Raw genomic sequence first — 72089 nt, forward strand, 5'->3', positions numbered from 1 at the left:
TCATTGGAATGGTAAGTTTTCACCAAAATTTCAGTTGTACTAACCAAGACAAGGTCAAGTACTCCACTCACACTTTTGCCGGTGTCGCTCTCACTTGGTGGAACACCTATGTGCAATCGGTGGGTACCGATGAAGCCCACGCCCTCTCTTGAGCTGATTTAAGGGAAAAGATTATCATCGAATATTTCCCTCGTGAAGAAACCCGAAAGCTCGAACAAGAGCTAAGAACTCTAAAAGCTGTCAGAAACGATCTCAAGGCTTATAATCAACGATTTTCCGAATTAGCCTTGATGTGCCCAAACCTTGTGAACCCCGAGTCTTCAAGGGTTGAACTTTACATGGATGGTCTTCCAAAGAGCATTAAACACGGAGTAATGTCATCCAAACCCACTAATCATCAAGAAGCTTTGAATATGTCCTGCAAATTGATAGAAACGGTGGACGAAATCGTAGTACCGGCACCTAAGGCCGAGGATAAATCGGGTGGCAACAAAAGAAAATGGAAAGCCACTCCATCAAGCAACTACCACAACAATACCTTCACCAAAAAAGCCTTTCACCTCTGACGACAAGAAAGGTTATGTCGGGAATAAACCATTTTGCAACAAGTGCCACAAACATCATTATGGTGAATGTGGCAAGCCATTTTGCAACAAATGTCAAAGGAGTGGCCATGTGGCCAACGATTGTAGAAACGCCGCTTCCGTTGCTCAAAAGGGGCCCAATGCACCAAGACCGGGTGTTTGTTTTGAATGTGGCCAAACGGGTCATTATAGGAATGCGTGCCCAAAGAAGAAAGCTAACCCCAATACACGCGGCCGAGCTTTCAACATCAACACCGAAGAAGCCCGGGATGACAATGAACTAGTCACGGGTACGTTTCTTCTCAACGATTCTTATGTCTCTTGTTTATTCGATTCGGGTGCCGATAAGAGTTTTGTAACCAAGACTTTGACTCATTCTTTTAGCACTCCACCACTCCCACTAGATACTACTTATACCATTGAAGTGACCAACAGAAAACTATTAAGTGCCGACAATTTTTATCGGGGGTGTACGTTAAACTTAATGGGTAAAGAGTTTGAAATTGACTTGATACCTATAGAACTAGGGAGCTTTGATGTAATCATTGGTATGGATTGGCTAGCCAAAATGTAATCTCACATTCTTTACGATCTTAAAGCGATTCAAATTCCTATCGAGAATGGTGAACCCTTGATTGTCTATGGCGATAAGAGTTGCACCGGACTCAACCTCGTCTCGTGCCTTAAAGTTGAAAAGTACCTTCGTAAATGTTGTTTCGCGATTCTAGCCCACATTAAGAAAGTTGAAACTGACGAGAAGCATATCGATGATGCGCCAATTGTTAGTGACTTTTTCGATGTATTTCCCGATGAATTGCCGGGACTTCCACCTCATCGACCGGTTGAATTCCAAATCGATCTTATTCCGGGAGCCGCACCCGTAGCACGTGCACCGTATAGACTTGCTCCATCCGAAATGCAAGAATTGCAAAGTCAAATCTAAGAACTACTTGACCGTGGTTTTATCCAACCTAGACATTCACCATGGGGCGCTCCGATTTTATTCGTTAAGAAGAAAGATGGACCCCTACGAATTTGTATCGACTATCGTGAACTAAACAAATTGACGGTTAAGAATCGATATCCTCTTCCAAGCATCGATGACCTCTTTGATCAATTACAAGGATATCGTGTATATTCGAAAATTGATCTCCACTCGGGTTATCATCAATTAAGGGTTAAGGGGGAAGATGTCTCCAAAACCGCTTTCCGGACTCGTTATGGTAGTTATGAATTTCTTGTAATGCCATTTGGTCTCACTAATGCACCAGCGGTGTTCATGGACCTTATGAACCGCGTGTGCAAACCGTATCTCGATAAATTCGTTATTGTGTTCATCGATGACATCTTGGTCTATTCTAAAAGCGAAGAAAAACTCGAACAACACCTTCAACTCGTGCTCGAACTCTTGAGACAAGAACAACTCTATGCCAAATTCTCCAAGTGTGAATTTTGGTTGAAGGAAGTTCAATTTCTCGGTCATATCGTAAGCTACCAAGGTATTACGGTCGATCCCGCAAAGATTAAAGCCATTAGCAAATGGGAGATTCCTACTACTCCTACTCACATTCGTCAATTCTTGGGTCTCGCCGGGTACTATCGTAGATTCATCGAAAACTTCTATTTGGTTGCACATCCTCTAACCGCGTTAACTCACAAGGGAAAGAAATTCATTTGGGCGACCGAGCAAGAATTCGCGTTTCAAATCTTGAAGATAAAGCTAACCACCGCTCCTATCTTGTCACTTCCCGAAGGCAATGATGACTTTGTTTATATTGCGATGCCTCGAAACATGGTTTTGGGTGTGTATTGATGCAACGAACGTAAGTCATTGCTTATGCCTCTCGACAACTCAAAATTTATGAACGAAACTACACGACACATGATCTCGAACTCAAAGCCGTTGTCTTCGCACTTAAAATGTGGAGACACTATCTTTATGGAACCAAGAGTACTATCTTCACCGATCACAAAAGCCTTCAACACATCTTCGATCAAAAACAACTAAACATGAGACAACGACGATGGATTGAAACTTTGAACGATTACGATTGTGAGCTTCGTTACCATCCCGGGAAGGCAAACGTAGTAGCCGATGCCTTAAGTCGAAAGGAAAGAGCGGTGCCTCTTCGTGTCCGAGCTTTAAACATCACCATTCACACCAACCTCAATAGTCAAATTCGTGTAGCCCAAGACGAGGCTCTCAAGGATGAAAACATCTCTCTCGAACACTTGAACGTCCTCACCTCTCGATTCGAAGTTAAAGAAACCGGACTCCGATATTTCGCCGGAAGAATTTGGGTACCTAGTTATGGGGACTTACGAAGCCTTATTTTAGACGAAGCCCATAAGTCAAGATATTCGATTCACCCCGGTGCCAATAAGATGTACCACAACCTTAAGGAACAATATTGGTGGCCGAACATTAAAAGGGACGTCGCTACTTATGTTGAAAAATGCCTAACTTGCTCCAAAGTCAAAGCCGAACATCAAAGACCGTCTGGACTACTTTAATAACCCGAAATCCCGCAATAGAAGTGGGAAAGGATAACGATGGATTTTATCACCAAACTACCAAAGACGGTGGGCGGTTATGATACTATTTGGGTTATTGTTGACCGTCTCACCAAATCCGCGCACTTCCTATCAATGAAGGAAACCAACAACATGGAAAAACTTGCACAACCTTACATTAAAGAGATCATAGCCCGTCATGGTGTGCCTTTATCGATTATTTCCGACCGCGATGGCCGTTTTGTTTCTAGATTTTGGCGCACTTTACAAGAAGCGTTGGGAACGCGTTTAGACATGAGTACCGCATATCATCCACAAATCGACGGACAAAGCGAACGCACAATTCAAACCTTGGAAGACATGCCACGAGCTTGCGTTATCGATTTTGGAAAAGCTTGGGACAAGCACTTGCCTCTCGCCGAATTCTCCTACAAAAATAGTTATCGCGCGAGTATTAACGCCGCACCATTCGAAGCATTATATGGCCGAAAATATCGTTCACCTCTTTGTTGGGTCGAAGTAGGTGACACACAAATCACCGGACCTGAACTCATTGATGAAACAACCGAGAAGATCGTTCAAATTCGAGATAGGCTTCGGACGGCCCGTAGTCATCAAAAGAGCTACACCGACAAAAGATGCAACGACCTCGAATTTCAATTCGGTGATCGTGTAATGTTAAAAGTCGCGCCTTGGAAAGGTGTAATCCGTTTCGGGAAACACGGGAAACTAAATCCGCGGTATATTGGTCCTTTCGAAATCTTGGAGCGTGTTGGAACCGTTGCTTATCGTTTAGATCTTCCGCCTCAACTGAGCTCCGTTCATCCTACTTTCCATGTATCGAACGTGAAGAAGTGTTTTGCCTAACTCGAACTCGTCATCCCTCTCGAGGAACTTACTATTGATGACAAACTTTATTTTGTGGAGGAACCGGTTGAAATTGTGTACACCTCCTTCAAGACGCTAAAACAAAGTAGAATCTCGATCGTTAAGGTCCGTTGGAATGCCAAAAGAGGACCCGAGTTTACTTGGGAAAGGCAAGATTAAATGCAAAGGAAATACCCGCATTTATTCGTGGATTCGGAAACGCAAGATCCCGAGGAAGAAACAATGACTACTACGCCTACTTAAATTTCGGGACGAAATTTCTTTGAAGGAGTAGGTAATGTAACATCCCGCCTTTTTCCGTTTACTTTCCGATTAAATTATTTAAAGTCCGTTATATGATTATAACATCTTTCGTTAAAACGCGTTTTAAATTATCTCGTTTAGGTAAATCACGCACCCGCTTTGAGACTTGAGGGACTAAACTTGCCAAGGAGCCAAACTAGTTGACTAGGTCAACTAGTCAAGCTCCCTCCTCCATTCATCCTTTCACCCACTTAATACTTCCACCTCCCTTTTTCTCTCAACACCCCAAGCAAAGAATCATCATCTATTTCAAATCGAGCAAGCATCAACTCAAACAAATTACATATTCGGAATCCTTGCATCTTCCTCTTCAAATTCATACCAATCTCATTGCATTTGGGTAACTTTCTAAAAACAATAGATTTTGTGTTCTTGATGTTTTTAACTTATAAAAGTGTTAATTAGTGTCTATGGCTCAAGTCTAACATGAATATATGATTTGTATGCTCGATCTTGTTATTTTAAATAACTAGCATAAACTTGAATTTTGGTGTGTTTGATCTTGTGTTTTGGTTGCTTAAATGTTGTTAGATGTTAAAAGTGCATGTATTAAATGTGTTACTAGCATCACTAGCTTCATTTTGATGTGTAGGTTGATCAAGAAAGCTTCATTAACACGATTATTTATTTTGTGATTTTGGTTAGGGTTTGATAGACTTAATTATGAACTTTTGATGCATTAAATGCTTGACAATGTTGTTGATAAGTGTTTAGTTGCAATGTGTGTTTAATTACCTTCGAAACGGCATATCATATATGTAAATTGGATCTCCGAATCAAGAAATGCATTTAATGAACTTGAATGTAATAAATGGTGAGCATTTAATGCGGTTTTTGGTTGTTAAGAATGTGAATTGATTTGTTTTTCTCGTCAAAATACTTTTCCAAGGGTATAAGATACATGTTTTGATTGTTTGCGGATCATAAATTGTGATAGTTTGAAGTTTGGTTCATGCACTTGTGTAATTTCAGCATCAGGACCTGTGCACTAATCTGGATGCCGTCCAGATTCTTGGACGCCATCCAGGCCTTCACATCTGGACGCCGTTCAGCCAATGTAGATGCCGTCCAGATGAACTACCAGGTTCTGATTTCGTTGGTCGTTTACCGTTGAATTCTAACTATGCTACACACCTCCGATTAACATGTAACTTGTTCTAACATGCTCATATATGATTAAAAACCTCAGAAAAATAGTTCGGGACCCGACCCGAACATGTTGACTTTTTCATTGACTTTGACTTTGACTTGACCAAAATTGACTTTCGTTTAAACTTAACCAAATACTTATGCAATCATCCTAACATGCTTTTATATTTGAATCGTGCATGAAACTTGGCAACGTGATCCACATGCTATATGTAATCGAGTCGTAACGAGCCATATGACTAATTGAACAACTTTGACTAATCGTGTTTACCGTTATTGATACGACCTACTTGTTTAGGTCAAGACTAGCATTCCTTCTTGCACAGGTTTACTTGTGAAGTACTTTTATACGCTTGCACTCAAGGTGAGATCATAGTCCCACCTTTTCAACAACTTTTACTTTTAAACTATGGGATGAGAAACATATACGTATCATACTTTTATGCTTTGAACACAAGTACGAAAACAAACATTCCACAGCGAGTTAGAACAAAAAGCCTCAATTCAATTATCATTAGTTACACTTGCAGGGTGTAAACGTGAACTTATGTTATGTGATCACATTGGGCTTGACGAGCCCTCATTCGGACGGTTCGCTACCGTTAGCGGATGAAATATATTTTCGAGTATAGTGTATGTTCTAACACTACGTAACAGGGTACAAAACAGTTAAGTCTTGATAATTGGGTGCTCGCGAACATACTTTTGGAATACAAATGATTTGGATAATTAACTATATTAAATCTTGTGGTTCAAAAACAACGTTACTATTACACCTATGATTTCACCAAAGTTTTTTGTTGACAGTTTTCTATATGTTTTCTCAGGTCCTTAAACGCTAGGTGATACATGCTTCCGAACATTATTTTTGATACTTGCTTGGATGTCGAGTATACATGCATACGTGGAGCGTTTTTTGACTTAACTTAATTTGTGTCTCATGGGTTGCAATTGTACTTAAAACGTTATAACATGTTTAGACTTGAACTATTTTGTAAACTTTGAAACATCTTTATAATTGAAATGAATGCGACATATTTTGGTCAAACGTTGTTTTAAAGACTTATGACCACGTAACGGGACCTAAGTAGACGGCGCCGTCAATGACGATTTTGTCGGGTCGCTACACACGGGCCATCTTGAGCCTCGCTTGAATTTGGACAATCTTCTCGGTTGTTTCATGGACTAGCTCGGGTCCGGTGATTTGCTTCTCACCTACTTCGGCCCAGCAAATAGGAGAACGACATTTGCGGCCATACAACGCTTCGAAAGGTGCAACATTAATGCTCGAATGATAACTGTTGTTGTAAGAGAATTCGGCTAACGGCAAATGCTTTTCCCAAGATTTTCCGAAATCGATAACACAAGCACGCAACATGTCCTCCAAAGTTTGAATCGTTCGTTCGCTTTGTCTATCAGTTTGTGGGTGATACGCAGTGCTCATGTCGAGACGAGTCCCCAAGGCTTCTTGCAAAGAATGCCAAAATCTAGAAGCGAAACGGGTATCGCGATTTGAGATAATCGATAAGGGCACACCATGACGAGATACAATTTCCTTTACGCGTAGCTGAACGAGTTTTTCCATCGTATTGGTTTCTTTCATGGCTAAGAAGTGTGCAGATTTGGTAAGACGGTCAATAATAACCCAGATGGTATCGTATCCGCCCACCGTCTTTGGTAGTTTCGTAATGAAGTCCATTGTTATCCTTTCCCACTTCCATTGCGGAATTTCTGGTTGCTGAAGTAATCCAGATGGCCTTTGATGTTCGGCCTTAACTTTCGAACAAGTCAAACACTTCCCAACATAATTAGCAACATCCTTCTTGAGATTAGGCCACCAATACTGCTCCTTGAGATCGTGGTACATCTTACCGGCTCCTGGATGAATCGAATATCTTGACTTGTGGGCTTCATCCAGAATGAGGCTTCGTAAATCCCCATAACTAGGCACCCAGATTCTTTCGGCAAAGTACCGGAGTCTAGTCTCCTTGACCTCAAATCGAGAAACGAGAATTTTCAAACGTTCTTGAGAAATATTCTCCTCCTTGAGAGCCTCATCTTGGGCTACCCGAATCTGGCTATTGAGATTCGAATGGATGGTGATGTTCAAGGCTCGGACACGAAGAGGTACCATTCTTTCCTTTCGACTCAAAGCATCGGCTACAACATTTGCCTTGCCAGGATGGTAACGAAGTTCACAATCGTAGTCGTTCAGTGTCTCAATCCATCGTCGCTGTCTCATGTTCAGTTGTTTCTGATCAAAGATGTGTTGGAGGCTTTTATGGTCGGTGAAGATGGTACTCTTTGTTCCATAAAGATAGTGTCTCCATAGTTTTAGTGCAAAGACAACAGCTCCAAGCTCAAGGTCATGCGTTATGTAATTTCGCTCGTGAATATTCAGTTGTCGAGAGGCGTAAGTAATAACCTTCGTTCTTTGCATCAATACGCAACCAAAACCATTTTTCGAGGCATCACAGTACACAACAAAATCATCACTGCCTTCGGGAAGAGATATGATAGGTGCGGTGGTTAACTTCTGCTTCAAGGTTTGAAATGCTGACTCTTGCTCGGTTGCCCAAACGAACTTCTTCCCTTTGTGAGTCAGTGCGGTGAATGGGCGTGCAATCAGAGAGAAACCTTCATTGAATCTTCAGTAATAACCGGCGAGGCCTAAAAATTGGCGGATATGAGTAGGAGTAGTGGGAGTTTCCCACTTGCTGATAGCTTCGATCTTTGCGGGATCAACTTTTATACCCTGATCACTCACGATATGACCCAGAAATTGGACTTCCTTCAACCAAAACTCACACTTGGAGAATTTGGCATAAAGTTGCTCTTGTCACAAAAGTTCCAACACTAGTCGAAGATGTTGTTCATGTTCTTCTTCGTTTTTGGAGTAGATAAGGATATCATCTATGAAGATGATAACGAACTTGTCCAGGTATGGTTTGCATACTCGATTCATGAGATCCATGAATACAGCAGGTGTGTTGGTTAAACCGAATGGCATCACGAGAAACTCATAATGACCATAAAGGGTTCTGAACGCAGTCTTCATCACATCACTCTCCTTCACCCTCAACTGGTGATAACTGGATCGCAAATCGATCTTAGAGTAAACGCTTGATCCTTGCAGCTGATCGAAAAGATCGTCAATTATGGGAAGGGGATACCGATTCTTAATCGTCAATTTGTTAAGTTCGCGGTAGTCGATACACATGCGGAAAGATCCGTCCTTCTTCTTCACAAACAAAACAGGAGCGCCCCAAGGTGAAGAGCTTGGTTGGATAAATCCACGGTCTAGCAGTTCCTGCAGTTGACTCTGCAACTCTTGCAGTTCGGAAGGTGCAAGTCGATAAGATGCGCGAGCTACAGGTGCATCTCCCGGCACTAAATCAATCTGGAATTCCACTGATCGCGGCGGCGGTAATCCAGGTAACTCTTCTGGAAAGACGTCGGGAAATTCGTTCACAATTCGTACATCATCAACGCTCTTCTCCTCGGTTTCTAACTTCTTCACATGCGCCAGAATAGCAAAACGCCCTCTCCTCATGACTTTCTATGCCTTCATGCAACTAATGAGGTTCAACTTCGGACTACATCTATCTCCGTAGATAATCAGAGGCTCACCATCTTCGCGAGGTATCCAGAGGATCTTCTCCCCACAGATAACTTCAGCTCTTACCTTGGACAACCAGTCCATACCGACAATCATATCAAAGCTTCTCAATTTGATGGGTATTAGATAAATCTCAAAATCCACACCAGCTAAGTTTATTATACCTCCTCGGCCAATTTGGTCAGCCTTCTCAAGCTTCCCATTGGCTACTTCAACCAGAATACTCTCGTCTGAAGGCACTAACGACCAGTCTATCTTAGAACAAAAATGTCTACATACGTAACTCCTATTATAACACCCCAACTTTTTCGATCATTTTTATTTATACGAACGAACTTGAAACTTAGGTTGTCCAAAGCAAACTTACTCGGTTAGAAAACCGAAACTAATGAAAGTAATGAAATGGGTAACGAGGTTAACTAAACTAACGATCATGGCTCGTCATCATCAATAAAAATTTAACGAAGGACTAACGCGAATAAAATGTGCGGGGACTAAAATGCACATTAATTAAAATGATAAAAATTAAATTATATATATATATATATATATATATATATATATATATATATATATATATATTAGGCTAAAAAAAATTTAATAATAATAATAATAGGGAGTGATAACAATAATACTCCATAATTTGTCAATGTAGTCTAGTGACTTATGCATCTACATATAATTTTGGAATGCTGTAAGTGCAACCATGAATAATAAAAAAAAATTAAAAAAAAAAAAAGCAGAGTGATCGAGATTATATAGTAGGCCTTTTCACAAACTGAAAACATACTTTATTTGGGGAAAAAAAATAAATAAATAAAAATAAATATATGGATACATTAGCAACCCAACTTTCACCTTCAACAACACAACTTGAGTTTATCCCAAACTTATGAAAATTGAATCCCATTATAACAAGAACTCTATCCCAATTTTTGTGGCATCCTAACTCCATATAAATTTCATCCTAATAACTAACTTGACTATATCCCAATCCTTGTGGAATTCAAGTCCCAATCTAACCTAAATTCTTAGCCTATAAAAGCCCCATGAACCCTCATGATTTTTCATTCGATAGTCACACAAATTTACTCCTTGTTTCTAAACAATTCCACGACTCAAATACTTTCAATATCACCACCACCTTCGGCTCCCTCTTGTAGCCGAGAACCACCACCACCTTCGGCTACTTCCTAGTCAACTAATACCACCACCCTCATAACAACCCTCGACCACCACCAACACGCATACACCATTTTGCTTGCTGTTGCTATTTCTTTTGTTGTTGCTGCTCTCCGTTATTGCGGTCGTGATCTATTCCCAAACAACACTCCTCTCTTTTTGTTCAATTTCTTCCCAAAGGTACTAACCCAAAACTTATGATTTAATTTTACATGTTCTATATATCTATAATTTTAGTTATGATTATGATTAAACACACTATTATCAATGAATCGGAACCTTAATATTTTCACTAATACTTTCGTTATATTTAAGAGTTACTGTTATTTATTTATTTTCAAAACGAAAGTGAAACTAAAAGCTTTGAAGTAAATACCACTTGCTCTGTTTTCGTATTTTTTCACAGATGATGATGATACTAGAAGTAAGAAGATAAAAACTACATATAATATTAGCACTTGGTCCTTACACTATGGTCACTCTTACCAAAGTAATTTTAAAAATAATAAAATAATGAAGACTTTTTTTTTGTCTATGTACGTTCAATTCAATAAAGGTGATGTACTAGTGTAAAGTTACATAGTTAGTCCATGAACTATAGTTGACATAACAAAAATAAATAAATAAATTTATGTAATTACAGTTTCAACTCATAACCGCATACTAATTTTACATTCTCAGTACACATAATTTTATAAGTATAATATGTTGGAATCTGGTTTTATATAACTAAGGAAAAAGTAAATTTAAACCGAGTTTCTAAAATAAAAGATGAATCTATAAATATATGTAACAAAAAAAATAATAATAATATAAGTATAATAATACTTATACGAATAGGAATAGTATATGAATATATAACACATATTATAATACTTGAATGGTAATGAACATGATAATATTATGAAGTTAATATTATTAAGTATAAAGTTATGAATTGTCTTTAAAGATAATACTTACATTATAACGAATATGCTTGAATATGGATATTATTGCTATAAGGTATTATGTTGATAAATATTTGATAAAATATGGATGTTGTATATATGAAACATATAGATATATATGAAAGATTATGTTCATGCGTATATGTAGATATACATGAATACATGAGTGCACGCATGTATAAATGTAGAAACATATATACGTACCTCATAATTAGAAGTATATGTGTATGTGTGTAAGTATATACATGGAAAGAAATAATCAAGTGAAGTATTCCTATACTCACTAGAACATACGTGGAATTAAAAATCACAAACAAATAACGTATGACTTTCACGAGACTCACCGCTACTTACGGTCATGGATGGTGTCTAGGTTGCCAGTTTGGGATAAGGTTGTGGATCTCGAATGTCACGACTTAAAGTCGGATCAAGAGTCCTAGCCCCCGGTTACATCTGGCTGTCCATTGACTTACTTGATAGCAACAAGGATCGTTTGAGTTATGCAACATCTAAACTGTGGGAATGATTAATATTGAAAACTCTAGAAAGGAACACCGGTAATATATACGAACATATATATCAAACACATAACTATAATGATGATGATGATGACCATGATGATCCAATTAACTCAAACCCTAATGATGATAGGTTGACAACTTTGGACTACCGCTGCTATTTACTATCATATTGTTTACTGCGCTCATAAGGTGAGTCATAGCCCCAACTTTTTAACTATTTTATAAACTGTTTTCGGGGTGAGAATACAAGTCTTTTTTTGTTTTACAATAGACACAAGTGCTAAACTTACATTCTATGCTGAGTTATAACTGAAAATCCCTTAGCTTGGGTAACTAGTAACTACCAGTTTAAGAACTGGTGGGCGGAAATAGGTGTATATGGATCCATAGGGCTTGACATCCCCGTCCGTCCGGGTTAGAAACTAACCTAAACTTAACGGGCGTATACTATTTGAGGTGGTACATTTTGGTTAGGTGTACATAACAACAGGGGTACTAAACGAACGTTAAGGCTTAGTTACCGGGTGCTCAAACTTATATAATCTTTTTATATTTTAAAGATGCCGGAAAATCATGCAAACAAACAAATCTTGTGGTCTATACTCTACACTTTATACTACTTAAACCTATGATTCACTTAACCTTTGTGTTGACATTTTTACATGTTTATTCTCAGGTAATTAGGAAATGCTCCCGCTGTAGCTAGTAAGGCAGTAGAGGTCATGCATATGGATTGAAGACTTGTTTAGACTTTGATAGTGGCATTATGTCTTTTCATTTTAAATACATTTGGTTTTGATTAGTACTTTGTTGGTTTTCTTTAAGTATTGTAAACGCTTGGTTTTTGAATAAAATGCCACTATTGCTTTAAAAATGTTGCATATAGCTTACATCGATCAAACTTTGACCTCTGGTAATACAGCACGTCAATGCCACATTTTGACGGGGTATTACACCTATCGGCACCGATATCAAATAATACAGAAGCAAATAGGTTATTGATAGTGAATGTACCTATGACCAAATCAGGATCCTCACGGGCATCCCTGGCGCTTATGTTGAAAACTCTCCCACGTGCTGGTCCGACATCCTTCTTCTTGTTCGGGCACTCATTCTTGAAGTGGCCCTGTTGACCGCACTCAAAACACTTTCTTGGTCCAGTAGGGTTTGTCTTCACAGCTGGAGTGGTGATCTTGCAGTCCTTGCCAATGTGCCCAGTCCTCTTACACTTTTCACAGGCCACGTTGCAGTACCCAGTATGATGCTTGTAGCATCTCTTGCACTGCGGGAGACTACCCTTGTAGTTAGGGTTTGAGCTAGGGGTCGGGTTGGGGTTCCTCCAGTCGTTGTTTCCCTTGAAACTCTCATGCCTCTTAGCTGAGTTTTGATCAAAGATCTTTCCTTTATTGCCTTCCCACTTACGCTTCTCATAACTAGCTCCTGATTCTGATTTCGCTTACTCTGGTTCCTTGCAGGTGATCTGGTTCATCAGGGTGTGCGCCATGCGCATAGCTTCCGGGACATCTGCTGGTTTGGAAGAGGTAACATTTCCCTGAATGGTTTTGGGGAGTCCCCACAAGTACCGTTCCATTCGTTTAAATTCAGGGGTAACCATCGTGGGGCACATCAAGGCTAGTTCCAGGTACCTTCGGTTATAGCCATCAAGGTCGGTTCCCACAACCTTCAGCTCCCAGAACTCAGCTTCCATTTTCTGAATCTCCATTTTGGGGCAGTACTCCTCGATCATAGCCCCTTTGAATTCCTCCCACGGGGTAGCATAAGCCTCGTCAATTCCTTTAGCTTGAGCAAGCGTGTTCCACCAGGTTAAAGCGCCGTCTGACAGAGTACAGGAGGCGTACTTAGTTTTGTTCACTTCCGAGCAGTTGCTCACATGAAACACAGCTTCCAACTTCTCAAACCACCTTGTCAGTCCAACTGGCCCCTCAGTACCACAGAAATTGTGGGGCTTGCAGCTCTGAAATTCCTTATAGGTTCACCCGTCATGATTGTTCTGGTTAGCGGGTGGAGCTTGGGGGTTGGCATTCGCCATAGCGGCAGCTACTCGAGCAGCAATCATTTCCTCAATCTGTGCCGCTGTGGGCATTTCCCTTGGGACTCTTCCGTTTGCCATTGTTCCTCTGAACAAAAGTTTCGACTCAAGTCAAAATCCAGCATTCAATAATATTATTGCATAAGGCACCCAGTATGGAATCAACACCACACACAATTAATTAAGTAAAGCAACCAGATACAGATACCACAAAATCATCATACAATAGCGTAAATAGAACACCGTGCAAAAATTTATACAACATTAAGTTCTATTCATTAATAAGAAAGTTGCATACATCCGCATAAGGTTCGTACAATACATGAGTAAACTATGAAACTACTAACAGGGTTACATAAGGAAAATCTAATAAAATAATCCTACGGTGATGGTGTGTAACGACCCGTCAAAATCGCTATTGATGCGGCACGTTAATCATTGATTCCACAGTGAGGTTTTGACCTCTATATGATACGTTTTGATAAAATATTGCATTCATTAAAATAAGTGACTTTCTAAACATAGAAAGTTATAAACATGTGGGCGAGTGCTTAGGTATAAGCAAAACCCCGAAATACATAAGTCTTTAATTTACAGGTTGACATCACAGTCTAATTATTTATTACACAACGCAGTTTTATTTTGAATGCAATAAATTTTGTACAAAGCATGAGAGACTCCATGCAGGCAACAAGCACATCACAGCGGAAGCATTCTAAGGACCTGAGAATAAAACATGCTAAAAAGTCAACACGAATGTTGGTGAGTTATAGGTTTAATTGCTCGAGTCATAAACATATATAAAGATAGACCACAAGATTTCATCAAAAGTTTATCAATAGATTCTACGTAACAGAGCACCCTGGTAACTAAACTTAACGCTATAGTGATAATTACCCCATTCGTTTTAATACACGCAAACCAACGTGTCTTAAACTCAAATAACATACGTCCGTTAAAAGGCTAGCGCTCTAGCTCGGACGGGGATGTCAAGCCCTATGGATCCATATACAATTATTCGCGCCCACCAGTCCATATCCTATGTACTGGCAGCTACTAGTTACCAAAGCTAAGGGATTTTCGGTTTAACTCAGTGTAGAATTTAGTATGTACTTGTGTCTTATCGCGTTTAAAATAAATTGCATGTACTCTCAGCCCAAAAATATTTAAAGTATTTAAAAAGGGAGACTATAAACTCACAGTTCAATATTGAGACTCAATATTGTAGGCAAATTGCGTAGACATAATGATAGTAGACGACTGTATGGTTGACCTTGGATTCAAGAACAATACCCAATATTTCCTTAGCTTAAAATGGTTTGAAACCCGAATTAAAAATACCCTCGAATATACTTTATTTTATTGAACTTAAAATTAAAATTAAAATTAAAATTATATATATAAATTTAAATTACATAAGAAGAAAAAAGAGAAGGATGTTTGACGAGCAGAAAACTGGCGTATTTATAATACTTTTCCATTTACTGTAGCTCATGCGATCGCATGAGTTTTCAGTGTTTTTGCCATGCGATCGCATGGCCGCCTTTTCCGTTTTTGTTTGCTAGTTCGGCGACATCAAATAGTGTTTTACTGTAGCAATAGTGTTACTGTAGCAATAGTGTTACTGTAGCAAATCACTGTAGCAAAGTCGTTTTCACTGTAGCACTGTAGCAAAATACGGTTTCACTGTAGCAAATAGTGTTTTACTGTAGCAAAGTCGTTTTTACAGTAGCAATTAGTGTTTTACTTGTACATCTTATAATATATATATTTATATGTATATTTACATAATATTAAATCATATAGAGAATTGGTTTAAATTAATCGAAATTTTCTGGGTCATCACATAACCTCCCCGTTAAAGAAAATTTCGTCCCGAAATTTTGAGTAGTACCTGTTTTATGAGCGATATCAGTGAACAAATGTGGATACTTTTGCTTCATTTGATCCTCACGTTCCCAAGTAAACTCGGGTCCTCGTCTAGCGTTCCAACGAACTCTAACTATCGGTATTTTGCTTTGTTTTAATTGTTTGACCTCACGGTCCATGATTTCCACAGGTTCTTCGACAAAATGGAGTTTATCATTGATTCGTATTTCGTCAAGAGGAATTACGACATCCTCTTCAGCTAAACATTTCTTTAAATTTGACACGTGAAATGTGTCGTGAACACTACTAAGTTCTTGCGGTAGCTTTAATCGATAAGCAACTGCTCCAATTCTTTCGGTGATTTCAAAGGGTCCTACGTACCTAGGACTTAGCTTTCCTCGTTTACCGAATCGTACAACGCCTTTCCAGGGTGACACTTTCAACATGACTTTGTCACCCACTTGAAATTCTAGCGGTTTTCTTCTTACATCAGCATAACTCTTTTGGCGACTCATGGCCGTTTTCAATCGCTGTTGTATTTGAATGATCTTGTCGGTGGTTTCATGAATAATTTCTGGTCCAGTAAGTTGTCTTTCTCCTACTTCACTCCAACAGATAGGAGATCTGCACTTTCTACCGTAAAGTGCTTCAAATGGCGCTGCGTTGATGCTCGTATGATAGCTGTTATTGTATGAAAATTCTGCCAACGGTAAGTGTCGATTCCAACTGGTTCCAAAGTCAATCACGCATGCCCGTAACATGTCTTCCAATGTTTGTATTGTTCTTTCACTTTGACCATCTGTCTGTGGGTGATAAGCAGTGCTCATATCTAATCGAGTTCCCAATGCTTTTTGTAATGACTGCCAGAAACGTGATGTGAATCGGGTGTCGCGATCAGATATGATGGAGATAGGTACACCATGCCTGGAAACTACTTCCTTCAAATATAGGCGTGCTAATTTCTCTATACTGTCTGTCTCCTTTATTGGTAGAAAGTGAGCTGATTTAGTTAGACGATCAACTATCACCCAAATAGTATCATGACTACTTGTAGTCCTTGGCAATTTCGTAATGAAATCCATGGTTATTCTTTTCCATTTCCACTACGGAATTTCTGGTTGTTACAGTAATCCTGACGGCTTTTGGTGCTCAGCTTTGACCTTTGCACACGTCAAACATTTGCTTACATAAGCAGCAATTTCTGTCTTCATATTAGGCCACCAATAAAACTTCTTGAGATCGTGGTACATTTTCCCATTTCCTGGGTGAATTGAGTACCTCGTTTTGTGTGCTTCATCCAGTACTAGTTGCCTTAGATTACCATGTTTTGGTACCCATATCCTATCAGCAAAATACAGGGTTCCATCGGCTTTTACTTCAAGCTGTTTTTCTAACCCTCTGCTCATTTCTCCTTTTTCATTTTCTTCTTTTAAAGCCTCTAACTGTGCTGCTTGAATTTGCTTTGTGAGATCAGTACGAATTGTAATATTCAAAACTCGGACCCTAAGAGGTTTTACTCTTTCTTTCCGACTTAGGGCATCAGCTACAACATTAGCCTTTCCGGGGTGGTAACGGATTTCACAATCGTAATCGTTTAACAACTCTACCCAGCGACGTTGCCTCATATTGAGTTATTTTTGATCAAAAATATGCTGAAGACTCTTATGGTCGGTGTACACTGTACACTTGGTGCCATATAGATAGTGTCTCCATATTTTGAGTACAAAAACTACTGCTCTAAGTTCCAAATCGTGCGTCGTACAGTTCTTTTCATGAATTTTTATTTGTCGTGAGGCATATGCGATAACTTTTGTGCGTTGCATTAATACACATCCTAAACCTTGGCGCGAAGCGTCACAATAGATCACGAAATCATCATTTCCTTCTGGTAATGACAAAATGGGTGCAGACGTTAACTTCTTCTTTAATAACTGGAATGAGGATTCCTGTTCCGTGGACCAATCATACTTCTTTCCCTTTTGAGTCAATGCAGTTAAGGGTTTGGCGATTCTAGAGAAATCTTGAATGAATCTTCGGTAGTAACCAGCAAGACCTAAGAATTGACGGATTTGTGTTGGAGTCTTCGGTGTTTCCCATTTACTAATGGCTTCGATCTTGGCAGGGTCAACTTTAATTCCATGTTTACTGACAACATGGCCCAAAAATTGTACTTCTTGTAACCAGAAATCACACTTCGAAAATTTTGCGTACAATTCTTCTTTCTTGAGTATCTCTAGTACCAGTCTTAAGTGTTGCTCATGTTCTTCCTTGTTCTTCGAGTAAATCAATATGTCGTCAATTAAAACAATGACAAATTTGTCTAAATACGGTCTACAGATGCGATTCATTAGATCCATGAATACTGCTGGAGCATTAGTTAATCCAAAAGGCATGACTAGAAACTCATAGTGACCGTAACGGGTTCTGAACGCGGTTTTAGGAACATCTTCTTCCTTCACTCTCAGCTGATGATATCCGGAGCGTAGATCAATCTTAGAATAAACACTTGATCCTTGCAATTGATCTAACAAATCATCAATCCTCGGTAATGGGTACCGATTCTTGATCGTTAATTTGTTTAATTCTCGGTAATCTATGCACATTCTCATAGATCCATCCTTCTTCTTGACGAACATAATAGGAGCACCCCAAGGTGAAAAACTAGGATGAATAAATCCACGGTCCGATAATTCTTGCAACTGGTCTTGTAATTCTTGCATTTCTGAAGGTGCAAGTCTATATGGGGATCGGGCTACAGGTCCGGCTCCTGGTATGAGATCAATCTGGAATTCTACACATCTGTGTGGAGGTAGCCCCGGTAATTCTTCTGGAAATACTCCGGGATATTCTCTTACAATCGGCATGTCATCAATGCTTCTTTCTTCAGTATCGATCTTCTTTACGTGTGCCAGAATAGCATAACAACCTTTTCTTATAAGTTTATGGGCCTTCATACAGCTGATAAAGTTCAGCTTTGAGTTGTTCTTCTCCCCATAACTCATTAATGACGTTTCATCCTTACGAGGGATGCAGATTGCTTTCTCAGCGCAAACAACTTCCGCTCTTGTTTTGGACATCCAGTCCATGCCAACGATTACATCAAAACTTCCTAATTCTACGGGTATCAAATCGATTTTGAAGGTTTCACCAGCGAGATTTATTTCGCAACCATGGCAAATTTTATCGGCTTTTATCAGTTTACCATTAGCTAATTCAATAGTATATCTATCGTCTAAAGGCAATGATGCACATTTTAGTTTAGAACTAAAGTCTTTACACATATAACTTCTATCAGCACCCGTATCAAACATAATAGAAGCTAGTTGATTATTAACGATAAACGTACCCGTGACAAGATTAGGATCCTCACGTGCTTCACTGGTACTAACATTAAATTCCCTCCCACGTGTGGGTTCTTTGTTCTTCTCCTTATCAGGGCATTGATTTATAATGTGACCAGACTTCCCGCATCCAAAACATTTCTTGACATCGGTCGGTTTTGTCTTTACTTCAGAAACGGTGGCATAACAATCTTTCGCCACATGTCCTTTCTTGTTACACTTATCACAGACCACTTGACAATAACCTGCATGATGTGTGTAACATCTTTTGCAGAACGGATGGGGTCCCTTATAGTTTGGACTTGCAGTTGCCCCATCTTGTTTACCTTTAAAAGTTTCTTGTTTCTTCAGGTGAGTACTTTTGCCCTTATAGTCTTCCCATTTCCTCTTTCCTTCAGTTGTCTTGACTTCGGTAGTTGGTGCCTTAATCGAACTCTCTGTGATCTGGTCCATGAGTTGGTGTGCCATTGTCATGGCTTCCTGCATCGTATTTGGTTTGGACAATGTAACATTTCCTTTGATATTGATCGATAAACCGTCAATATACATTTCTATATTTCGTTTCTCGTTTGGCACCAATTCAGGACACAACAAGGCTAGTTCCATGAAACGCTTTTCATAGTTATTGAGATTCGCGCCGATAGCCTTCAGATTACGTAACTCAGATTCCATTTTTCTGATCTCGTTTCGAGGACAGTACTCCTCGATTAGCATCTTTTTCAGTTCTTCCCAAGAGATATCATATGCCGTATCTATTCCTTCTGCTTTAGCATAATTGTTCCACCAAGTAAGTGCACCATCTTGCAACGTGCACGAAGCATACTTTGACTTGTCTCTGTTTGCACAATTACTGATTTTGAAAACGAACTCCATCTTTTCAAACCATCGGGTTAGACCGACTGGTCCCTCGGTTCCACTAAACGTCTGTGGTTTGCATCCTTGAAAAGTTTTGTATGAGCATCCGTTTCGTGAGTTTGTGTTTACGGCTGCTGCTTTGTCTGCTGCTTCGGCTGTTGCTTTTGCTGCCTCGGTTGCATCAATTCTTTCATTCACACGTTTCTCGACTAGTTGCTCAAACTCAGCATCCGACATTTGAGACATGTTTCTTCAATAAACACAACAGATATAATTTATTCATATAGAATATTATAGGTAAAATGAGTTGTCAATAGTTAATCGTAGCATATTAATAGTATGAACCGATTATTATAAAAGCCTTTTCTTCTTATTAGCATTTTATAATTATTTCTAGGGTATTACCTACCCGTTAAGTTCATACATAATAGCTAGTACAAGGAATTAACTACTAAAATCCTAATAATATTCCACTATGAAAAATTATAGCGAGTTACTACATTATTATGTAATAATAATAATAAGAAGTAGTAATAATACAAATAATCATTTCATGCATTTATTATTAATAAACCAAAATAATACAATACCATACAATACTGATATTTTACATATGCTTATTTTACATAACAAGATAGAGTAGCACACATAAGCAATAGAATAGCGCATGGAAGATTTATGGTTGCGAGGTCGTTTATTCAGAACTATCAGAAACTTCTTCCCATTTGGTTCTCTCTGCCAATTGTTTGTGTGCACATGGTCCGACAGACATTCTGGCAGTGTATTTTATTTTTGGTTGAGGTTTTGAGGTACCCGTTGCCTCAGTGGGTTTAATACAATAAGGGTGGTTACGGATAGAATGGTCATGTTCCTTTTTAATAATTAAGGACTTTTTATTATTGTGGTTGTTTTTATTATCTATAGCAAGTTGGAATTTCTCCTTAGTGACCTCTTTTATTTCATTAGCGAAATCCTCCTCCTTACTGATTTCGTCTGATGACGAACTGTCTGAGTCATGTGTAGGAGAATATGATGACGAACTGCGAGAATATGTACCGGTGGTCATGAACCGAAATCTGCCAGGCGTAATCGGCACAACCCACCCGTCGGCGGTATATCTGGACCAATGTCCATATTTGTTTAGAAATGGACGATCCTCGTTTACTCCAGGGATCATGGGTCCATGCCAACGATACTGTGGCTCCGGAAAACTAAAGCTGGGTGGAGCTGGAACCTCCTCTGGGTTTACCGTGAGTTGAGATTTCCCGGCTAACACAATTTCTTCTTTAATAGGTATTGGAACGTCCTTTTCAGTTGTGGATAAAATAGATTCAGTGTCCGATTCCGAGTCGTACAAAATGATAGGATTAGAAGAAGTCATCTATCACATAATTGAAACAACAATTACGTTAGCATATAAATATATCACATATAATGTTTTTGACCAAATGATAAGCAAAAATCAGTAAAAACAGATATGGTCATAGTCCAGACTCACTAATACATCCTAAAAATTACCAGTTAAACACACTAATGTAATTTCTGGTTCCCTATGACCTCAAGCTCGGATACCAACTGTAACGACCCGTCAAAATCGCTATTGACGTGGCACGTTAATCATTGATTTCATAGTGAGGTTTTGACCTCTATATGATACGTTTTGATAAAATATTGCATTCATTAAAATAAATGACTTTCTAAACATAGAAAGTTATAAACATGTGGGCGAGTGCTTAGGTATAAGCAAAACACCGAAATACATAAGTCTTTAATTTACAGGTTGACATCACAGTCCAATTATTTATTACACAACGCAGTTTTATTTTGAATGCAATAAACTTTGTACAAAGCATGAGAGACTCCATGCAGGCAACAAGCATATCACAGCAGAAGCATTCTACGGGCCTGAGAATAAAACATGCTAAAAAGTCAACACGAATGTTGGTGAGTTATAGGTTTAATTGCTCGAGTCATAAACATATATAAAGATAGACCACAAGATTTCATCAAAAGTTTATCAATAGATTCTACGTAACAGAGCACCCTGGTAACTAAACTTAACGCTATAGTGATAATTACCCCATTCGTTTTAATACACGCAAACCAACGTGTCTTAAACTCAAATAACATACGTCCGTTAAAAGGCTAGCGCTCTAGCTCGGACGGGAATGTCAAGCCCTATGGATCCATATACAATTATTCGCGCCCACCAGTCCATATCCTATGTACTGGCAGCTACTAGTTACCAAAGCTAAGGGATTTTCGGTTTAACTCAGTGTAGAATTTAGTATGTACTTGTGTCTTATCGCGTTTAAAATAAATTGCATGTACTCTCAGCCCAAAAATATTTAAAGTATTTAAAAAGGGAGACTATAAACTCACAGTTCAATATTGAGACTCAATATTGTAGGCAAATTGCGTAGACGTAATGATGGTAGACGACTGTATGGTTGACCTTGGAATCAAGAACAATACCCCGAACAATACCCAATATTTCCTTAGCTTAAAATGGTTTGAAACCCGAATTAAAAATACCCTCGAATATACTTTATTATTATTGAACTTAAAATTAAAATTAAAATTATAATTATATATATAAATTTAAATTACATAAGAAGAAAAAAGAGAAGGATGTGTTGACGAGCAGAAAACTGGCGTATTTATAATACTTTTCCATTTACTGTAGCTCATGCGATCGCATGAGTTTTCAGTGTTTTTGCCATGCGATCGCATGGCCGCCTTTTCCGTTTTTGTTTGCTAGTTCGTCGACATCAAATAGTGTTCAATGCAGCAACAGTGTTACTGTAGCAAATAGTGTTACTGTAGCAATAGTGTTCACTGTAGCAAATCACTGTAGCAAAATACGGTTTCACTGTAGCAAATAGTGTTTTACTGTAGCAAAGTCGTTTTTACAGTAGCAATTAGTGTTTTACTTGTACATCTTATAATATATATATTTATATGTATATTTACATAATATTAAATCATATAGAGAATTGGTTTAAATTAGTCGAAATTTTCTGGGTCATCACATGGTGGGTAAATGATGTCCATCAGGTGGGACATCTGTTCCTCGAGCTCAGTTACCCGAGCACGGAGGATATGCACTTCCCTCGTCAGTTCCTCGACGACGAGGGATGCTGGCGGGGCAGGCGGTGCAGGCAGTGCAGATGGTGCCGGTGGTGCAGATGGTGCAGCACCAGAAGTAGATGGTGCGTAACGGGCAACCTTACGCACGAATGGATCAGCAGGATATGGCACAACCCGCTTACGGGCGGTAACCCTAACTAACTGTCCACGTGCGTCCAAGAACGGTCTACCTTCGTTAATCCCTGGAATAATGGTACCCTCGAAACGATACCGCTTCTTCGGCGGGGTAGAGGGCGGCTGCACGGGCGCCTCCTCAGGGTCCTCCTCGAAATCATCCTCGGAATCCTCCTCGGAATCCTCCTCGCTGGAGTCATCAGATGATGAATCGTCTGAATCATCTGAAGGTGGATTTTCCCGGCCGGTGGTTATAAGTCGATATCTGGTAGGTGGGATCGGCACGACACGTCCATCAGCAAGGCGTCCAGCCCAATATCCATGCTCATTACAGAAAGGACCGTCCCTATTTCCCCTGGAATCACAGTACCACCGGAATGGTGCTGTGCCCCCGGGAGTCTAGGGCTGGGTTGTAACGACCCTGGATTTTCCAACGTTTATTTATTAATAATTTTTATTATTAATATGTTTGATTAAACGAATGTATGTTATTACGTTTACTTATTGCCATGATTGCCCGTACTTGACTTTAATTGCCCGAAACGTCTTTGTGACACACGAAACTTACACGAATAATATTTTCAAGTATTATTTACGTTCATGATTAAGTTTTATTAATCATTTTATTTAATTAAAGTTGTTAGTTAGTTACTTGGGCTTTTAATTGGATAAACTTGTTAACTACATACATACTTGGGCTTTTAATTGAATTTGGGCCTTTATTAGTATTAGTGGACTTTAGAAGCCCACCCTACATCTTAATGGACTTCATTAGCCCATGTCTTTCATATGTAAGTATCATTTTAAATTGTAACTAGTTAGTTTTTGCAATTGGAATCTAGTTAACATATAATCCCCATGCAAGCACCCTTATGGACCAACTTTTAGAGCTTTACATACTAGTGACCATGGAACTCTTTCCTTCCTCCTTTGGGACTGCAGGCCGTCGGCCTTTACTCCCTTGGATGGAGTTTTTGGTTTCATTACTTCATTCTCATTTACTCTCTCATTTACACACTCACAATTTACTTGCATTTTTCTCTCATCTTTTTCCTCTCATTTCTCTCTAATACTTGTAAGTAACAATAGCTTTTTCTCTTCTTTTCTTCTTGTAAAAACCGATTCATATACATCTTCATCATCATCTTTACTTGTTTGAATACTTGTCTTTGATTATTGTTACTTGTTGTTAGTTATTTACTTACATGTTACTAAGAATCAAACTTTATAGTTAGATTCTTCATATCATCTTGTATTAACAAGAACAAATAAGAACATAAACTTTCTAGTTATGATTCTACATTTAATTTCTTAAAAGATTGTAAGTTCATGTGTTGGAAAGCATACTTGTAATTCATGTTAGTAAACTTTAAAGTTTACTTTCTTAAAGATCAAACTTTGGTTTGAATCTTTAAAGTATGAACCACCATGAATTATTTACTTGTTACTTAGTTTACTTACTTCATATTATGCATTTTGAATTCATGTTTGTTGGTTGAAATTGGTCAAATGTTACTAGTTAACTTTGATCTCATTTATCTTGAACAAAAGTTAACTTTAAAAAGTTCAAGAACATGAAAGTAATCTTTCTTTAATTTTAACTTCAAGTACTTGTAATGGATCTAAGTTATATAGCGTATGGTCTTCTTATTTTGTCATTAACAAGAGCTTTCAAGCTTACATACACTTTACTAGTTGATAATCTAAGTTTTGTAACTTATGGTTTCACTAAAGTAAAGATACAAGTATTAATCCTTAAGATTTAACTTAATAACTTTAGATCTAGACTTTTGAGTCTTGGATCTTCAAGATCTAACTAAGAACTATGTTCTACATCTTAAGATCTTGATTAGTTAGTTTACTTTCAAATTTATAGTTCAATACTACTTTTATATTTCATGTATGTGTTAAATCTAAGACTTTGATGTAACTTTGGTTCATCAAAACACTTGCAACACTTAATGGAGTTGTGCTTCATGTCTTAGACTTACACTTGGGTTATGATGGTCAAACCATGGTAAAGATGATGTAAACACATCAATGAGTTGTACACTTGAAGCTATAGGCATCAAGGATGAGAACCATGATGAACATCAAGCACCAAACTCACCGGAACCCATTATTTTTCTGCTTTCTGTCTTCTACCTACTGTTTTCTGGTTTCTATAACAGGCCAGTACACCTGGGCTACTGTAACCTTTATTTTCATATAGATCTTTTCGAGTAGATAACTTTTCATATAGGACTCGACTTAATCCGAGTTACGGTTTAGGATTTATGGCCCTCCGATCGTCACTATGTCCTTTAACGTTGTGCAGAAATTTCTGACCTACTCGCACTTAGACCGTCACCACGGTCAAACGAAAACGAGTTTGCTTCTGTAAATTTTACCACACTTAAAGGACTCATATACGGAGCCATGGCCACTGGTCTCACCTTATTTCAGTAGGTATAGAGGCCGTGGTGACTGACCGAACTCAGCCTTTGTTTTAAACTCTTTCACGAACGAAACTTACTTTACACCTTTTGTTAAATGATAAATGATGATGACCCTTAAGACCTTATTTACATACTTTTAAACCTATTCGGACGATTTACTGACTTAGTACTATTTGACTTAGGTTGAGGACCCGTTTGGACAACCTTCATTACTTGCTTACTTTCCGAGTCATACTTTACCGCTACTTTATCATTGTGAGTTATAGCATTCCCTTTTTACTTTAACTTATTTTGGGAACTGAGAATACATGCGGATTTTATGTTTTACATACTAGGCACGAGTACTTAAACTTATATATGTGTGGGTTATATAACGGCAGAAACATTCCCTTTAGCTCGGTAACGTTTAGTCATTGGTTTTTGAACCGGTGAACGCGAATCTTAGATATGGATCCATAGGGTTTGACATCCCCACTCGGGCTAGTAGCGCTAGCATTTAACGAGTGTTTAATACTTCGTAGACATACACACTTGCCAAGTGTACTTTCAGGGGGTATAAACGTTAAGTTAGTTACCAAGTGACCACGGTTAACATATACTTTATCATACTGTTTTGAAACGCTCTTTGTAGCACTGAAATCTCGTGGCCTACCTTACTTACTGTTATACTTAAACTATATCTCACCAACCTTTGTGTTGACGTTTTTAAGCATGTTTTTCTCAGGTGCTTAAGGTTATTTGCTTCCGCTGTGTACTAGTCTTGCCGTAGACACCCGCTGCTCTAGTGTTATCACCGCATGAACTACTTTATCTTGCATTCAAACTTAATTACATTTGAAACTATGTTTTGTAACGACCTAAGGGTCACATACATTTATTCATTCTTGCTATTCGTAGAAGCATACTGTTGGTGTAAAACCATTAACGTCGGTTATGACGTCATCTTTTTATCGTGAATGTAACTTCTTTTATTACAGCATGTAGTACTTAACCTTGTAATGATCCTGTTGTTGATGATTCGTACACGATGGTTTTGTACGGGGCACCACATGGGTGGAGCTGGAATCTCCTCTGGATCCTCATCTTCGTCTGAGACGTCCATAAGGTCAAGCACGAGTCCACTGGAAGGTGAATCGCCAGAGTCGTCGAAGGGTAGCGATGACGGGATCTGTGAGTCAGCAACAATGGTAGGCGAGGTAGCAGATGTATCTGAGTCGCTCTCCAAGTCAATGATAATGGGCGGGATATCCGACACCTGAACAAGGAAAAATAACTTTTTCCATGTCAGTAAGTCATATAGCAAGCACGTATTAGGCAAAGTAACTACGGCAGCCTAGATCGTCTATAGCAGTACATTGCATGGCAATATAGCAAAATCCTACAAAAGTATCATGCAATCGAAAGCAGATAGTAGCATGCAGTAGCGAGAATAAGCAGTAGCATACAGCAAGTACACATAGCAGTAAAAGTAAGCAGTAGCATGCAGTAAGTTCCGCAGAAACAGTTAAACAAGCAAGTTGTAGATTAGTCCTATCAGTGAATCCTACTTGGCTCGGTCAAGACTCACTAATGCAACCTAATTCCCTACAACCAATGCTCTGATACCAAATGTGACGCCCCGTACAAAATTGACGTGTACGGATCATCAACAACAGGATCATTACAAGGTCAAACACTATATGCTGTTTTAAAATAAGTTTGCATTCATAAAAAGGGGTAACGTCTTTACCGACGTCAAATGTTTAACAAACGATAGTGTGCTTCTACGAAGAGAAAGCAATAACATAAGTACGAGACTCAAAGGTCATTACAAATTCATTGTTCAAAAGTAACATAGTTCGTGAATGCAAAGTAAAAGTTTCATGCAGAGACATCTCTAAACAAAAGCAGCGGGTGTCTACACAGCAAGTCTAACAGCGAGACTAATACAGCGGAAGCATCAAACGTCTAAGCACCTGAGAAATAACATGCTTAAAAGTCAACACGAATGTTGGTGAGCTATAGTTTAATTGTAACAATAATGTAATGTAGGCCACGAGATTTCGTATTCAAAACAGTATGAAAAGTATATGCTTAACCGTGGGCACTTGGTAACTAACTTAACGTAAATATCACCCCCTAAAAGTACACTTGGCGAGTGCGTAAGTCTACGAAGTATTAAACACTCGTTAAATGCTAGCGCGACTAGCCCGAGTGGGGATGTCGCACCCTATGGATCCATATCTACGTTCACCGGTTCAAAAATCAATGACTAAACATTACCGAGCTAAGGGGAAAGTTTATGCCGTTATATAACCCACACATACAATAAGTTTAAGTACTCGTGCCTAGTAAGTAAAACGTAGAAAAAAAGCGCATGTATTCTTAGTCCCAAAAATTGTTGAAGTAAAAAGGGATGCTATAACTCACAGTGAAAGTGCGGTCAAAGTCGATACGAGATAAGTAAGCAAGTAAGTCGGTCCGAAAGGTCGTCAACATAAGTCAAAAGTTACTAAGTCAGTAAATCTTCCCAAAAGGTTTATAAGTAAATAAATTAAGTCTTAAGTATCATCATCATCAACATCATACGTAAAAAGTAAAGTAAGTTTTCAATCAAGGATAGAGATCGAAACAAAGGCTGACTTCGTTCAGCCTCTACGACCTCTATACAAACTGAAATGACACGAGGCCAGTGGCCATGGCTCCGTGTCTAATTCCTCTAACTGCTGACCAATTTTTAGAACCTAACTCGTCTTCGTTTGACCGTGGAGACGGTTTAAGTGCGAGTAGGTCAGAAATTTTAGCACAACGTTACAAGGGCATAGTGACTTTCGGAAGGCTATAAATCCTAAACCGTACATCGGATTTAGGCGAGGCCTAAACGAAAAGTCATATAATCGAACCGAACTATCTGGAAATCAACTTTTCCAGCAGCCCAGGTGACTGATCAGATCCAAAAAACAGTAAGCAATGTGCTCCAGTGGGATTCTTGGTGCTTGATGCTCATCACGGTTCTCATCCTTGATGCTTATAGCTTCAAGTGTACAACTCGTTGATGTGTTTGCATCACTTTTGACCAAGGTTCTGCCATCAACACACAATAATCATGACTAAGAATTAAAACACAACTCATGTGAGAGTTTGAGCAAGGTGATGAACCAAAGTTGCATCACTTTTCTTGGTTTCAACACCAATACAAGTCTTATAAAGCTATAAACTTTGAATCAAACTAAATAATCAAAACCTTAAGCTAGAGAGCTTAGATCTTAACTAGATATTAAAGATCTTAGACTAAAAAGTCTAGATCTCATGTTCTTGGTGAAACCCTAAGTCAAAACACTTAGACTTTCAACTTTACACAACCATAAGTTATGAAACTTAGATTTTGTAAAGTAAAATGAACATGAATAAATGATCTATTGTTTTAACAAGTTAGATAACCTTAAGTTATGAAACTTAGATCAATCTTACATGTGTGAAAGTCATAAACTAGTAAGCTTATACTTTCTTGTTCTTGAACTTTCAAAGTTAGACTTTGGTTTCAAGATTTATGAGATCAAAGTTTAATAAGTAATCTTTGACCATGAAACTCAAACAAATCAAAATCTATAAACATAAATGATAGATTTAAAGTCAAAAATAAAAAAGTTCAAGTAAGGATCCTTTATACAAAAAGATATCAAGTTATGAACTTGAATCTTCATGAAATGAACTTTAAGTTCCAATACTTGAACATAAAGAAGATCATAAAGTAATTTGATCTTAAAATTTGTGAAAAGTTCATGTAGAACCAAAAGCTACAAAGCTTTGATCCTTGTTCTTGCTTCTTTATCATAAAAGAGATCAAAGATTGCAAGATATCATGAGAATTGAAGTTATAAAAACCAAAATCCAAAAATAACAATGATGATGATGATGATTCGGTTTTGAGAAGAAAAAGAAGAGAAAAAGAATCAAAACCTTCAAGTTTCTTCAAGAAAGATGAGAGAAAGTAGAGAGAAATTTGAGAGAATAAGTGTGTGTGTTTTTGAAATGAGAATGAGAGAGTTTAAATGAAATGGTGATGGTGGGTGTGGCCTAGTAGGCCGACGGTCATGGTGGGGTGGGTGGGGGGACCATTGCTTGCTATTGGATGGTGGTACATGGTGGTGGTTGTACATGTTGGGTGGCATGGAGCAAAAGGCTAAAAAGTGTAAGTATATGGTACCAAGCATGCTTAATCTTGTCTAATTAACAAATGGGGTTTTGTCTTATGCTTAATGGGCTAAATTAGTCCATTAATTGAGCCCATCAAGTAAGTAGGGTGAGCCTTGGAAGTCCACTAAGATAAAGTCCATTAGGATGACTAGTAAGCCTTAGTAAACACTAAGCATAATTAAGGAACCATAAAATCAAGTAATTGTCATTAATAAATAACAATCAAGTTTACGTAGCCATAATATCCCAATCATGACAAAAGTTTAACGTGTACCAAGTTCGTAGCTCGTTTTAATCCTTAAGTGACACTAACGGTCGTAAATGCAATCAAGGATCACGTTAAGTAACCTAGTACTTAAAAACACGTCGTAAGGCATTATTGAAAGTAATTAACATAATTAATGATCCCAGAAAATAATCTATCACAGTATGCACAAATACGCAGTTTCGTGAAAGAAATAAATACAATTAAAGGTCGAAAAAGTCAGGTCGTTACACATAACCTTGAGAAAGTCTCAAAAGTCCTATCACAGAAGATGAGATGAGATAAATGAAATGTATCACATATGCTTCGGCTATATGATCCATTATGTATGCCATGATATGTACTATACTCGATGTTTCGTTAGTTTTGAGTTTGACGAGTCATTGTCAACATAATCCAGGTGAAGTACATTGGATTGTTGTTAAGAATATTCTTTAGTATTTGCAGAGTACTAATGATATGTTCTTGGTTTACGGTGGTTTGGAAGAAGAGTTAAGTATTAAGTTTTATACTGATTCTAGTTTCCAAACTGATCAAGATGATTCTCGATCCAGTCACGTTGTTTCTTTGTCATGATGGGCAAGACAGTTGATTGGAAGAGCTCTAGGCAAAGCACTATTGAACAATCTACAACAAAAGTAGAATACATTATTGACTGAGAAGCTGCTCAGAAAGCTATCTGGATAAGGAAGTTTGTTGTTATACTCAGAGTAGTACACAACATTTAATCTTCTATAATATGTACAGTGATAGTTCGAGTGTTAATATACTTTTGAAAGAATCACATGTACATAAAAGTATCTGGCACATTCTTCAAAAGTTTAACTACATTCATTAAGTCATTAAGAGGAATGATATTAGTATTCTTAAAGGTTCATACAAATGATAATGTGGTTGACCCGTTCATGAAGCCCATGATGCACAACAAGCATGATGATCATTCTAGTAATATTGGACTTCGTTATGCTGCTGATCATTTTTAATTTGTAATTTAGTATTTGGATATTTTTGGAACATTAAATAGTTTTATCATAATGAATTGATATATTGATGGTATGATCGTTTTCATATATATCAATGTGTTCTATATTAGCATGTTTAATCCATGAGTAATTATTGATTATTCAAAATCTCCATAATCAATCATGTTATGGGAATAACATGAATTAAGATTAATATGAAGTTTTGGTTATATTTATTGATGATAAATAGTTAACTTGTAGAGACCAAAATTCATATGTATTCATTGATGATGAATATTGAAATGACACATCCGAGATGTCACTACATGGATCATTGTCAGTAATGAATCTTTTAGTGATTATGTCTTTATGTCCTTAGACTTGAGATGCGCGCCAGTTTTGATGTGTGGAACATTGTACTTTGATATGGTTAAACGCTGTCCTGAATAAAGCTGTTATAAAGGCCATTATTGGGTATAATGTAAAGCTCATGATAGACACGTGTATGCAATATATGATTTGTTCCTCTAAAATATTTGGAGTTAGATACTTTTTGAGCTCCTCGATGAATGAATAAGATATTTGTGTGGCCGCACCCAGATGTAATTAAGATGATACTTAATTAATTTGGTGATCTAATTCAGTTCTAAGATCGAGAAACAAAATTGTTAAACAAATGAGAATGACCGATGATCCATATCTCAAGTTTAACTAAAGTATCTGAAACAAAAGGACGAATGACATTTAAAACTTACCATAAACAGTTTCGAGAAACTACCCTCACATGAATTTGGGGACAATGACCTGTTGCTAGATGGTATCCATTATTTGTATAGTTACTTGGTGTTGTACAATGCACAAGTGGGACTCTGTAGGATTAATGTGCAAGGTACAACATACAACTATATGGCTAAATTCATTTGAGCCTTCGGGGTACACATATACATCGAGACGTCAAATAAAATATATATATGATGTATATATATTACTCAAGTAAAAAAATAGTAAATCGAAATTAATTCATTTATTATTCATATGAATAGTAAATGAAACGAAATTAATTAATTTACTATTCCCATGAAAGCGACATGATAGAAATTATTAATTATAAGTTACATAACATACCCCTAAAGTATTTTAGAAATACGACTTTATCGTTTAATGAATTTATACTCGTATCTTATTTCTATTTCAATATCTTTTTTTGAAAAAGTAGTTTGTCTTATAAAGGAAAATATATCTGTGATTCAGATTGATTGATACGTTTTACTTTACTTCATATTATATATATGGTCTTTTGCCTTCATAAAAACAAACGAGAGAATTGAAAAGAGAAAATAGAGAAAGTAAGAAAAGAAATAACATTGTTTAGAAAATAGAGAAAGTAAGAAAAGAAATAACATTGTTTCATACGGAGTATTATTTTGGGTTCATAATATTAATCAAAGGTTGATTAATTATTACTTTGGGTTTGGACTAGCATCCATTGACGTTGTTTGAAGTGTAGTGTGGACTATCCAAAGACACGGTCATACTTTTGATTGTAGGTTTCTCTCCGTTCATCAGTTTCTTCAAGAAAGTGTGGACTATCCAAAGAGACGGTTATACTTTTGATCGTAGGTTTCTCTCCGTTCATCAGTTTTTTCAAGAAAGGTATATCGTTAACTCATCTTTTGATTTAATATTCATGACAATTATTATGGTGTAACTGAATCTTTGGGATCGTTAATCATGTGCATGTTTTATTAAATTTAAATATATTAATATTTAATTTTGTAAATGGTTTATAAAATAATAATTGATTATTATTTTAACTATCCGCTGCGTTAATCTAATTTAAAAGTACACACGGTTTTCCAACACTACAGCAAGCACACACTGCTTCTCGCACCTCGTCCTCAATCACACAACGTTCAAGAGCTGCACAATCCTCGGTATTGAGAGTAACATTCGAGTGAAGATCATGATCTATAACCAGGACTACATGTCTCTTAAACGTATTCGCATAAAATTCAAAAAAGCATTTTTAATAACTCTAGGATCCGTAATCCAATCTCCATTCAATGAAATCTCATGAATCAATTGAGTACTTCTCTTTTGCTTCAATAAATTATGAAAAAAATCTCGAGTTTTCATCAATCTTCGGCATCCCACTTGACCCGCAATTTTTGAACCAAATCAGAATCTTCAATATTTTGCAAGTTTAGAAGCACCTGTATCAAATTAAGTCGCTCCACCATCAGTAACATGATTGTTTTCAATGTTTGTTTCAACTTCGTTAATTCTAGCCATTACCACTCATTTTCTTTCACGATCAGAGTTCTTTTAGTTTTAACCTAATCTTCAATCCTCATCTTAACCATTTTCATACGATCATGATACACATTCAAGTGACTTGAATCAGCCTCTATCAGAGCACTCCTGAAGTGGATCAAAGTATGGACAACCATACCAGGAATTAAAACACTTAACGACGTAGGACCAAAGTCTAACTTGTTAGTGCGACAAAATAACGGTAGGTGATCCAAAAATCCCTTAGGAAGGGTCACCAGCTGTAATTCATTAAAAACATCAAAAAAGTTAAATAAGCACCATATCTAACCGGATCATCTTCGTAGCGAATTTTTTGGCCCATGTAAAATGACGATCTCCAAGAGCAAGATCAACCACACCAATATTACCTATAAAACGATTAGAAATAATAGCTTTTTCACCAATAGAAACTGAGCCGAAACTTTCACGTTCGTCTCTACCCGCATTATAATCACCAAAAAGAACAAATGCCCCATCATGACAAGTCACGAAATCATGTAACTTGGTCCAAAGAGCAACCTTTAAATGTGGTAATTGAGGTCCACATACATTAATCATATAAAAATCCAACTCCGAATAAACCATTTTACCTTTCATGATAATGAAGTTCTCTTCTCACCATATACGATCCTTAATAAAATAATTCAGGTCCCATATAGATATAATGCCACATGAAAAATCGCATAATAAAGAAAAAGCATATTATAAATTAAGTTGGTTGAAAGTAATTTTTGTGAAGAGTGAGTGATTAATTAACCTTATATACTAACAGCCACTCCATTTTTGGCACCTTTATTTATTTATTTATTTATTTATTTATTTATTTATTTTTATTATTATTATTATTATTATTTTATTATTATTATTATTTTATTATTATTATTATTATTATTATTATTATTATTATTATTATTTTTATTATTATTATTATTATTATTATTATTATTATTATTATTATTATTATTTTATTATTATTATTATTATTATTATTATTTTATTATTATTATTATTATTATTATTATTTTATTATTATTATTATTTTATTATTATTATTATTATTTTATTATTATTATTATTATTATTATTATTATTATTATTATTATTATTATTATTTTACTAGTTAAAGACCCGCGACTTCGCGGGATTCTTTGAAGATTTTGTTCTTTATAAGCATTCCAATTGAACCACAATTTCCCATCCATTGATTTCAATAACTAAAATATTCATGTACATAAATAAATCTGTTACATGAAATCCATAAAATAACTCACCCAATGAAAATTTAACTTGTTACCGAGTCACATAATTTTAACTACCACGACAAAATTTTAAAGATTTTTATCAACACTTAAACTCTATCCAACACAACCACCCACCCAATAAGTCATTCTCTAACCCAACATAGGCAAATACATAGAAAGGTTGTTGATCAATATAAGAACCAAACGCTATTTTAATTCCAGTGCATCTTACTAAGAAAGGTTGATGATCTCATTTTATTCACATATATGACAAAATAACATGGCTCTATTAATTGAGTTAGCAAGCGTCGATTTATAGGCGACTTGACTGCCACTTAGAGCCTAAATTGAATGTGGAGGATTTAAAACCCATGAAAATTTGATCCTACCATTTTCATGGCGTCTCATGTTTTATTTTTTATATTTTATTTTAATTTTTTATAAAAAATTTTCCTACTTATTGGGCGGAGGTCCATTCGGAAGCAAACTCTCTATCCGTCGAAGAGAGAGAGGGAGGACTTTCTCTACTTCTTGAAGTGTATCACTCTGGGTGGAGAAATGACTTCTCTTTATTTAAAGATAGGGGAAGGATTGTCTACATCTCACCTCCCCAATACACCACACATGTGGTATTTGGTTTTGTTGTTGTTGTTGTTGTTGTTGTATATGACAAAATAAATAAAATACTCAATTTTGCATAAGTCACACGTCACATAATTTGTCAAGTAACAAGATCGATCAAACTATTAACTCTAACAAAACATAGATAAAAAAAAACTTATACCATACGCTCCTTCACCCAAAGCATAAAGGGGTAATAGGGATAACGTTGATTAAGCGATCATGACCAACCCACTCCTACATGGTAGATTTTTGTCAGATCGTGTAATAAACCATCATATACAATTAAAATTTCTTATGAACTATTTACAAATATATATGCAAATATAAATATATAAATACAAACATGAAAATTAAATGCAAGTAAAAATCAAACGATCCCTAGGCGATGTTTGATACATCATACATAATATTATCATATAATGAGAAATTTGAGATCAACAACTACCAATGCCAGATGCTTTTTTCATGGATAGGAATGGTATTAGCTGCAAGATAGCATCTTTAACTGCAACAACAAACATAAGATGTAAAATTTCAACTAAAGTAAATTTGATGCTAGAAAGCTCTGTAGTTACAAAAAAAGGACTAAGAGATCTTATTTATTTAGCAACAATATTCGTTGGAATCTCATAATCATCTGAGATAAAGTTTTAGATGCTTTAAAAATCGAAGTGTTGCATAATGAGCTAATCTTACGTACACTAAAACTCCTCATCATAAAAAAAAAAAAAAAAAAAAAAAAAAAAAAACCTCCTCATCAGCAACTTTGTAACACACCAATATCCTAAGACTCAATTACCCACATTAAAAACCCAAATTAATCTTAGCTTATTATAACAATAAAAACGAAATAATGACGGAGTAATTTGCAAAGCACCATTTGATTATATAAAAATGTACAACAAAATAAGTAAATTATCATCTCTTTTTATGCTGACACATAAACGCTCATATTCAAAAGTATGAAAAAGACGAGAATACCCAAAAAGTATGTCAAGACTGAAATAACTATGATAGAAACATAATGTGAAACTAACCATAATTATGTGTAATGTGAATCATTCTTAATTATTCCTCTGTGACATTAAATCGAACAGTAGTTGTGCATCAATTAGATGAATAATAATAGTCAACTTGAACATCTCAACAAAAATTTCACCAGCTTCTATACTTCACGAGTGATGTTGGTTGCAAATTGTAAATAAACCGAGTAAATAGGAAAGTTCTATTTTATCAATAAAAAAAATTAACGTACCTTGTCTTCAAAAACCAATGTCATGGCAGTACTCAAAGCTTCGCGAGGCATAAAAAAAAGAAAAAATTAATAAAATATAACCAAATCCGTCCTATACAAATCAATAACAACAATTAATTAATCGAAAATGTAAACACGAATGTATTCTTAGAAAGAAAGACGGATACCGTATACATGATATAATTAAATTCATCCAGCGCCTTCTATTTGAGTTATGAAACAAAAAATGTGCAAAGGAAACGAAAACAAATATAAATAATAAAAAGTTCCTTACATGTAAGAGTTGGCCATCAAGAACAATTTGTCTTCAAAGCATCCTAAATATCATACATAAATATACATATTGCAGATAAAGTAGCTAAAATACTAATAAAACTGAAAATAGAATAAATTAACAAAATTAACCTAAGAGTCAGATACCATACAAAGAAATTTCTTGAAAGTATGTGTGAAAAACACTTCTAAACGTAGCAAGAAAGGAGATGAGTACACGTTTTGATGTGTGATTTTGTTTTTTAAATTTCAATTCAAAACTCTTACATAATACCAAAGCCCACTTTAACACAATCAGAGCCTTTAATTAGTTAAAAATGATCCATATTCTTGCCCAAATACCGATTTCAAAACAATCAGAGCCATATATTTGTTGCACCTCACTTAAACAAACACACAAAGTATACAAGTTCCCTTACATCAGTTGAGAGTGTAGCTTGCTCCACTTGCATGTCTGTATATAAAAATGATCTTTGATGAATTACAACCAAAAGAGAGGAAAAAAAACAAAAATTAGTCATTAGATTACCTCCTTTTGCAATTCAGCTTACTGCATTTGTTTCTCATTGACAAGGTGAGACACCTATTTCTGTAAATGATTGAGAGACTCCATCAATATTTTAGGGTTTTGATTCATAAAAAACATCCATTGGAATATGAAAACTTCATTACATACCTTCGATTGATGAATATTACAGAATACAAAAAATCATTCGACAACCTGTAATAGTCATCCACCATCACCGATCTTTGGTCGAAAGTATTTTCGATCCACCCTTGGTCTGTTTTCTGATTGTATCACAAAAACACAATGAACGATTTCATTAGGTATATATTCTACTATATTGATCTATTTCATTAGGTATATATTCAGTAAAGAAATAGAAAATGGAGTGAAATGATTCGGTAATATAAAACCCTTGCAAAAACTACATTTCACATATATGCTAAGTATTATTCGATCGCGAGCTAAATCCTAGCATTTAATATGTTTTGAAAAAACAAATTTAAGAAAATAATAAATCTTAGGAAACCATAAGGATCATATTCTATGACAGTAACATGATGTAATAACTCACCAAATATATTTCAAATATTCTCATTGATTCCTCTGATCGATTCCTGCAATAAGCAACAAACAGAATCAATATTGAATGTAAATTGCCCTGATAATTTCAAAAGATCTTGATCAAATGATTTTGTTTTTGCCCTAATTTACATGATTCTGTAAAAGTTAATCACCCGACTCTTCAATCACGAATTGAAAAAGTAAACTAATGAAATAACTGATCATGCTATGTAACACGATTAATACGACAATCAATTTCCATACCTTAACGAATACACTACGCGACTTTCCAATAGATGATAATTATTCGCTTTCAGTCATCTGGAAAACCATTCAATTCAATCACTAAAAATTAAACGATCAGACCTCTTCCTGTTTAATAATCGATTCAAGCAATTCAAATGTAGTAGAATTGAAAACCTAATAGAGAGAGTATATGAATGTATTTGAATGATGATGGAGTTAGATGAATTGGAATGGAGAGATTGAATCAAATTAGTTACATATCCGATCCATTTGATGCGTATGACTCGGTGTTGATCATAAAGATTGATTGATTGATCCCAATCAAACTAATTGTAACTGCCCTATTTTTATGTTGTACTCCGTAATTTTCGTAGTTTTGAAATTTGATTTTAACTATTACGGAGTAATTATTTATATTTGTAGTTGATTGCAAATCTTAAGTTAAATAAGGTTATTGATGTCATTATCATTATAAATGAATAAAGTATTAGGTAATAATCTTTTCGAGATTGAATCCAACGGTTTTAATTATTTGTTTAATTAAAATGAATGGTGAAGATTAATTATTTGAAAAGATTATTACTGAATTAAGCTTCTGTTTTAATAAGAAGAGGGAGAGGGGTTATTATTATTATTATTATTATTATTATTATTATTTTATTATTATTATTATTATTATTATTATTTTTATTATTATTATTATTATTTTATTTACTAAATATTATTATTATTTTTATTATTATTATTTTATTTTACTTACTAACAGACACTCCATTTTTGGCCGTATGCTTCACAAACTCCCCAAAAAAAGACATCCTCTCCACCTATAAAATTCCCTCTTCATTTCCCACTCCTTTTTTTTTTTTTTTTACTAACAGCCACTCCATTTTTGGCCGTATGCTTCACAAACTCCCCAAAAAACGACATCCTCTCCACCTATAAAATTCCCTCTTCATTTCCCACTTCTCATACTTCCAGTTTCTTCCACCCTCACAATTGTGGGTATCTTCGCTGCCACCGCCGCAAACTTCGTCTCCGGCGCCACCAAACATCATCGCCACCACCACCGGCCGTCGTCTCCATCGCTACAACTGTCTCACCATCGGTGTATTGTTATCCACCGTCGTTCTATTCTCGGACTAAAAAGGTTAGGGTTTTCTCCGCCGTCACTATATCCGGGTAACCATCCCCGTCACAACCACCGTCGTTGTCTCCGCCGTGTTGTTTTTTTTGTTACGGATCCTCACCGACTTGCACCATCTCCTTCCCGATGTGACCATCTCAGGCGTAATCGTCGTCGTTTTCTTAACCGACATCATCATCATCATCATCTCCGATTTTGTTATTATAAGGTAAGTTTTCCCTTTTAGTTTGCGTATTTGTGACTGGCTTCACACTCTGGGTCTCCTGTTTGTAGTTTATGTTGATGATGTGAAATTGTTTGGACTTGGTGTCTGTTTTTTTGTAGTTTTTTTAGTTAGGGTTTATACTTTCCTTGCTAATTGATAATGGTAAGTGGCGATTTTGTGTTTGATGTTTACATAGCTTTTTTTTTTTTTTTTTTTTTTTGGTTTGGGCAGAGTATTTGAGTTCCCTGGTCCACAAATAACAATATTTAAGGGTTTGTACGTATGTGTATGTTAATTATAGCTATGAATGTAGATAAAATTATTGTTGTTTGTATGATAGTTAATTATATGAATGTAGATATTCAATGCATGTGTATCTGTTAATTATAGCTAATATATGTTATTGTCTATGCAGTTTGCACACCTTCTCCAAGTGTATGGAATATTGGTTTGCAACCAACTAATAAACTATCCTTCAATTGCTACTATATGTGAGTGTCATTTGCACTTTGCACTTTACACTTGTGATTTATTTATCGTCCTGCACATAACTATTTTGCTATGTTATTGGTGTCATTCGCTTTTGAAGATGCTTACATACAATAAAAAGGTCGATCGGGTACTACAAACACAATTCAAAATGACCCGTTTCAGTTTGCACTTTATGACCTACTCACCCAACCATTAATCTTGCCCTGTGCTCACCCACCCATTGAAGAATTCTACCAGCAATCACTGTATATCTTTGTGCCTGAAATCTGCTACCTTACATATAATATGGCCTCCTTAAGATTAGTTTTGTTTTGTATCAAGTTAAATGCAAATAAAATTCAGGCAGTTGATCTTTTCTATTTGTAATTTATTATCGATGGGAACCCACCGATGCACCAACTGTCATGAAAAGGCAGCTATAAGTTTAAATATATGTGGAAACCAACAGGGAAGCAATACACAAAAAACCGTACAAAAAAGATACACACACTAACAGGGCTGACCAAAAGTACCTTTAAGGTTTTGGTTATCAAGATGTACACCTAATGATATCTTATGTGCATAACAACATTCAGTTTGTAATACATTACTATTTGTGTTATGCTAATCGTGATAGACCGTTTTAATTATATTAGTATTATACTTGCAGGTGAAATACAAGCACGTACGAAGGCTGTGATGATCATTGTTATAATCAGACATGTCTGGAGGATATAGGATGTCTGAATCATATCGTGGCATGGCAACACCCGGAAGATATGTAATTATCTTATATACTAAAATCCACCCGTCTTTGTGTCGTTTGCTTCACAAAATGGCACCAAAAAGACATCCGGTAGCCTATATAGAAAAAAAAATTGTGCAACCGCGTGTGTTTGCAGCCATGGCGAAATTTGGATTTCCTTTCGCCCCAACCTCTCATATTTTGATCTAAGCCTATGTAAATAACCATTGTGATTATTTGTTGCTGGATAAAAAACAGTAAGTTTCATTATTAACTTCTTTTGCTTTAATGTGTTGTTACACATTTTTGGTTCCATTATATGCTTATGATGTTGTTAATGACGGTTGTGGTTGTATCGACGGCATTAACATTGGTTTTTTCGGATACTTCAACTTGATGATGCTTCATATTGATCTTATTTTTTATTTGTTAGCCCCAACAAAGCCGGGTGGCTTTTAGTATATAAGATAATTATCATTTTTTTCATATTCTAATTATATGGTAGTGAAGGACCGAAGGTGTTATGGTGGTATTGAAGGTGGCTCTGATAATTGACGTTCTTTAACAAATATTTATGATCCCTCCCGTTTCTTGGCGAGGCAACCTCGGATGGCATATAATCATTGCAACCGTTTGTGTTTGCAGCCATAGCGGGTTTTGAGACCTATTTTGTCCAACTTCATATTTGAGCCTCCCCGATATTTGCTCATGATTCATTCCCTCCATTTCGTCTGCACCTTTTCCATTATCAGCATTGGACGAATCGAGACAATGGTATTATTTGGGTGGGAGTGTTGCCGGTACTTGCGATGATTGTGATTGTATTAACGGTGGTAATATATGGTAAACCTTGGCGGGGCAACTCAAAAGTCGCAGCCATTGCGGCTCATGCTTTCTTGCTTGATTTTATACACATTTCTGAGTCCTTTTTTGTTGACGCCTAAATACCTTTTGGATATTCTATATATCTGTGCTCAACCATTTATGACCAAACGTTTTGTTGCTTTTAAGAAGGTTCACTTATGTCTTCAGACATCACAACCACTGCACAGATTTTGGCTAACATTCTCAGACATGGTAGCACTTGCGTTGCTAAATGATTGAAATTGTACACTTTCTCAGGTTTGGCAATACTGTTTTTCAGTCAATAACCATGTTGAATCCTACATGCAGTTCCCGAGTTTTAAAAAATAAAGGCTGTGATGATGAATACGTGGGAACTCGGCTGAGCAATGAGAAAGAATGCGTTCGCATCTTGGCGGGGCAACCTACATGTTGTAGCCATGGCGATCCGTGTTCCCTTGTTTGGCTTTATACATATTCTGAGCCTCATTTATCTTTTTATTCATAATTGGCAAATTTTTAAATAAAAGTTTAAGTGAAGAAAAAAGATGCAAGAGAATTGAAGGTCACAATTCTTACGAGTATCGTTTTTTACTTATAACTACTTTTAGGTTTTTTATTAACTGAGTTTGTAGGGAAAACACATACTAGACTGGCTGTCTTTTCATATCAAGGTACCTACACACTTCATATCATATGGGTTTGAGTTATATATATATATATAAAATCTAATTTTTCTTGCAGCAATATTTCGTTGAACATGTCAATTTGCTCAAGGATGAAAACGCTACAAATTCTTATGTTTCATCTGTATCTTCTTTTGTCGGATCTATGGATACGAGTACTTGTGACGACCCGGAAATTTTCGAACAAATTTAAACTTTAATCTTTATATATTCCCGACATGATAAGCAAAGTTTGTTAAGTTAAATCTCAAGAATTTTAAACTGTGTTCATACATTTATTTAACCTCGACCAAATTCCAATGATTCACGAACCATTATATGAACGGATATGATTATATATGTATATGTGTATATATTATAACTTGAAAACATTAACAAAGTATTAGATGTATAATACTTTACATAAACGTATTTGTTTCAAAATATATTCAAATAATTATCGATGGAATTAGAAGATGATATTAAATGATTGATTTATCAGATACATTGAATGATGATTACGAGTCCCTATTGAGAGGTCCACTTTGATTTAGAAAATCTTTCCTTTTTAACGATATTTGGAATAAATGGTAAAGTGATCTTCGAGTAAGGACAAAGTGGCAAGTAACAGGAGCTAGCCAGATTGGTGGAAATTCCTGTTAAATTTCAATACATGCCCTACAATAATTGCCCCGTAACTTTGATAAAATAAAATTAATTAACCTACATATTATGTATTGTGAAAGTAAAATTAGGGAATATAGGTAAATTAGAAAATAGATATTGACAAGTTAAATAGATCGACATTTTACATTAAGATGATTCCTTACGTTTGATTTTTCCTTTAGACTTAATCCTACGAGTTATGATTAAACTGGAAGTTAAAACCTTGAAACCTGATATGAATCATATATGATATTACTTTCTTAAACGAAAACGCTTTTCGATATAATAGAACTTAATTACTTACAAATTTCTCTGATTAAATAAATGTAAGCTGGAATATTGATTGTTAGTTATAAATAAAATTTGCAAATTTTATTTAAAACATGTTCATTAAAAATATATGTTTTCAAATTAATTAAGTACACGATGGTAACACACACTTAGTGATGCGATCGATATTTAAAACATTGGTGCATAAATGAATTGTATCTATTTAAGTTTTAAAGTATAAACGATATGTATTATAATATTTTCTAAACGAAATTTAAAACAAACTTTGAAATATAATTAGTTTTGAAAGACTAAATATTATATCTTTAGATAAATATTTCAAACATATATATTACGTACAAATTTATAATTCTAAATGAAAATATATATATATTTTAACTTAGTCATAAAACGTCCTGATTTAAAATAATATATTTTGACAAACAACGAGTCACTGATTTATAGAAGTAAATGACCACAACACTCAATTTTACAAGTTACATTTATTATAAGGTAATTTACTGATGAGTAAGTCAAATTATTAATAAGGGTACACGTCGCGTAACGTAAAAGGCTAGTTTTCTAAGCGTACGAAAATGCGTTCGAAAAACCAGAATCGGTACGTAAGTCGAGCGTCAACGTACAATTCATCGGTGTAAAAATTACAAATCAACTATGCACGAGAATATAATATAATATTTAATTAATTCTAAAGATTAAATATATTAAATATTAAATATTATATATATATTATTATGAAGTGTCGGCTAGAATAAATAACATGTTTATGAGTTGAGAAAAGAGGTGGTAGGTGGCTAGCATGTTTATAAAAAGAACTCGATCTCCTCTGGTTCACTTCATTTTCTTATCTCTCGTATCTTTCTATACATATATAAATATTTATAATAAAATTATTATTATTATTATTATGAATTATTATTAATCTTATGATATTAATATTAGTAGTATTATTAGTACTAAGTATTTTACATAAAATACTACGACGAAGTCATGAGTGCATTATTTTCAAAATGGATTTTATGAGTGGGATGAAGCTAAGGAAATTATGGGTTATAGCTATGGAGGTGATGGGTAATGTTCGAGGGTATGCTCGTGAGGTCAATCTAGTGTTTATCGTCTCCGTTGCATTGACGTACCTTTCCTGCAATATTGAATCTCAACATTGATACGTGAGTACTCATAATTTAACTTTTATATATTAATAGTGTATCCCTGACTAGTGCTCGAGTATATAGGATTATACATGCTTGTACTTTTGATATTGCCATTAGATAGGTTATGGTGAATCCTGAATTAGTTACATATGCGGTTGAGATAAGGTATAAGATATACATGTCGTTGAAAAGCTAGCGAAAAACTAAGAACTTTTCATTTAGATATCGAATGGTTTCGATGAACGGATTAGAAGTTATAGTCAATTGAATTTTTGTATTATTATTAAATAAATGATTATTATTACCGTCGTTATTATCGTCGTTATAGTTTTTATCTTATTATTATTATTATTATTATTATTATTATTATTATTATTATTATTATTATTATTATTATTATTATTATTATTATTATTATTATTATTATTATTATTATCATCATTATCAATAAAAAGTATTATCATTAAAAATTGTTATTTTTACTATTATTAATATCGTTAAAGTTATAATTATTATTATTATTATTATTATTATTATTATTATTATTATTATTATTATTATTATTATTATTATTATTATTATCATTAAAATAGTTATTAGTATTAATATTATCATAATATTTATTATTATTAGTATTATTATAATTAAAACTAATATTAGTAACACTTAATTATTATGATTACTATTATTATCATTAAAATAAACGCGATATAAAAGACGATTAAAAGCTATTAAACAAACCAATTAGGAAATAATGAGTATGAGTATCATGATGAAATTTAAATTATTGTAAGATATTGATTTAGATAAAATTATCGTTTTTCATTATTTTTATCACTATTATTATTAAAAGTATTATTAATATTAAAACTATCATTTTTACAAAATTATTATTTTAATAAGAATATCATTGTTAATATAAAATTTCATTATTTTTATTAATATGAATTACCATTTTATCATAATATCATTTTAACAAATATAAATATTATTATTATTATTATTATTATTAATAGAATAATAATAATTATTATTACAAAATAATATAACTTTTACTTACTATTATTATTATCGATATTATTTTATCAAATAAATATGTAATACAAAGATGTTTTACTACGTGTAACATAATTACATTAATACTACCTATCATATTATTTTTATGATGTTAAATGAACTTTATAAATTTTATTACTTAAAATATATAAAAGTATATTATATATAAAATTTTATTTATTAATATATGAATTATATTATTTACTCTAATAGATCTTTTAAAAATATTTAAAAATATAAAACGACGATATTTAAACTATATATTAATCATGTATAGATTTTGGAAATCATTTTGAGTAAAATTGACTTTTGTTGACCTTTGCATATTAGTCTCGAGCATTAGGATTGAGATACACTATGACTTGACCTAATTTGTTAGACAAATATTGACCAACATATAATTATATATAATTAATTTAGGTTCGTGAATCCGAGGCCAACTTTGCACTTGTTCATTGACGTTATATGTATTTTTACTACGAAATACAATAGGTGAGTTTCATTTGCTCCCCTTTTAAATGATTTTGCAATATATATTTTTGGGACTGAGAATACATGCGCTGCTTTTATAAATGTTTTACGAAATAGACACAAGTAATCGAAACTACATTATATGGTTGAATGATCGAAGCCGAATATGCCCCTTTTGCTTGGTAGCCTAAGAATTAGTAAACCGATCTACTAATTGACGCGAATCCTAAAGATAGATCTATTGGGCCTAACAAACCCCATCCGTTGTAGCGGATGCTTTAGTACTTCGATGTTGTTTTATCATGTCCGATGGATGTCCCGGAATGATAGGGGATATTCTTATATGCATCTTGTTAATGTCGGTTACCAGGTGTTCAATCCATATGAATGATTTTTGTCTCTATGCATGGGACGTATATTTATGAGAAATGGAAATGAAATTCTTGTGGTCTATTAAAATGATGGAAATGAATGATTATGATAAACTAATGAACTCAACAACCTTTTGGTTGACACTTTAAAGCATGTTTATTCTCAGGTATTATAGAAATCTTCCGCTGTGCATTAGCTCATTTTAAAGATATTACTTGGAATCATTCATGGCATATTTCAAAAGACGTTGCATTCAAGTCATTGAGTTCAGTAAAGATTATAATTAACTAAATGACGGATTAGATCATTTATAGATGGATATTACGAAATGGTATGCATGCTTGTCAACTTTCGATGTAAATGAAAGATTGTCTTTTAAAACGAATGCAATGTTTGTAAAATGTATCATATAGAGGTCAAATACCTCGCGATGTAATCATATGTTATTGTATTCGTTCTTATGGATTAGGAAGGGTCTTTACATGTGGTATCAGAGCGGTGGTCTTAGCGAACCAGGTCTGCATTAGCGTGTTTAACTGATAAGTCGTTAGGATGCATTAGTGAGTCTGGACTTCGACCGTGTCTGCATGTCAAAAGTTTTGCTTATCATTTTCGTCGGAAAATTTCCTGCTTATCATTCTTAGTCTAGACACATCTTATTGCATTGATTGCATGAATAGTGTATAGACAAAATTCATATCTTAGCGTATCTGCTAAAACATATCTTATCGTATCTGTTACTGTAAACTTTCCCTGACATATTCCGTAAATTCCTCCGTAATCTACGAAATCTTTTGATCTATATATATAGATATCCTATGTAAATAGAATACCAACCGATAGCTGGAAAATCATTTTATATCGAAAAATCCTTTATCCAATCGTACGAAATGGAATTCGTCATCAGTTCAAGTCAAGCTCCGAAAGCAGTGTGGTTGGAATGGATCAACCAATCAGCCATCATTTATTTTGGATGAATTGGGGATGGGTTCGTAGCCTCCTCAATCATTGGAGACAGGAAGAAGGCGATCCTTTCCATCCACCACATTGCCCTCTTAGAGAAGAACCTGAAGCACTTACCGGCGAACATGTTCGAAACACCATTTTTCTCTCTCATTTCCAGAGTATCTCGTCACGATTATATACTACATCAAATTCTAGATTTTATTTATCCGTTCGTCCGAACCGACAATCACCCCGGTGTAATAGAAGAAGTCAACGAGCTTCGCGCTCGGGTAGTGGCTTTGGAGAATATGGTGCAAAGGTTACAAACACCAGCAGCAGCACCAGCAGCATAACCAGTACCGCCATCATCAACGCCAAAAGTACCATTACCACCCCCAACCACAACTGCATCATAAACCTCAACTTCATAATCTGTCCCACGAGCATCAACTTCATACGCACCATAGATACCAAGGAGTACCAACAACAATAACTGACGAAGTATTAATTCATAACTTCATTGGAGAAACATTCCGCGGCGATTATGTAATCTCTAAAGTCTTAGAGATTATCTAATCTGGCCCTAACCATAAATCAGTTAAGCGAACCAAAATGATAGAAGGAAGAGTAGAAAACCTGACAAAAATGTGTGTGGTTAACAAGCTAAACTTGTTTTACCAACAGCATCAACAGTACCATCAGCGTCACCAGCATCGTCAGTGCAGTCAGCATCAGAATCAACAACACCTATAACATCACAAACTCCGTCAGTTCAAGAATCACTGTGGACATCATTACGAATCAATAACGCGTATATTGTATCAACGAGTTATGAAGAATTAACTCATTCCCTCTGAAGAAATTATATGTATATTTTATATATATATATTTTGAAATAAAAATAAATTTTTCCGTGCTGGGCTATTGTGTGTGAATCTTAACTACTCGGTCAATTCATATTACAAATATGCAATAATGTACGTCCTTCGCCCGCAACTTAACCATCGTTAACTACAATCTCTATCTCAATTCAACCAATTCCAATTCATAATAAATCAAGTATATATTTGATTTTACACTTTCATCATCGATGTGCCCGAAACTTTTCAGATAACATCATTCGTACTTTGCGAAGTTCACAAGAATTTAACGAAAACCAACATCACGCCTCAACAAATAACGAAGTATTGATTCATAATTTCAATATTATTGAAGAAATACTTATGTAATCTCTAAAGCCTTCAAGGGATTATTCAATTCTAGTTCCAACCGTAGATCGAATGAGTTTAATTTAGTATTAACTCATTAAAATCTATGTTACATCTGAAGAGAATATATACATATATATTTTCATAAAGACTATAATAAAATTCTTTTGTACAAAATATTAATCGTGAAATTTTTTAACGGGTAGGTAATACCCGAGAGAGATATATATATATATATTCACAATTAATATGTTACATTCTTCGAATCTGATTAAGCAAATTATCAACTATACTTCCTACTTTCACAATAATATACATTCTTTCATATAAATCAAAACAACCATACTCATTTAAACCCAATTACATATTCTGATTTTGAAACCTCAGAATTTAATTCGAGATATAACCGGTACCATAACTTTTAGATTCCTACATCTTTCAAAGCTATACTTTGACTTCAAAACTGTGTTAGAACATCAAATGTATATTAACGATTACAATCTGTGTTCAAACCCTTCGAAAATTTCTGAAGACACTTCAAATAATGAGCAATCGAGATGATGATCCAACCACATATTACCCACAGTTATGTACTTAAAAAAGCTCTCGAAACCAAAGTCATAATTCAACACATATCTGTGTCAGATCCTTTGGCATTTATTAGCAAAATAACTTTGCAATTCCTTTTCAAAGTAGCAAATTCTATCACAGCTCCAGCAAGACAACTTCGATTTTTCATTCGGAGTAGCCTTATCATAATCTTGATATATATGATTACCCTTTTGTTACCGGAGAACCTTTCATATTCCACCACATTAGCAATAAACTTATTCACAACTTCACTGATCTTTGACCTTCCGAAGAATCATTATATTTATCAAAACCCCATCATTTACTCATTCGCATCTTGTAATGAGAATTGCCATACAAATTATCTGGAATTAGCAATCAATATTTTGAAATCTCGCAGCATGTCTACGCTAATAGTTATATGTGTACGTACAACGTCTATCTCATGGACTTACATACTTTGAATGTGAAGTTTCTGAAAAACACCTTGAACTACAAACTAGTTCTTGAAATGCTGACGAAGCAGCAACAACTGTAAATGATCTTAACAGTAAAAAGTTTGATGATAAAGAATAGTGTATTGGCAAAGCTCAGAAAAAGAGAAGTTTTGGAACTGGAAAACGGATTGAGCAAAGTATGAAAGAGGCTGTGGACAAATCACAAGGACGAAACATACATTCAAAGAATCCAAATGATTCAGTATCTGTTGAAGTCATTAACAAATATCTTGCTCCTGATCATAAACCCCTGCGGACAATATTCTTCATCATCCTCTGATATTAGAAATCCTAAGATATCATCATATCTTTCATTATAAATATCCTCCATATTTCTGAAGATATTTTCATAATTATTCTTATCTGAAATCATTTACCTCTTCGCGCTATCTGTATTACATCATAAAAGAAACTATTTTAGTTTCTAAATTCTGAAACATTCGAGTTTAAAATAGGAATATTTTTGAAGTAGTGTTGGGAGCTAAAGCATGAGTTAGTATAATATAATGACACTTGATCAAAGTGATTATATTACAGTAAGTCATGCTGAGTTTCTAAATGGAACGTGATGATTCACAGATCATAACATCATCATGTGCCATGTTATACGACTCTTGTATTCTATTTAACCTCTAAAATATCAAGAAAATATTTCTTGATGATTCGGCCTTCTCCGAGGTATTCTGGTAAATTGACAAGTCAAGATCGTGCCATTACAATTTCCTTCCTAGAACATTAACAATGTTCATTCCGAAATTCATATCTGCGAATTCTGGGCCATTACAAGCGGTGCTTAATCGCAAGAAGAAGAAACGAAAGGACAAAACTCCGAAATAGAAATTGGGGTATAAATCGCAGCAAATAAAAGAGAGCATTAACTGTGGATGACAATGATTATAGAAAACAGAAGCAGAGACTTTGAAATATAAGGGAAGATATAAAGCCCAACGACAAACCAGAAATTATAACCCATATATATCGATGCATATGGCAATATAAAGGTACGGGAGAACTAAAAACACTATAAAACCAAGTGTATAGTAGAAGTAAATAGATTCTTTCGACGGTAGATGAAAAAGAAGAATGACCGATATGAAGGATAGGAATATATCAAGAAGCAAAACTGGATGGAGCATATTGATGAATGCTTTAAAGTATGAGTTGAGAAGGAAATAATGGAAGGTGTGAGTTAAAAGGAAACGAAGAAGGTGGATTTATAGTAAAATATCCGACAGAGCAATCAAAACAGATGATTGCATTTAAAGCAGATCCTAATTCCCTTGATTATCGAAGAATCAAATCCTATTACGAAGATTTTCTCCAAATCTATTGAACTTGGAAATCCACCCTATCTACGTCAAAAGATATGACGAATCACTATTATCTTATTTCATTCATTTACGATAACTTCACTCATATGCTTCGAGAAATTGAATTATTTTATCCGTATTTCTTAATCATGATAAAACTCTATGTATCAGCTTACATACGTCATAATAACATTTGCATTGTTATCCATGACGACCTCTATCAAATTTTGGGGACAAAACGTCTTTAACGGGTAGGTACTGTGACGACCCGGAAATTTCCGAACAAATTTAAACTTTATTCTTTATATATTCCCGACATGATAAGCAAACTTTGTTAAGTTAAATCTCAAGAATTTTAAACTAAGTTCATACATTTATTTAACCTTGACCAAATTCCAATGATTCACGAACCATTATATGAACGGATATGATTATATATGTATATGTGTATATATTATAACTTGAAAACATTAACAAAGTATTAGACTTATAATACTTTACATAAACGTATTTGTTTCAAAATATATTCAAATAATTATCGATGGAATTAGAAGATGTTATCAAATGATTGATTTATCAGATACATTGAATGATGATTACGAGTCCCTATTGAGAGGTCCACTTTGATTTAGAAAATCTTTCCTTTTTAACGATATTCAGAATAAATGGTAAAGTGATCTTCGAGTAAGGACAAAGTGGCAAGTAACAGGAGCTAGCCAGATTGGTGGAAATTCCTGTTAAATTCCAATACATGCTCTACAATAATTGCCCCGTAACTTTGATAAAATAAAATTAATTAACCTACATATTATGTATTGTGAAAGTAAAATTAGGGAATATAGGTAAATTAGAAAATAGATATTGACAAGTTAAATAGATCGACATTTTACATTAAGATGATTCCTTACGTTTGATTTTTCCTTTAGACTTAATCCTACGAGTTATGATTAAACTGGAAGTTAAAACCTTGAAACCTGATACGAATCATATATGATATTACTTTCTTAAATGAAAATGCTTTTCGATATAATAGAACTTAATTACTTACAAATTTCTCTAATTAAATAAATGTAAGCTGGAATATTGATTGTTAGTTATATAGAAAATTTGCAAATTTTATTTAAAACATGTTCATTAAAAATATATGTTTTCAAATTAATTAAGTACACGATGGTAACACACACTTAGTGATGCGATCGATATTTAAAACATTGGTGCATAAATGAATTGTATCTATTTAAGTTTTAAAGTATAAACGATATGTATTATAATATTTTCTAAACGAAATTTAAAACAAACTTTGAGATATAATTAGTTTTGAAAGACTAAATATTATATCTTTAGATAAATATTTCAAACATATATATTACGTACAAATTTATAATTCTAAATGAAAATATATATATATATTTTAACTTAGTCATAAAACGTTCTGATTTAAAATAATATATTTTGACAAACAACGAGTCACTGATTTATAGAAGCAAATGACCACAACGCTCAATTTTATAAGTTACATTTATTATAAGGTAATTTACTGATGAGTAAGTCAAATTATTAATAAGCGTACACGTCGCGTAACGTAAAAGGCTAGTTTTCTAAGCGTACGAAAATGCGTTCGAAAAATTGGAACCGGTACGTAAGTCGAGCGTCAACGTACAATTCATCGGTGTAAAAATTACAAATCAACTATGCATGACAATATAATATAATATTTAATTAATTCTAAAGATTAAATATATTATATATTAAATATTATATATATATTCTTATGAAGTGTCGGCTAGAATAAATAACATGTTTATGAGTTGAGAAAAGAGGTGGTAGGTGGCTAAAATGTTTATAAAAGGAACTCGATCTCCTCTGGTTCACTTCATTTTCTTATCTCTCGTATCTTTCTATACATATATAAATATTTATAATAAAATTATTATTATTATTAGGAATTATTATTAATCTTATGATATTAATATTAGTAGTATTATTAGTACTAAGTATTTTACATAAAATACTACGACGAAGTCATGAGTGCATTATTTTCAAAATGGGTTTTGTGAGCGGGATGAAGCTAAGGAAATTATGGGTTATAGCTATGGAGGTGATGGGTGATGTTCGAGGGTATGCTCGTGAGGTCAATCTAGTGTTTATCGTCTCCATTGCGTTGACGTATATATATATATATATATATATATATATATATATATATATATATACACACCTGCAATATTGAATCTCAATATTGATACGTGAGTACTCATAATTTAATTTTTATATATTAATAGTATATCCCTGACTAGTGCTCGAATATATAGGATTATACATGCTTGTACTTTTGATATTGCCATTAGATAGGTTATGGTGAATCCTGAATTAGTTACATATGCGGTTGAGATAAGGTATAAGATATACATGTCGTTGGAAAACTAGCGAAAAACTAAGAACTTTTCATTTAGATATCGAATGGTTTCGATGAACGGATTAGAAGTTATAGTCAATTGAATTTTTGTATTATTATTAAATAATGATTATTATTACCGTCGTTATAGTTTTTATCTTATTATTATTATTATTATTATTATTATTATTATTATTATTATTATTATTATTATTATTATTATTATTATTATCATTATCAATAAAAAGTATTATCATTAAAAATTGTTATTTTTACTATTATTAATATCGTTAAAGTTATAATTAGTATTATTATTATTATTATTATTATTATTTTATCATTAAAATAGTTATTAGTATTAATATTATCATAATATTTATTATTATTAGTATTATTATAATTAAAACTAATATTAGTAACACTTAATTATTATGATTGCTATTATTATCATTAAAATAAATGCGATATAAAAGACGATTAAAAGCTATTAAACAAACCGATTAGGAAATAATGAGTATGAGTATCATGATTGATGTCGTGCGAGGTGTATATAAAATAGCTTTTAAATTTACAAGGAAATACTATTAAATACGATACAATTTTACACAAGATATTTATTTATTTATAGAATGGATATACTTAAACCTTGCTACAACACTTATAGGCAGTGTACCTAATCGTACAGTAGTGTAGTTTTTAGTAAGTCCGGTTCATTCCACAGGGAAAATCTTTAAACAAAGCTTAACGCTATATTAGTTTACTTTTATAAAAATACAAATATATATATAAGTAATATTATTATTATAAAGGGGGGTTTTTTTACCGTTTAATGACCGGTTTGTCGATTTTAAAACTTTAGTTGCAGTTAAAACAAAATATAAAAATATTAAATAAATAAAAGACTTAATTTAAAGCGTAAAGTAAATAACGATAATGAAATTGCGATAAATAAAAGTGCGTTAAAATAAACTTGCGATAATTAAAAAGTACGATAATTAAAAGTGCAATTAAATACAATAACAATAAATAAAAGTACTATAATTAGAAGTGCAATTAAATATAAAATAAAGGGAATTAAAGATGAAATAAAAGAATTATGCTTATTTAAACTTCCGTAATTGTAGCGGCCCGACAAAATCGTCATTGACGGTGCCGTCTACTTAGGTCCCGTTGCGTGGTCATAGTCTCTATATGAGACGCGTTTGACCAAAATCATGTCGCATTCATTTGAAATGTACAAAACTTGCAAAGTTTAGTTTACAAAACGGTTCGACAACAAGTTTAAGTTTACAAAAGTTATAAAGTGTAAATGAAATAACTTGCGACATAATTAGTTTAAAATCACGGTTTGCTATAAATAGCAAAAGTATGTAAGCTTTAAGTTTGAATCCAAAAGCGCTATCCCTAGCGTATGCATGTATACTTGACTCCAAGCAAGTAATCAAAGTGCGCGGAAGCATAAATCAAGTAGCCAAGTATGAACCTGAGAAACATATAGAAAACTGTCAATGAAAAACGTTGGTGAAATCATAGATGTAGTAATAAACGTTGTTTTTGAACCACAAGATTTAGTATTCCCATAACGTTGATTATCAAAATCGTTTGCATTCCAAAAGTATTGTTCGCGAGCACCCAATTATCAAGACTTAACATTTCCTTCCATAGAACCCCATCACAATAGTGTTAGAACATACACTGTTTCTCGAAAATATATTTCATCCGTAGACGGTAGCGAACCGTCCGTAATGAGGGTTTGTCAAACCCGTATGGCCACACAATATAAGTTCTCGCTTACACCCTACAAGTGTAACTAATGATAATCGAATTGAGGATTTTTGTTCTAACTCGCTGTGGAATGTTTGTTTTCCTTGTACTTGTGTTCAAAGTATAAAAGTAAGTAGTACAAAATGTAACAAAGTATATTTCTCAGCCCACAATTTAAAAGTATAAAAAGTTGTTGAAAAGGTGGGACTATGATCTCACCTCGAGTGCACGAGTATAAATGTACTTCACAAAGTAAACGTGTGCATGAAAGTTGCTTAGCCTTGACCTAAACAAATAAGTTGTATCAATTAACCGGTTACGACACAAGGTCGGGTGAAATGTGTTCAATTAGTCCTATGGCTCGTTACGACTCGATTAAGTAGCATGTGAATCAAATTATCACGTTTCATGCAAGATACAAGTATAGAAGCGAGTTAGAAAGATTGTATAAGTATTCGGTTAAGTTTGGCTAAAAGTCAAACTTGGTCGGGTCAAAGTCAACAAGTTCGGGTCGGGTTCCGAACTATTTTTCTGAGGTTTTTAATCATATATAAGCATGTTAGGACAAGTTACATGTGAATCGGAGGTCCATAGCGTGCCAAACATTTTTCGAAATTTGACAAAGTAGGTCAGAACCCAAACACGGCTATTGTCGCGCCGCGGCCAGAGGTGTCGCGCCGCGACATTAGGCGTGGCCTGGTACCTGGTCAGTTTCAAAAGTTCAAGTCTTGATCCAAAATTCAATTTAGCACAAAACGCAAACCGTAAACACTTAGAATACGCATCTTATATCATTGGAAAGCTCTTTTGACAAGGAATACAATTAACTACCTTTCACAAGCAAACACATCAATTACAATAACCGAAAACTCGTCAATTGATCAAGAAAGGTTTATTTTCAAAGTTTCAAGTTCGTAAAACGTATTTTATGATTCGGGAATCCAATTTACACATACGATATCCCGTTTCGAAGGTAATTAAGCATACATTGCATCTAAACACTTACTAACAACATTAACAAGCATTAAACGCATCAAAAGTTCATTTCAAAGTCTATCAAACCCTAACCAAAATTCACAAAAATCAATAATCATGTGTTTAAAGTTTTCTTAATCAACCTACGCATCAAAACGAAGCTAGTGATACTAGTAACACAATTAAAACATGAACTTTAACAATCAAACAACATTTAATCTTCCAAAATGCAAGATTAAGCAAACCCATTTCAAATGTTCAAACTAGTTACTCAAAACAACAAATCGAGCAAACAAAATATATATTCATGTTACACACGAGCCATAGACACTAACTAACACCATTTCAAGTATAAAAACACGAATTTAGAGAAAATCTAGAGTTTTAGAAATGTTACCCAAACTTGATGAAATTGGTACCAAAATGTAGAGGATGAAGAGAGAATCACGAAAAAGTAATTTGTTTTGATGTTTGCTTCTCCAATCGGATTTAGATGATGAATTTGTGAGGATGGGTGTTTGAGTTCATGAAAGGGAAGTAGAGAGAAAAGAGGGAGAAGGTGGGAGGTGAAATGAATGGATGGATAAGGTGGGTTGACTAGTTGACCTAGTCAACTAGTTTGCCCACTTGGCAACCTCGGTCCCTCAAGTTTCAAAGCGGGTGCGGAATTAACCAAACGAATATTTTAAAAACGCTCGAGTAAACGAGTGATGTTATAATTAAATAACGGGAAAAATTAAGAACGTTGGTCAACGGAAACTACGAATTTAAATAACGAAAGATTTTATTTAAAAAAAAAAGATAGTGTTAAAAAAATAAATTTAACGGAAAAACGCGGGATGTTACAGTAATCATGATGTTTGACGTGTTGATTTTAGTTTTATGCCCATGGGTTAATTGTCCTTTGTCCTGGATTATTTAATATGTCCGTCTGGTTTTTGTCCATAACAGTCCATCAGTCATAAATATAAAGTGCGAGTGTCCTCGTCAAATTATCCTTATACCCGAAGTTAAATATTCCAACTAATTGGGGACTTAAACTGTAACAAGATTTTAATACTTTGTTTAATAATTACACCAGGATGTCGACTGAGTGTAACCCAAGGTTTTAATACTTTGTTATCAATTATACCAAGTGTCCTTGTACATAATTTCACCCCTGTTTTAATTATTCTAGTGGCTATTAATCCATTCCCGTGTCCGGTTAAATGAACGATTATTCGTACATATAAATACCCCGCCCATCGTGTCCGATCGAGTGTATATGGTTATTTATAGGGACGTCCAATTGTAAATCTTTATATTAAAATTAACAAACTATCATTTAGTTAAACAAATATAAAGCCCATTAATAGCCCATAGTCTAATTTCCATAAGTGTCGTTCTTTTGTCCAAACCCCAATTATGGTACAAAGCCCAATTACCCAATTTTAGTAATTAGCCCAACATCATGATTACTTCGGATTAAATAAGCATAATAATAACTTAGCTACGAGACATTAAATTAAAAAGGTTGAACATAACTTACAATGATTAAAAATAGCGTAGCGTTACACGGACAGAATTTCGACTTACACCCTTACAACATTCGCTAACATACCCTTATTATTAGGATTAAAATTAAAATTAAAATATAAATTATAAATATAAATATTACGTATATAGATAGAGAGATTGATATATTGGATATTTTTTTACGATCAGAGTGCGCGAGCTTTATAGGCAGTTTCAACATTTGGGGCTCCGCGACTCGCGGCCCTTTTCTTCTTCAAACTTCGCGAGTCGCGGAGTTCGTTTTTACAGCTCATTCAGCCTTGGCTCTTTGTTTGCCGACGATTTTAAATAATAATATAATATATATATAATTTTTAAGAATTATTTATATATTATATTATATTCATGTGCATAGTTGACTTGTAATTTTTAGTCCGTTGCGACGAGCGTTGAGAGTTGACTCTGGTCCCGGTTCCGGATTTTCGAACGTCCTTGCGTGCAATTTAATATCTTGTACTTTGCGTTTTGAATCTTGTACTCTTGTAATTTTGAGACGTTTATTATCAATAATTGGAACCTCTTTGATTGTATTTTGTACTTTTGAGCTTTTTGGTCGTTTGCGTCTTCAATTCGTCGAATCTGTCTTTTGTCTTCACCTTTTAATATTTAAACGAATATCACTTGTAAATAGAACAATTGCAACTAAAAGCTTGTCTTTCTTGGGGAATAATGCTATGAAATATATGTTCGTTTTTAGCATTATCAAATATTCCCATACTTGAGCGTTGCTTGTCCTCAAGCAATATAGTCTTGAAATACTAGAATCACTTCTTTATTCTTTACACTTTGTACATCAGTGATTTCTATACGGCGGTATAAACAATGGTAGTAACGATATGGTTTACAGTCCCACATGACTATAAAAATTTAGATCTATTAAGGAAATTGGATCTTTATGAAAACATTTGATCTTTTGAAAATTAAATCTAGTTTTTACCCTAGATAAGTTTTCCAGAATAACCCTTCACCGGTGTTTGCAAATTATTTTTGTGGGTTTGGTGGGTTTCAGATTTGAAAATTTTAGCTCAAAACTTGCGGTTTTGTGTCACCTACTTGCTAACCTTGTATTAGGAAAGCAACACGTCCAGTTTACTTGTCCCGTATATTACCTTTCGGTAAACTACCGTCCAGTTGTAAAGGAAAGCGTTGAACAAGCAACTGTTAAGGCAATGTCCTCTGACATGCTTTTAATTATGGTCTATAACGTGTCGGATGCAATTACTATCCTTGGTAGGAGCAATAGTAAAGCTCACCCTTATGATTTTTCGGTCTGGCACAAGGTCCTGTCTTTGACCATGCTATGCAACCACCGTTCTTACGGTTGACACCCGATTTGGTTCAGGTGACCTAATGAATTCCAGGTGAATTCCTAGGAATTTACGTTCAATGGTAATGAACGCATTGAAAATGGGTTTTTAGAAAACAAATCGGTTTGTAATTTTGATCAAAATATTTTCTCGTTCAGGCTCGAGTTTAGATATCATTGAATTCCATGAGTTTGTAATTCTCAATCTTTAAGGTCAATCTCAAGGATTGAGTAATATCAGGCTTAAAAGCTGATTTTTGATCTTTTAAGGAGATTATCCTTTCTGAGGATCTGATTCATTAGTCTTATCCAGCTAATTTGCATGGTGCCCCCCATTGTACGAGATAAATCCTTCTCATGGTTAGGATAAATCTGACCACTTGGCGACCCTGTTTAATGCTGAGGTCCGTGGATTTCCTGCTGATTTTAGTGATGACTTTTCTAGATTTTTCATCAACATACAGCTGGTCTGGACGACAACTTCCTGACCTAAATCAAGAAGCGCGTTTTTTTTTCGAAAGACTTTACTTCCTTTTAACGATGGAATTGATTCATCGTGTAGATCTATCTCTTCTTTTCTTTCATCGGGTAAAACAATTTAGTTTAGTCCAAAGCAAAAGTATGTGACAGATGTTTAAAATATCTTGGTAAATTTTCCCACACTTGGCTTTTATTTTCCTTTTTATTGTCCTCTATTCCATTTTAAATGAATTTTAACATTTTGGTTTGTTTCTCAATTTATGTCCTTTCCGAGGTAACAATAATTTCGGTGTTAAAACCTAGTTTTATCATTCATAAATATGTATAAACATGATTTTGAGTTCATTTAATTGAAAATTTTGAAAATTTTTACTAGAATTGGGTAGTCAGTCTATAAGACTAGGGCTGTTCTTTATTATCAGAGAGCACTAGATTCTAATACAACTACTACTTTACTAGTATTTTTAATGGTAACCAAGTGTATAAAGTAAAAATTTTAAAATCCGAAAGAATTTAACCCCTTCTCACACTTAAGATCTTGCAATGCCCTCATTTGCAAGAAATCAGTAACAATTTAAATTATTGAGGGTGATTTGTGTGAAAATGATTAAATTTTACCAAAGTTTTCAAACATATTGGCGTTTGTTTGCTGAATGATAAATGGTGCATATCATTTGTTCATTCCGTCTTGTTGTTATTTCACATATATTTTGCATCTTGTCGTCAAAATTAGTTGCTTTTGCTGAACTTAATGCCAGTCTTTGAAAATGCGTTGTTTTACCCTGTTGTGTACATAAGATAAACTACAAACATATATATATATTTTTGAAGTTTGATATATTACCCCACATTCAAAAATTATTAAAATCTAATATTAAAATTTAGAAAATAATAAAACTATTACAAATCCAACATAAGTATTAAATGTATCAACATTACAAATAAAAATAAAAATAAAATAAAAAAACTAAGTAGACTACGGATGATACTGATACCAGAAGGGGTTCCATGCATAACCATATGTGCTATAAAATGCTTCAGCGGGGTTATACGTAAGATACGGTGGTTGGATCTCTATAGACCAGGGAGGGAATATGGGCGATGGAGTAGGAATATAGTTTCTACCTATATGTTGGCAATAAGCTATGATTTGGTTTTGATGAACTTGCCAATCTTCAAATGCTCTATGTCTAGCATTTTCATACTCTTGTGAAGCTATAAACCTTTGCATTTCTGCCATTTCATTTCTCCCTCCTACATTACCTTGCTGTTGGTTTCTCTCAACCTGTGAATGTCTACCATTATATCGTACTGCGGCGTTATTTCGCCTCTTCAAAACTTTCGCACCATGGTATACATTTAAACCTATTGTATCTCGGGGTTCTGGTTCTTCGATTAGTAAACCCCCCGACTTATATCCACACCGAGATATTCAGCAATCAAAGTAATAAATATACCACCTCCTATTATGCTATGCGGTCTCATCCCCCTAACCATAGCTGATAAATAATAACCCACACAATAAGGTATACTTACAGCGCTTTGTAGGTCTCGAATACACATGTGGTAAAACAAATCCTGTTCATTTACCTTTTCCTTGTTCTTACCTCGTTGTGTAATCGAATTGGCTAAAAACCTATGAATTACTCTTAATTCATCTCTATCTATATCCAAATAAGAGTAATTTCCCCCTTTAAATCGGTGATGGCTAGTCATTTGACTCCATACACTATGCATATCAAAATTTTCGTCTATCTTTCTACCATTTAGTATCAACCCTCTACAATCGGCAGATGTTAACTCCTCAGGCGTATATATACGTAAAGCCTGAGCCATGTCTAGTAAAGACATGTGGCGCATCGAACCTCCTAACAAAAATCTAATAAAAGATCGATCGGTTAAACTAGCTACCCGATCATTTAATTCTATACTACACAACAATTCTTCACACCATACTTTATATACAGGTCTACGCATGTTGAATAACCGTACCCAATCGTTAAAAGTAGAATTACCATACCTCTGTGCAAGTAATTCCCTAATTGGCCCAGCCAATTCTACAGCTTCTAATGGTCCCCATTCTATGACCCTAGGTACTTCAACACCTTTAGAATGAAGAGTATGCAAACCCCTTTGGTATTTTGGATAATCTATCCAAAGTCTGTCAAATCTCAGGTTCGGGTGCAAATCTTCCAAGTGCATATCAGAAAATGTCATGACTGGATGAGGTACATATTGTTTGTAGTAGTTATCCGCCTCCTGTTGTTCCGTATTCTCAGTAGGAGCATTGCGAGCTTGGGATGAAGATTCACCCCTTTCAGTCTGCAAAACACATCAAACACAATTTTTGTGCATCCAAATATGCATTAGTGTCAGCAAAATCATCAATCAAAATAATTACAATGACATGATCAATTTATATCAAACTTAAGCTCATTTTCATATTTTCATCAAATCTACACTTTTTCAAATAAGCATATACGAAAAATGTTCGCCAAGTTCATAAGCATTCAACTCAAATAACATGTCAAAATAATCATTACTAGCAATTAAACAAGTTTCAAATGGCATTATCTCTCAAAAATCAAGTTCATGAATTTTAGACTTGAAAAAGTCCACTTTAATTCTCAAAATCATGCTTAGGCTCAAAGTTTGGATCATTTAACTACCTAAACATGTTACACTACTTAATTTAGCAACAATTCATGACAAAAATTGGCCATAACCTGTTTATATCAAAAAGCCCCAAATTTACTCAAGAACACAAACCCTAGATTACTCAAAATTTGAAGTTTAAGGCATCTAATCATGTTAAATAGTATCAATCTAGGTTATACAAGCATAATACATAAGCAATTTAAACATAATTACACTAAAAATCATCAAAATCAAATTGGGTATAAAATTGCTCAAGAACACTAATTTTCGGATTAAATGGTGTTTAAGTGTAGAAATTTACCGTTTTTCTTGAGTAATTCCTTGATAGCATCCTTCTCAACATGATTTTAGTAAAAGATTTGATGATTAACGGTCAAAAATTGTGAATTTGGTGTGTGTTTTTCAGGTTTTTTCGGGTTATTTTCGCAGTTTATTTTTGTGTTGTGGTGTGTGGACTGAGCTGATTACGTTTTATTTTTTTTCTGGGTTTTGGTCCCTCCGCGAGTCGCGGTGTTTGACCCTTCAAACTCCGCGAGTCGCGAAGTTTGTATTATTATTATTATTATTATTATTTTTTAAATATATCTTATACTAATTAAAACAATTAAGTAATTAATTTTAAAATTTTGTTTCCCTTGTTATTTAGGATGAGGTCGTTTCGGATCGATGTCCTAGTCCGTCCTTCAACAAAATTTTAAAATTTGTCTTTTTGTAGCGATTGTTTTAAAAGCTAAGATATTTGGTTTTTTAATGTTTTTGGCATACTTTAATTCAATAAGATTAAAAATAATGATAATAAAAGTTCTCGTCCCTCCCTCGGGTAAAGCAATTTCGGTTCAAAGACCTAGTCTTCAACTTACGACGAATTTTAAAAATCATATTTTTAACCTAGCGACATAAAGTAAATTTTTGTTTTTAAATTCACACAACTTAAATATAAAATTCAAAATTAATATTAAAAATTCACACCAAACTTAAAATTTAAAATGCATAAAAATAAAATTCATATTTTAAAAATTAAAAAAATTCACACCAAACTTAATTTAAAAATTCATATTATAAATTCACACCAAACTTATATTAATTTTTCAAATATTTACAATTTTAAATATATTGATTTTACAAAGTTTACAATATTAATTTAAGATTTATATATTAATTTTAAAAACATGGTAAAAATAAAATTAAAAATCTTTTTGGCTTTTTATCCCACTTTAATCAATCAAATATTATCAAAAATATGCGCCCCTCTTTTCGGTAAAGTAATTTCGGTTCCAAGACCTAATTTAACTCATGACGAATTTTTGAAATATTTTGGGTTGATTGATTAAAGATATTTATACATTAAGAATAAACGTTAAATTTCGCAGTGATGTAATAAATTTTTGAATGATATCAATAATTTCGGTCGCCAAACCTAATTTTATTCAATACCAATTTAATACTTTATAGCGAACAAATTAGCGTTTATTATCAAAAGGTTAAAAATAAAAATAAAAAACTGTACAGACTTACCCGTGAGATAGTATTCTTAGTTATATGATCTATCACATTCATAAGATAGTCGGTTTAATTGATTTTCCATGGCTACATAGGCGTAACCTCGAGCATTCAGTGTTTTTTCTTCTAAACATATGAACGGTCCGTCTCTGCATAAAGTAACAAATTCGGTATTTGAATAGGTTTGATTATTTGAACATTTACCTCCATGTGACCATTTTCCGCATTTGTGACATCTTTCTAGGTGTCGTGCTCTTCTTTTCGCTGCGGATTTTGATTTTCCTTTACCAAATTGTAACTTATTATCTTCGCATCTGGATTCTTTTCTTACTCCGTCCAATCTTTCTCTGATTACTGATACTATTTCACTCGGAAGTGTGTCATTATTACATTTAGTGATCAAAGCGTGTAGCATTAGACCATGGTTTAGTTCACAGGCAGTCTTCATTTCCTAAAAAAAATAAAAATTCAGAATGGGGGGAGAAGACTAGTTCTTTAGGGTCTGCTAGGGAAAGACCATTCGGGTTCCATTTTCGAGAACTACACGAAAACAGACAATCTAACTCTAACAGAAATACATAAAATCCTTTAAAGACTTTATTCTCCCCATACTTAGTTAGCTGTGGTATCGAAATTGTGATTAACTTTGTTGTCAACTTCCATTGGACTATCTATGTAGTGTTTAACTCTGTAACAATTAACTTTAAATTCAATCCCATTTGAATTTATTAATTCTATCGTTCCGTATGGGAAAACTCTTTTGACTATGAATGGTCCAGACCATCTTGATTTCAATTTTCCAGGAAATAGCTTGAATTGTGAATTGAAAAGAAGAACTCTGTCTCCTTCTTTAAATTCTTTTAAACTTCTGATTCTTTTATCATGCCATTTCTTCATTCTTTCTTTATAGATTAACGAATTTTCGTATGCTTCATGTCTTAATTCTTCTAATTCGTTTAGTTGACTTAATCGTAGACGTCCAGCTTCATGTATATCAAGATTACATGTCTTCAAAGCCCAAAATGCTTTGTGTTCAATTTCTACTGGAAGATGACATGCTTTTCCATAAACAAGTCTAAAAGGTGTGGTTCCAATTGGAGTTTTGTAGGCTGTTCTAAAAGCCCAGAGTGCATCCTCTAATTTAATGGACCATTCCTTCGGATTTGATCCTACGATTTTCTCTAGAATACGTTTTAAAGCTCGGTTGGTATTTTCAACTTGTCCACTTGTTTGTGGATGATATGCGGTGGAGATTTTATGAGTTACTCCATATCTTTTAAGAACTTTTTCAAGTTGATTATTACAGAAATGAGTACCCCGATCACTTATTAAAGCTTTCGGTGTTCCAAACCTTGCAAAAAGACGTTTTAAAAAGTTGACTACAACTCGTGCATCATTAGTTGGGAGAGTTTGTGCTTCCGCCCATTTAGATACATAATCAATGACTACGAGAATATAGAGATTATTATGAGATTTTGGAAATGGACCCATAAAGTCAATACCCCAAATGTCAAATACTTCACATACTTGTATGACATTTTGTGGCATTTCATCACGTTGACTTATTTTTCCGGCCCTTTGACATGCATCACAGGATTTGCAAAGAAGGTGTGCGTCTTTGTAAATTGTAGGCCAATAGAATCCAACATCATAAACTTTTCTTGCTGTTAGTTGAGGCCCATAATGCCCTCCTGTTGGTCCTGTGTGACAATGGTTTAAAATTTTACTAGCTTCATTTCCAAATACACATCGGCGTATTATTCCATCTGGACAACTTTTAAAAAGATGTGGATCTTCCCAGAAATAGTGTTTTATATCACTAAAGAATTTCTTTCATTTTTGGTACGACAATCCTTTCTCAAGGAATCCACAAATAAGTAATTTGCATAGTCTGCAAACCATGAAATTTCATTATAATCTATCTTCAATAGATATTCATCAGGAAAGTTGTCTTGTATGGCCGATTCATTTAGAACTTCTAATTCAGGATTTTCAAGACGAGAAAGATGATCAGCGGCGAGATTTTCTGCTCCTCTTTTATCTCGGATTTCAATATCGAATTCTTGTAAGAGTAAGATCCAGCAGATTAATCTTGGTTTAGCATCTTGTTTCGAAAATAGGTATCTAAGAGCAGAATGGTTGGTATAGACCACCGTTTTTGCTAGAACGAGATATGAACGAAATTTGTCAAAAGCAAAGACAATAGCAAGGAGTTCTTTTTCAGTAGTTGTGTAATTCGTTTGTGCTCCTTGTAACGTCTTACTAGCATAATATATAGGTTGAAATCGTTTTTCAATCCTTTGTCCTAAAACGGCTCCCATTGCAAAATCACTTGCATCGCACATAAGTTCAAACGGTAGATTCCAATTTGGTGTTATCATGATCGGCGCATTAGTGAGTTTCTCTTTAAGAATATTAAAAGATTTGATACATTCAACTGAAAAGATGAATGGAGCATCCTTTTCTAGGAGTTTATTCATAGGAGTGGCAATTTTAGAAAAATCTTTTATGAAACGTCGGTAAAAACCGGCATGCCCTAGAAAACTCCTAACTCCTCTAACATTGGTGGGATGTGGAAGTTTAGCAATTACATCTACTTTAGCTCTATCCACTTCAATTCCTTCCTTTGAGATTTTATGTCCAAGAACGATGCCTTCTTTAACCATGAAATGGCATTTCTCCCAATTAAGAACTAGATTTGATTGTTCGCATCTAATAAGCATTCGTTCCAGATTAACTAGACATGATTCAAATGTCTCACCGAAGACTGAAAAGTCATCCATGAAAACTTCCATGCATTCTTCTATCATGTCATGAAAAATCGCCATCATACACCTTTGAAAGGTTGCAGGGGCGTTGCAAAGTCCAAATGGCATGCGTTTGTAAGCAAAAGTACCATAAGGGCACGTGAACGTGGTTTTCTCTTGGTCCTCGGGTGCTATTGGAATTTGAAAATATCCGGAAAATCCATCTGGAAAACAATAATAACTATTTTCGGCTAATCTTTCCAACATTTGATCAATGAAAGGTAAGGGAAAGTGATCTTTTCTGGTGGCGTCATTTAATTTTCTATAATCAATACACACACGCTATCCTGTTACAGTCCTAGTAGGAATAAGCTCATTTTTCTCATTTGTAATGACAGTCATGCCACCCTTCTTAGGCACGCATTGAACTGGGCTTACCCATGGACTATCAGAAATTGGATATATTAAACCTGCATCTAGTAGTTTAATAATTTCTTTTTTAACTACATCTTGCATATTAGGATTTAGTCTTCGTTGGCGTTGCACATACGTTTTATGACCTTCTTCCATAAGGATTTTACGTGTGCAATACGAAGGACTTATTCCTTTAATATCATGAATCTTCCATGCAATGGCTGGTTTATGAGCTTTCAACACAGAAATGAGTTGTGATTTCTCATTTTCAGTAAGAGAAGACGATATTATTACAGGTAATTCAGATTCACCATGTAAATAAGCGTATTCCAAATGGTTTGGAAGTGGCTTTAACTCTAATTTCGGAGGTTCTTCTATCGATGATTTATATCGATATATGTCTTCTTCTTTTTGCATTTGAATTTCTTCTGTCGTTGGTTCATATCCACTAGCTATAAGTGTAGCTAACATTTCAGCTTCATCTATTGGTTCATTACCTTCTCCTAAAGAACATTCTCCTGTTCCTTGTAATTCTGGAAATTCTTCTAATAATTCTGCATGTGAATCTATAGTTTGAATATAATAACATGTATCATCTGCAGATTGCAGTTGTTGCATTGCTCTATCAACTGAAAAGGTAACACTCTCGTCCTCTATACTTAGGGTCAGTTTCTTACCGAACACTTCTATCATTGCTTTAGCCGTGTTTAAGAATGGTCTTTCTAATATGAGAGGAACTTGAGAATCTTCTTCCATATCCAGAACAACAAAATCTACTGGAAATACTAAAGTACTAACTTTAACTAGCATATTCTCCATTATCCCTCTAGGATATTTTATTGATCGATCGGCTAGTTGTATACTTATTCTTGTTGGTTTCAATTCTCCAAGGTCTAGTTTAGTGTATAGTGAATACGGCATTAAATTTATACTAGCACCTAAGTCTGCCAATGCTTCTATTGAACTAAGACTACCCAGAAAACATGGAATTGTGAAACTTCCTGGATCAGATAGTTTTTCTGGTATCTTATTCAACCGCACTGCTGAACAATTAGCGTTCATGGTAACAGCCGAGAGTTCTTCCATTTTCTTTCTATTCGTGATCAGATCTTTTAAGAATTTAGCATATCTAGGCATTCCTGAAATCACATCAATGAAAGGAAGATTTACATTTATCTGTTTAAACATATCCAAGAATTTGGATTACACGGCTTCAAGTTTCTCTTTCTTCATTTTACTCGGGTAAGGAAGTGGTGGTTGGTATGGTTTAACATAAGGTTTAGCCTTAACTGTGTTATCTTCATTAACCTTCTCAACTACTGGTTCTTTTTCCTTATCTTGATCAGGTTGTGGTTCTTGTGGAGTAGGAATAGCTTCATCAGAAGTTACAGGTATTTCAGGTGGTTTAAGTGTTGTACCACTTCTTGTGGTAATGGCTTTAGCTGTTTCATTCCGGGGGTTAGCATTTGTATCACTAGGTAGACTTCCCGGTTTTCTTTCACCTATTAATCTTGCTAGGTTACTTACTTCTTGTTCCAAATTTTGAATAGAAGCTTGTTGATTTCTAAATGCTTGAGCATTTTGTTCATTGGTTTGTTTTTGAGATGTGAAAAACTGCGTTTGAGTTTCAACTAGCTTCGTCATCATATCTTCTAAATTCGGCTTTTTATCATCGGGTTGTGGTGGTTTGTTTTGAAAATTAGGTCTTTGCTGATTGTAAGTATTGTTGGATACTTGTTGATTGCTAGGACCTTGTTGGTTGTTGTATGGAATATTTCGGTTATAATTCTGATTTTGATTGTAAATAGGTCTTGGCGGTTGATAATTATTCTGATAATTATTTCCAGGTCTTTGGTTTAGATATGAAACATTCTCTCTTTGTTCCATTGTTAGTTCAATACTGAGACAATCTTTTGTCAAATGTGGTCCTCCACACTGCTCACAACTAATTCGTATTGAGTGAATATCCTTAGTCATCTTTTCCATTCGTCTCTCGACAGCATCTATCTTTGCGGAAATGGAATCTAAGTCATGGCTAGAATCGGCTCTAGCTGCTAACGATATCTTTTTCTTGGTGCCACTCATGTGAGTGGGAAGCAGTGTTATCAATAATTTTATAAGCATCAGTTTCGGTTTTCTTCATAATAGAACCACCAGCTGCTATATCGATGTCTTTTCTTGTAGTGATGTCGCATCCTTGGTAGAATATTTGTACTATTTGACAGGTATCTAAACCATGTTGCAGACATCCTCTTAATAACTTTCCAAATCTTGTCCACGCCTCATATAGAGTTTCATTTGGCTTCTGTGTAAACGTAACAATTTCTCCTTGAAGTCTTACGGCTTTAGATGCAGGAAAGAATTGTTTAAGAAATTTTTCAACTAAAACGTCCCATGTATCAATCGCCCCTTCAGGTAACGATTCCAACCAATCTTTGGCTTCTCCCTTTAAAGTCCAGGGAAATAACATGAGATATATCTGTTCATCCTCCACTTCTCTTATTTTAAATAGTGTGCAGATCCTATTAAAGGTACGAAGATATTCATTTGGATCTTCCTTCGGTGCACCACTAAATTGGCATTGATTAGTCACCATGTGTAGAATTTGTCCTTTGATTTCATAATCTGGCGCATTAATGTCAGGATGAGTAATTGCGTGACCTTGGCCAGTACGTTTAGCTCTCATTCGGTCTTCCATACTTAAAGGTTCCAGATTCTCCATAATTGAATTTGTTGAATCGGAATCACTAGAGGATTCTGATTTAATGGTTCGTTCCTCAACAATCTCTGTTTGAATGATTGGTGGTTCCGGAGGAAAATTTAATGGTTCAGGATCTATGAATCGTCCCTGAATATTCTCCGGATTCTCAATTGTGAGGTCGGGTTCAAAAAATGGATTATCAGAAATTTGAATTGGAGTACTTGGTCGACTGGATGAAGATTCTAAAGAAAAATCAACGGCGGTAATATTTGCTAAATGTCTTGATCTAGTTACAGGTGGTGAACGTACAAAAGGTGGTGAACGTCTTGCTCGGTGCATTCACTGAATATCCTATTAGTTTTTAAAAAGGAAAGAAAAATTATATAAGTTATCCAATCAATAGACTTTTCTGATTTTGCCCACGTTTCGAATAGCCAAAAGATGCAGCAGAGGGGCAGGATTCGTTTGGTCTCAATATAATTGAGGACTGTTTGGCTCCAATAACCCGGTCCACGTACAAATCCAACTATTACTACGAACCAGAAAATTTTGATGTCTATCAATTTAACCACTTAAAATAAATTTTCGTAATTTTAAGAAATTTAGATAAGAAGTAGAATAAAAATCTATGTCCTAAAAACTAGAATAGCGAGAAATAAGAAAGAAAAAGAATGTGTCGGAAAAAGATCGAAAAATAAAAATAAGAAAGAAAAAGAGTGACTTATAGAACTTAAAAACACTAGACTAACTCAACCTTATTACTATCACTAACTTAAAATTATAATCGCAAATTGAGATTACTAATTGGAATGATAATTGATACATAGGTAAAAGGTGTCTAAAAATATTAAAGCTTACAAGAAAAACTATATCCCAAATGGCAATAACTTAAAAAGAAACTAAAACTTAAAAAGGCGTCGCAAAATTCTAAAGTACCTAAATCTTAGTCTAAAGAAAAAGCACTTAAAGGATTTTACGGCAAAGCCTAAAAATCTAGAAGTAAAAAAAATAACTATGGCAAAAACTATATCTTAAAACTAAATACTAGCGAAAAATACAAATATTACGCTAAAATAATTAAAAAGGGACAAAATATAAAAATATACAAAAAGTTGTAAAAAGTACAATTTTTATAAAAATATTATTTTTATATTATTTATTTATTAAAACTAGTAATTTTACATTAATTAAATGAATTTAACTAAATATATAAATTAAATAAAAAGAAACTTAAAACTAATTATAATAATAATAAGTAATTAGGGTTAATAATAATAATAATTAATAATTACCCCGTATTTAATGCCTGATTAGGGTTTCTGTCGACGTGTCAGAGTGTCTCCGCGAGTCGCGGTATTAGAAGCTGCAAACTCCGCGAGTCGCGGGGTTCCAATTTTCAGATGACAGGTTGATTAAAATTCGACGCTATTTTTTTATATTCTGTTTTATATTTTCTGTTTAAATAAAAATATTTATATAATAAAAACTTATATTTAAAAACTAAAATAAAAATAGAACTACTTTATAATTTTAAAAATATCTTAAAAATAGATTTATATATATATTAAAAAAAAAAATTTCGGTTTTTTTTATGTTTTAAATAAAAATATTTAAATAAAACTTATATTTTTATAAAATAAAAATAAAGAAACTTTATAAAACTTAAATATTTAACAAAATCTTAAAAAAATATATAAATTTTTGTTTTCTTTTTATATTTTCGAATAATTAAAAACGTATTTGTACAAAAGTGAATTTTAATAAAAGTAAACTAAAAATAAAAATCTTTTTTTTTTCTTATTTAGCATTGCGCTTCCGGCTTTTAAGTTTGATTTTTCCCGGCAGCGGCGCCAAAAATATACTTGATGTCGTTCGAGGTGTATATAAAATAGCTTTTAAATTTTACAAGGAAATACTATTAAATACGATACAATTTTACACAAGATATTTATTTATTTATAGAATGGATATACTTAAACCTTGCTACAACACTTATATGCAGTGTACCTAATCGTACAGTAGTGTAGTTTTTAGTAAGTCCGGTTCGTTCCACAGGGAAAATCTTTAAACAAAGCTTAACGCTATATTAGTTTACTTTTATAAAAATACAAATATATATATAAGTAATATTATTATTATAAAGGGGGGTTTTTTTACCGTTTAATGACCGGTTTGTCGATTTTAAAACTTTAGTTGCAGTTAAAACAAAATGTAAAAATATTAAATAAATAAAAGACTTAATTTAAAGCGTAAAGTAAATAACGATAATGAAATTGCGATAAATAAAAGTGTGATAAAATAAATTTGCGATAATTAAAAAGTACGATAATTAAAAGTGCAATTAAATACAATAACAATAAATAAAAGTGCTATAATTAGAAGTGCAATTAAATATAAAATAAAGGGAATTAAATATGAAATAAAAGAATTATGCTTATTTAAACTTCCGTAATCATGATGTTTGACGTGTTGATTTTAGTTTTATGCCCATGGGTTAATTGTCCTTTGTCCTGGATTATTTAATATGTCCATCTAGTTTTTGTCCATAACAGTCCATCAGTCATAAATATAAAGTGCGAGTGTCCTCGTCAAATTATCCTTATACCCGAAGTTAAATATTCCAACTAATTGGGGACTTAAACTGTAACAAGATTTTAATACTTTGTTTAATAATTACACCAGGATGTCGACTGAGTGTAACCCAAGGTTTTAATACTTTGTTATCAATTATACCAAGTGTCCTTGTACATAATTTTACCCCTGTTTTAATTATTCTAGTGGCTATTAATCCATTCCCGTGTCCGGTTAAATGAACGATTATTCGTACATATAAATACCCCGCCCATCGTGTCCGATCGAGTGTATATGATTATTTATAGGGACGTCCAATTGTAAATCTTTATATTAAAATTAACAAACTATCATTTAGTTAAACAAATATAAAGCCCATTAATAGCCTATAGTCTAATTTCCACAAGTGTCGTTCTTTTGTCCAAACCCCAATTATGGTACAAAGCCCAATTACCCAATTTTA

General features: G+C 34.3%; 1 long non-coding RNA gene across 3 annotated transcripts; it reads left to right on the forward strand.

Annotated features, from left to right (window-relative positions):
* Positions 1–9905: 9905 nt before the first annotated feature.
* LOC139844324 (uncharacterized) lies at positions 9906–40802 on the forward strand. Of its 3 annotated transcripts, XR_011757906.1 has the most exons (5): positions 9906–10419; positions 11838–11896; positions 32408–32580; positions 39713–39788; positions 40439–40802. It is a non-coding gene; the product is annotated as an uncharacterized lncRNA (long non-coding RNA). The 3 variants fall into 3 exon arrangements; XR_011757905.1 differs by lacking the exons at positions 9906–10419; positions 11838–11896 and having other exon boundaries at positions 31475–32580; XR_011757904.1 differs by lacking the exons at positions 9906–10419; positions 11838–11896; positions 32408–32580 and adding an exon at positions 38873–39300.
* Positions 40803–72089: the final 31287 nt, after the last annotated feature.

Source organism: Rutidosis leptorrhynchoides, chromosome 4 (genome assembly GCF_046630445.1).
Source record: "Rutidosis leptorrhynchoides isolate AG116_Rl617_1_P2 chromosome 4, CSIRO_AGI_Rlap_v1, whole genome shotgun sequence".
In the NCBI taxonomy this organism is placed as follows: domain Eukaryota; kingdom Viridiplantae; phylum Streptophyta; class Magnoliopsida; order Asterales; family Asteraceae; genus Rutidosis; species Rutidosis leptorrhynchoides.